This window comes from Coregonus lavaretus (genome assembly GCF_964263955.1).
Source record: "Coregonus lavaretus genome assembly, chromosome: 14".
Classification (NCBI taxonomy): Eukaryota; Metazoa; Chordata; class Actinopteri; order Salmoniformes; family Salmonidae; genus Coregonus; species Coregonus lavaretus.
This window is the reverse complement of record NC_140001.1, coordinates 4,230,938-4,295,290: the sequence shown is the minus strand read 5'-3', so window position 1 is coordinate 4,295,290 and position 64,353 is coordinate 4,230,938. Positions and strand designations below refer to the sequence as shown.

The window sequence follows — 64,353 nt, the reverse complement described above, 5'->3', positions numbered from 1 at the left end:
GCTCTATAGGCCCTAGTCAAAAGTAGTGCACTATAAAGGCAATAGGGTGCCGTTTGGGATGTACCCTCTGTGATACTACCTCTCCTTGCTCTGCAGTGGTGTGACTGAGCCAGCATTCCATGCTGTTACCATAGGGACACTAATGAAAAAGCTGCTTTAAATGTGAGGGCTAACTCAGCAGAATGTGAATTTTTTTAAATTTATTTTTAATTTAACCTTTATTTAACTAGGCAAGTCAGTTCAGAACAAAATCTTATTTACAATGACGGCCAAACCCGGACGACGCTGGGCCGATTGTTCGCCGCCCTATGGGACTCCCAATCACGGCCGGTTGTGATACAGCCTGGAATCGAACCAGGGGGTCTGTAGTGACGCCTCAAGCACTGAGATGCAGTGCCTTAGACCGCTGCGCCACTCGGGAGTTGAATAACTGAGTGTCCATCCTAGGGCTCCCAACACTAAATCACATATAACTGAGTGTCCATCCTAGGGCTCCCAACACTAAATCACCTATTCTGGTTTTGACATCAGCACTAGAGCAAAGTGATTTTACTGTCTGGTCACACATGGCCAAGAAGAACGGAAATAAGTTGTTTCAAGGAACGTCAGATTGAGGGTATTCGGTTAATTTTAAACCAGGGTTGTGTTAGTGAAGCAGAAAACAAGACTAAACAGGGAGGCGATATCTAAAACATACCCAGAGGGGCAGAGCCTACCCTTTAAAGAAAAGCATTATGCGTTGTGAACTAAAGACTCTCATAAAAATAGATGAGTCTATAGACCTTGCTTTTCAATTAATACATTAATTTAAAGGGAGACTGTGAAATGACGTGACCACGAGCAGTGATGGAACTACAGATGTTGTCAAGAAGAGGCTAATCAAATCTAATTTTATTTGTCACGAGCCATATACAACAAGTGTGTAGACCTTACCGTGAAATGCTCACTTAACAGTTATACACGTGCAAGAAAGATCGCTTGTGATCGTTGCGTGACAACAAACGTAATCGCTCCACGGTGCACATCCATATCGCTGAGCCTACCTTTATAATGGTTGAAAACGGCCATTGAATACTATGCCACACCCACTTCGAGGGGCCACACCCTCTTAGCTCAGACCACACCTACAACACACAATAACCACACCCACAACACGCTATTTGGTATGCTTTGTAATTTTAATTCCCATAATTTCATTTGTTTTTTAAAATGCAGACAATTTTTTCCATTTCACAAACAAAAAAAAATTAAACATTACAGTACAATTATTACTAGTCTTAGTTGAAGCCCAGGCTTGGAGGAGGGACTGATTATCAAACGGTTAAACAGCGAAGCAGTATAAAGACGACATCGAGCAGTAGACAGCTAGCGCTCCCTAGTGGACAAAGTGAGGACTGGAACCATTCCATCCTCGGGAGCAGCAGCAGTGATAGCCTGGAAATCCAACCTGAATTCAGCTCCCTTTGTTACAACAGTGTAGCGTGATTCAGTCTGGCTTTCTGGGCTAAAGCAACAGCGCCACCCTGTGGGGAGACAGTACCATTACACCCATCCAGCCTGAGAAAGAACAGTGCCTCTACAGAGAGACACAGTGGCGCTGTCACACCTTCACAACAAAACAGCTTTGTCTATTATTACACGTTCAGAAAATAAACCTTGTCACATTCTGTTCCGTTACCGCAGAACGCCCGAGAGTGTCTGGCTGTCTGTTATCACACATCGGCATGGTAACAACACAGGAGGCTGCTGAGGGGAGGACAGCTCATAATAATGGCCGGAACGGCGGAAATGCAATGGCATCAAACACCTGGAAACCCTGTGTTTGATGTATATGATACCATTCCACTGATTCCGCTCCAGTCATTACCACGAGCCCGTTCTCCCCAAATAAAGGTGCCACAGACCTCCTGTGGGTAACAAACTGTCAAACTCCCAATTGGCGACTACACCAGTCATTGGTTATTGTTTTTGATTGATTGATTGATGATCGGTAGCTAACATTGATTGATCAAAATGCAGTCCCTCTCTACCTTGAGCAGTGCATCCCTGTCAGCCTATCAGGACTGAGAATGTATGGGGGGGGGGAAAAAAGCATGACCAGGTGAGTTCCAAAGGGGGGGTCAATCTATGGAAGCAGATGAATGCCAACATGTTGGCAGGAATAAACCTTCACGGCCCCCCCCAGAGCAACTCGCTGCTTGTCACAGGAAAAGGAATATGAGCTGCTAGTGGCAGTCACCTCGCCTCGGCAACGAACCCATTTCAGATCATCTAAACATCTCCCGTCCACAGACCTATTCTGAGAGGAGCTGATTTGAGATCAGCCCTTAGTGTTACCAGAGTAAGCTCTGCCCTTGGTGATACAGGTCTCAGGCCTGATGTTAACTTATTGGTCAGACATGGGATGGTCAAACTGTGTAATATAGGTGACCCCAATCTGGTAGCTCATCAAAGCGGTATAGGGAAACAAAATTACAAAGTGTTTTTATCTAAAATAAAAATGGTCATTTAAAAGTCTGATCTATAAATCGGCAACTGACACGCCGTCTGACGTAAGGAGAGAGAGAGAGCGCTGGGTTAGAGTCGAAACCGTGGCCAATCGCGTTGGAATGGAGGAGATCGTTTTCCTGTGTCATCGTTGGCATTATAATGACCACTTCCTGGTTACAGGCTAGGTTTTAAAATAACAAAAGGTTAAGAAAATAGGACTCTAATATCCCATAAGTCTTTGCATGAATACAGAACAATTGTAAACAATAGGACTAGCAATGCGAGCCAAAATGACTGGAAGTGAATGTTCGCTGTAGCCTACAGAAAGTTCACCATGAAAGTGGAAAATAAACACAATCGTAGTGAAATTCAGCTAACTACTCAGCAAACACGTAGCATAACTGTTTTATTGTTATTCTATTCATTTTAAATGTTTTTCAAATGATCTAGTGTCACTTTCGTACTTGATTTCCCGACCGCTGGTCACGTTTTCAATGCTAATCCTGTAGAATCAGCAACGGTGCTGGTCCAATGAATTTGTTTATTTTCTAAATGTTTCGAATGGAATTATTAAAATTGTCTTAACCTTTGTTACCTAGGTTACAGGCGATAATGTCATAGCCTCAGACCCATTGCCAGGTCTCCCATTGGTTCCCAGCGCACCCCCCGCCGGAGCGGTTCACTCAGATGGTAGAAAAATATAGTCTTGATTAAATGTATTTGTCTATTTATTCTCTTCATTATTCCATTGCACCCATACATGTAGTGTTAAACGCAGCTGTGTAGAGGGATCGGGATGACTAGCACTACTACAAGAGAAGAAAAACAACAGGAGGACAATGAGACGTCATCAACTCTGTCGTCTTGGACACTTCAGTTATTTAGTCTTATCATTCATGGTTAATAATAATAATAATAATAGTTGTCTTTTCATTGGCATTATTTGGCAACAAGTTTGTCTTTTTTTTTTTTTTGCGGTACTCTACAAAATCATGGTTATGATGTAAATTCCACAGTTCTTAGAACTTACTGTTTCCATCACACAGTAAAACACAACTTTACAAGGCAAATGGCCACTTATGAATATATGTTTTCATGAGATAAAACTAACTAAATCACACACCACAAAGAAAGACAATTACAAAATAAACTGCAACTCCTCGCATTGGGGGGTTTGTTCAAATTTGAAAAACAAAGCCAAACTTTCGTTAATTTGTTCATTTACAAGTCAGGTGACTGTCAAAAATGCTGGTGAAGACCAATGTGAGGGATACTATACTGTTGACAGAGGAGGGTGGGGGGGCGGTGTGTGAGGGCTCCTATACTGTTGACAGAGGGGGGGGGGGGGGCGGTGTGAGGGATACTATACTGTTGACAGAGGAGGGTGGGGGGGCGGTGTGAGGGATACTATACTGTTGACAGAGAAGGGTGGGGGGGGGCGGTGTGAGGGCTACTATACTGTTGACAGAGGAGGGTGGGGGGGGCGGTGTGAGGGCTCCTATACTGTTGACAGAGGAGGGTGGGGGGACGGTGTGAGGGATACTATACTGTTGACAGAGGAGGGTGGGGGGGGGCGGTGTGAGGGATACTATACTGTTGACAGAGGAGGGTGGGGGGGCGGTGTGAGGGATACTATACTGTTGACAGAGGAGGGTGGGGGGGGCGGTGTGAGGGATACTATACTGTTGACAGAGGAGGGTGGGGGGGGCGGTGTGAGGGATACTATACTGTTGACAGAGGAGGGTGGGGGGGCGGTGTGAGGGATACTATACTGTTGACAGAGGAGGGTGGGGGGGGGCGGTGTGAGGGATACTATACTGTTGACAGAGGAGGGTGGGGGGGCGGTGTGAGGGATACTATACTGTTGACAGAGAACACTTGTCACTTCACTGGAACGAACAGACAGGGTGTTTCTCAATATGCACACTGCAGCGATCCACACTCATCCGAGCGCATTCTCCGTTCTCCTGAGTACATTCTTGTGAGGACTAGAGTGTGGAGAATACATAAAACATTACATTTGAGAAGCACTCACACTCCCACCCCTACTGTATTACCTCACACTCACCCCCCCTACTGTATTACCTCACACTCCCCCCCTACTGTATTACCTCACACTCCCCCCCTACTGTATTACCTCACACTCCCCCCCCCCACTGTATTACCTCACACTCCCCCCCACTGTATTACCTCACACTCCCCCCCCTACTGTATTACCTCACACTCCCCCCCCTACTGTATTACCTCACTCCCCCCCCCTACTGTATTACCTCACACTCCCCCCCCCTACTGTATTACCTCACACTCCCCCCTACTGTATTACCTCACACTCCTCCCCCTACTGTATTACCTCACACTCCCCCCCCACTGTATTACCTCACACTCCCCCCCTACTGTATTACCTCACTCCCCCCCCTACTGTATTACCTCACACTCCTCCCTACTGTATTACCTCACACTCCTCCCCCTACTGTATTACCTCACACTCCCCCCCACTGTATTACCTCACACTCCCCCCCACTGTATTACCTCACACTCCTCCCTACTGTATTACCTCACTCCCCCCCAACTACTGTATTACCTCACACTCCTCCCTACTGTATTACCTCACACTCCTCCCCCTACTGTATTACCTCACACTCCCCCCCACTGTATTACCTCACTCCCCCCCCTACTGTATTACCTCACACTCCTCCCTACTGTATTACCTCACACTCCTCCCCCTACTGTATTACCTCACACTCCCCCCCACTGTATTACCTCACACTCCCCCCCTACTGTATTACCTCACTCCCCCCCCTACTGTATTACCTCACACTCCCCCCTACTGTATTACCTCACACTCCCCCCCACTGTATTACCTCACACTCCCCCCCACTGTATTACCTCACACTCCCCCCCCTACTGTATTACCTCACTCCCCCCCCTACTGTATTACCTCACACCCCCCCCCCCCCTACTGTATTACCTCACACTCCCCCCTACTGTATTACCTCACACTCCCCCCCTACTGTATTACCTCACACTCCCCCACCACTGTATTACCTCACACTCCCCCCCCTACTGTATTACCTCACACTCCCCCCCTACTGTATTACCTCACACTCCCCCCCCTACTGTATTACCTCACACTCCCCCCCCCCCTACTGTATTACCTCACACTCCCCCCCCCCCTACTGTATTACCTCACACTCCCCCCCCCCCTACTGTATTACCTCACACTCCCCCCCCCTACTGTATTACCCCCCCCCTACTGTATTACCTCACACTCCCCCCCTACTGTATTACCTCACACCCCCCCCTACTGTATTACCTCACACTCCCCCCCTACTGTATTACCTCACACTCCCCCCCCCTACTGTATTACCTCACACTCCCCCCCTACTGTATTACCTCACACCCCCCCTACTGTATTACCTCACACTCCCCCCTACTGTATTACCTCACACTCCCCCCCCTACTGTATTACCTCACACTCCCCCCCCACTGTATTACCTCACACTCCCCCCCCACTGTATTACCTCACACTCCCCCCCCCTACTGTATTACCTCACACTCCCCCCCCTACTGTATTACCTCACACCCCCCCCCCTACTGTATTACCTCACACTCCCCCCTACTGTATTACCTCACACTCCCCCCCCTACTGTATTACCTCACACTCCCCCCCCACTGTATTACCTCACACTCCCCCCCCACTGTATTACCTCACACTCCCCCCCCACTGTATTACCTCACACTCCCCCCCCACTGTATTACCTCACACTCCCCCCCCCCTACTGTATTACCTCACACTCCCCCCCCCTACTGTATTACCTCACACTCCCCCCCCTACTGTATTACCTCACACCCCCCCTACTGTATTACCTCACACTCCCCCCTACTGTATTACCTCACACCCCCCCCCCTACTGTATTACCTCACACTCCCCCCCTACTGTATTACCTCACACCCCCCCTACTGTATTACCTCACACTCCCCCCCTACTGTATTACCTCACACCCCCCCCCCCTACTGTATTACCTCACACTCCTCCCCTACTGTATTACTTCACACTCCCCCCCTACTGTATTACCTCACACTCCCCCCCCCCTACTGTATTACCTCACACTCCCCCCCTACTGTATTACCTCACACTCCTCCCTACTGTATTACCTCACACTCCCCCCCCTACTGTATTACCTCACACTCCCCCCCCCCACTGTATTACCTCCCACTCCCACCCCTACTGTATTACCTCACGCTCCCCCCTACTGTATTACCTCACACTCCCCCCTACTGTATTACCTCACACTCCCCCCCTACTGTATTACCTCACACTCCCCCCCTACTGTATTACCTCACACTCCCCCCCCTACTGTATTACCTCACACTCCCCCCCCTACTGTATTACCTCACTCCCCCCCTACTGTATTACCTCACACTCCCCCCCCCTACTGTATTACCTCACACTCCCCCCTACTGTATTACCTCACTCCCCCCCTACTGTATTACCTCACACTCCCCCCCCCTACTGTATTACCTCACACTCCCCCCCCTACTGTATTACCTCACACTCCCCCCCCCTACTGTATTACCTCACGCTGCATCTCCCCATTCACTGAACCTTCTCCCAGACAGGACAACGGCAACAATAGAGACAAAACAAGATATACACAAAGCAAAACGTTTTACTTCATAATTATCAGCTAGCTATATGTGAATCATAATAAATGTAGCTAGCCAGGTAGTTTAACAGGCAAAAATGACCTAAAACTAATATGCAAGATAGATGTCAATTCTTTAGTGGGTAGCTAGCTAACAATTCTTCGTGGCTATCTACATTTACATTTTTTTACATTTTAGTCATTTAGCAGACGCTCTTATCCAGAGCGACTTACAGGAGCAATTATGGTTAAGTGCCTTGCTCAAGGGCACATCGACAGATTTTTCACCTAGTCGGCTCGGGGATTAGAACCAGCAACCTTTCGGTTACTGGCACAACGCTCTTAACCACTAAGCTACCTGCCGCCTAGCTAGCGGTTACTGCCACAACGCTCTTAACCACTAAGCTACCTGCCGCCTAGCTAGCGGTTACTGGCACAACGCTCTTAACCACTAAGCTACCTGCCGCCTAGCTAGCTAACAGTACTAGCAGCTAGCCAGTTAGCCCTATTGACTTACTATGGGCTTGCGATCTACAGTATGTAGGCAGGTAAACATGCCAAAATTAAAACACAGCATGTATCTACTGATTTATTAAGATAAAATATTGTAGTCAGGCCACATATCTGATGTGAATAGGCAACATTTCATACCGAAGTTGCAGTGTATTACGTCTTGGTTTAGCTCAAATAATGGCCGCCATCGATTTCAAGAAACGTTGGCTTTATTTTTTATGTGGTTGTGTCATATTTCTTTGGATACTTTCCGCTGAAGCTTGCATCGATGCATGCTTCAAAATATGTACAAATGGAGTACGCATTTTGAGAAGTGCCACCGGTGCTCCGTTTCGTATACTTTGATTTGGACTCGGTCACACCGACCCTTCCCGTGCTCCAATTTGCGTGCTCAGAGCACGGTAGTATGCATTTTGAGAAACACCCAGAGTCACCCTGACCGGTACATATGAAGTGGAGGGAGAGATGATAATTAGTTTAGGGAGCCTCCAGGATTGGCTCAGAGAGAGAGAGAGACAGAGCGAGAGAGAGAGAGAGAGAGCGAGTGTGTGTGTGTGTGTGTAGTCTGGATTTGGCATTGGTGTGTGACATCTGAATACTGGGGGGTTTGCTGGTATAGGGGCTTATAAAGGCGGTGAGTGTGTGTTGGTTGGTTTCAGTATCTTGGTTGGTGCTACACTAATGGGTCTGCGTGATATTGGCAGTGGTGTAAAATACTTAAGTAGAAATACTTTAAAGTACTACTTAAGTAGTTTTTTGGGGTATCTGTACTTTACTATTTATATTTTTGACTACTTTTACTTCACTACATTCCTAAAGAAAATAATGTACTTTTTACTCCATACATTTTCCCTGACACCCAAACGTACTCGTTACATTTTGAATGCTTAGCAGGACAGAGAAATTGTCCAATTCACACACTTATCAAGAGAACATCCCTAGTCATCCCTACTGCCTCTGATCTGGCGGACTCACTAAACACACTTGCTTCGTTTGTAAATTATGTCTGAGTGTTGGAGTGTACCCCTAAATAAAATGGGACCGAGTTTGGGAAACTCTAGTGTAACTCACCCTAAGCTATCCTAACCAACACACACACACACACCTCTAATACTGTACTTGGAGCACAAGAGAATGTGCAGTTTCCTACAGAAAGGAAACAGTTTGATTATGATTAAATTGCTGCAAATAGTCAAATTGATTTGTTTGAAGTGATGGTTCAGAACACTGGAACTGATAAAGGGTTTCCTCAGGATCTTTGGTAAAATATTATTTCTGAAATTAGAAAAACCCATGTACTCAATTTAAATGTCAAATACTCAATTCAACTTAGTTCAGACAGAATAAACGGTGTGTGTTCTATACCTCAGGTTCTAGGCCCAGGGTGACACACACGTGACATCATACCTCCCATGGACAAACAAAGTAGGCCTATAAAAAATTAAATTAAATAAACGTTTTTTTTTCTTCTAAAGACCCAAAACCCCATGATAGTGTTTACAGTACAAATGACATTATATAAACATTAAAATAGGGTATCCATCTTTAAAATTGGGTATCCATCTTTAAAACATACAGGAATGCAGTTAAAATGTTGACATCTTCTTCTGGTAACTGGTTTCTATGGTAACATAAAAAAATGGCAGTCCCACCACCCTGGGAGGATTTGATGGTTGCCGCGGCAACAAGACCCTGTCTGTTCCAACCTTTCCTTTCAGGCTGTCTAGCTAGCATGTTAGGGCCGTAACTATGAAGGGTCACCGAAGGGTCAAAGGTAACTATGAAGGGGCAGGGGGGGTTTAGGCTGTCTAGCTAGCATGTTAGGGCCGTAACTATGAAGGGTCACCGAAGGGTCAAAGGTAACTATGAAGGGGCAGGGGGGGTTTAGGCTGTCTAGCTAGCATGTTAGGGCCGTAACTATGAAGGGTCACCGAAGGGTCAAAGGTAACTATGAAGGGGCAGGGGGGTGCGTGGGGTTTGGCTGACCAGCCAAGCACACATCTTCTGTTTTAAAGCAAAGCTGCAGTACAACAAATCGCACTCAAATAGTACAATATGTAAAACATTTATTTTGGGCATTAAGTATAGCTACTAAACCGACTATGCTGCTACCTCCTTGCGCAGGAAACAACTATTAACGCAATGAAATATATATTCTTAGAGGGCTTTAGGCATGTCGCATTCATGTTGTGCAAATTATTCTGTTATGTTCAGTGTACTTGTGTGTGTGTGTGTGTCGATGTTTACTGGTGAGGAAACATTGTATTGACTGCATTTGTCTTTTCATATTTAGATCACTGTGTAAAACACTACAGTGTCTTAACGTACAGCATAGCCCTATTCGTACCGGACTAGTATTATTACAGACCGTCGGTTATGTAATTATTACCCCAGCATGTCTGTTTTTCCAGGGATTCGTTTTTACCAAACTGCCCCTGTCATCTTTTTTCCTCCCTCATTCCACAATATCCCATTATGACGGAAGCCTGGAGGCTCTTCTAGGCGTGAAGATATTTCACATGTCTAGGGATAGAATAATATTGGTCTACTGACCTTCAGTTTGGAGGACGTCAAAAATAATAATGCATATCGTTAAGAACCATGAACTGGAACCGACGCAGACGTTTAATGACGTATTTGGCCATTTCTGAATTCATTGGCACAATAACGTCCACTTCAAATGTATCCCGTCCGAATAGGGCGTAGGTCTGTAACATGTATGTCTGTAATATGTTAGTATTTAAGCCCTATTCGGACGGGATACATTTTACTGGGGAGCTCAGGTCATGTCATTATGTGACGAGCACAAAAATCAACACATCCGTTATTTTAGTCCGGTCCGATTCTGTCATGACATTTATTTTTTTACTTGGCAGGAAGGTTACTATCTCAGTCATAAAAACCTACTGTTTTTCGGCAAACTCCCAGGTCCTCTGATAATACTTATCCCGTGCAAATCGTCATCCCTGTGTTTTGAGGGACATTACAGAGTTTAACAGGTGCTGCATCCAGTTTGGGTAAGAACATGGGAACACATTGACGCTTAAAACAAAGTGCTATGCACGTAGCCTACAGCTGAATGATCTGTTTTGTCATTTATCAACTTTCCTAGTGCGATACTTCTCTTTTAAAAAGATGAAGTGGACGATATTGTGCCAATGAATTCAGAAATGGCCGAATACGTCATTAGACGTCTGCGTCGGTTCCAGTTCATGGTTCTTCTCGATATGCATTATTATTTTTGACGTCCTCCAAACTGAAGGTCAGTAGACCAATATTATTCTATCCCTAGACATGTGAAATATCTTCACGCCTAGAAGAGCCTCCAGGCCTCCGTCATAATGGGATATTGTGGAATGAGGGAGGAAAAAAGATGACAGGGGCAGTTTGGTAAAAACGAATCCCTGGAAAAACAGACATGCTGGGGTAATAATTACATAACCGACGGTCTGTAGTAATATTAACCTTAGTCCCGTGCGATAGGGCTTAATATGTATGTCTGTAATAAGTAAGTCTGTAATTATGTAAATCTGTAATATACGTCTGTGATATGTACAATGCCATTAAAGGATTCACACCCATTGACTTTTTCCACGTTGTTGTGTTACACCCTGAATTTAAAATGGATTAAATTGATATTTTTTTTGTCACTGGCATACACACAATGTCAAAGTGGAATTATGTTTTTAGATTTTTTTTTTTTTACAGATTAATAAAACATTTAAAAATGAAATGTCTTGAGTCAATAAGTTTTCAACCCCTTTTTTACGGCATGTCTAAATAAGTTCAGGAGTAAAAATGTGCTTAACAAGTCCCATAATATGTTGCAGGGACGCACTCCCTGTGCAAAAATAGTGTTTAACAAGATTTTTGAATGACTACCTCATCTCTGTACCCCACACATACAATTATCTGTAAGGTCCCTCAGTCGAGCAGTGAATTTCAAACACAGATTCAACCACTAAGACCAGGGAGGTTTTCCAATGCCTCGCAAAGAAGGGCACCTATTGGTGCATGGGTAAACATTTTAAAAAGCAGACATTGAATATCCCTTTGAGCATGGTGAAGTTATTAATTACACTTTGGATAGTATTTCAATACACCCAGTCACTACAAAGATACAGGTGTCCTTCTTCCTAACTCAGTTGCCGGAGAGGAAGGAAACCGCTCAGGGATTTCACCATGAGGCCAATGGTGACTTTAAAACGGTTACAGACTGAGGATGGATCAACAACATTGTATTTACTCCACAATACTAACTTCATTGACAGAGTGAAAAGAAGGAAGCCTGTCGAGCATAAAAGTATTCCAAAACATGCATTCTGTTTGCAACAAGGCACCGAAGTAACACTGCAAAGATTGTGGCAAAGCAATTAACTTTTTTGTCCAGAATACAAAGTGTAAGGTTTGGGGCAAATCCAATACAACACATTACTGAGTAGCACTCCACATGTTCAACCATATCAAATCAACAACCAATTTGACAGAGCTTGGAGAATTTAGAAAATAATAAAAATGGGCAAATGTTGTACAATCCAGGTGTGGAAAGCTCTTAGAGACTCACCCAGAGGTGCTTCTACAAAGTATTGATTTAGGGGTGTGAATACTTATGTAAAATATACAATTCTTTATTTAATTTTCAATAAATTAGCAAACATTTCTAAAAACATGTTTTCACTTTGGAATTATGGGGTATTGTGTGTAGATGGGTGAATTCAGGCTGTAAAACAACAACATGGAATAAGTCAAGGGGTATGAATACTTTCTGAAGGCACTGTATGTCTGTAATATGTAGCTATGTCAGTGATATGTAAGTCTGTGATATGTAAGTCTGTGATATGTATGTCTGTACAGCAGGTTGAACTGTAAGATTTAACACGTTAGTTAAACACCATTAGTTTTTTTTTAAAAATGCAATAATAATAATAAAAACACAATAGAAGGAAGTCAACGAGTCTCTGGACTAGAACCCAGGCAGCATGTGATCTAACCCTCTTCAGGACTAGAACCCAGGCAGCATGTGATCTAACCCTCTTCAGGACTAGAACCCAGGCAGCATGTAATCTAACCCTCTTCAGGACCAGAACCCAGGCAGCATGTGATCTAACCCTCTTCAGGACTAGAACCCAGGCAGCATGTGATCTAACCCTCTTCAGGACTAGAACCCAGGCAGCATGTAATCTAACCCTCTTCAGGACCAGAACCCAGGCAGCATGTGATCTAACCCTTTTCTCTCCTCTAGAAACAGTGTAATTAACCACTCCATCCCTCCATCTCTCTTTTCACCTCCTAGCCCCATTCTTAACTTCGAGGCCCACTCTTTTCATCTCCTCTTTCTTTACCCCTCACTTTTACTCCTCACCCCCCCCCCCCCCCCCCCCCCATCCCATCCCATCCCATCCCATCTGCTTGAGGCCTCCCTCTCTCCTCTCCACCTTCCCCTCTCTCCTCTCTTCCTCAGACGTAAGGGAGGATGCCGTAGACGAACAGGGCCATGACCGCGGCGCTGAACAGCCCCGCCACCGGCACCGTGACGAACCACGCCAGGAAGATATTACGGAACAACCGCCAATCAACCGCCTTCTTGGAGCGGATCCAGCCAACCGCTACCACCGAGCCCACCTGGTCGTCACGGCAATGCATAGAGGTAGAAAAACAAAACAGGAACCAAATCAACAGCAGCACAGTCAGGGTTACATTTATATCAGTTCAACCAGTAGTCCTGGTACACCAAACCTGGTCCTGGAGAAGGGTGTGCAGGCATTGCAACCAGTTACTGCCCAAGACCTGACCTGAGAGTCAGGTGGGTTAGTGCAGGGATAGAACAAAAGCCCGCTGTGAGCCCAGCAGGACTAGGGTTGGTTGGTGACAAGACCAGATTTTAAAGCTCCTAGGTTAGTAGTGCCAGCTGATTTGAACACTTCTATTAGTAGGTTTTCTTCAAAATCAGTCCGTTGAAGTCTGAATTTTGCAGTTTGGTTTGATATTTCACCCCCCTCCAAAAATGGAATTCACCCAAATCAATAAAATGTCAATGTATGTGTGATTGTGTATGTTTCCTTCAGTGCATACTTCTGCTAAGTTCAGGCTTCCACAATAACACATATCTAATCTAACACATTTACTCACCTTGTCTTCATCAAATACTTAATAGATCAAACTAACAATAGATCCCCCTCCCTCCCTCCCTCTACCTCCCTCCGTCCCTCCCTCCCTCTCCCCCCCTCCCTCCCTCCCTGCCTCTCCCCCTCCCTCCCTCTCCCCCTCCCTCCCTCCCTCTCCCCCTCTCCCTCCCTCCCTCCCTGCCTCCCTGCCTCCCTGCCTCCCTCCCTCCCTGCCTCCCCCTCCCTCCCTCCCTCCCTGCCTCCCTCTCCCCCTCCCTCCCTCCCTCCCTCTCCCCCTCCCCCTCCCTCCCTCCCTCCCTCTCCCCCTCCCCCTCCCTCCCTCCCTCCCTCTCCCCCTCCCTCCCTCCCTCTCCCCCTCCCTCCCTCCCTGCCTCCCTCTCCCCCTCCCTCCCTCCCTCCCTGCCTCCCTCCCTCCCCCTCCCTCCCTCCCTGCCTCCCTCCCTCCCTCTCCCCCTCCCTCCCTCCCTCTCCCTCCCTCCCTCCCTCTCCCCCTCCCCCTCCCTCCCTCCCTCTCCCCCTCCCCCCCTCTCCCCCTCCCCCTCCCTCCCTCTCCCTCCCTCTCCCTCCCTCCTGTGATGTAGATAGCAACAGCTAAATGTGACCTGGGTCAGCAGGGACTGCCAATGTTTCCAGACCACTCTGCCACAGATAAACTATCTGTGGCTGCGTTTACACAGGCAGCCCAATTCTGATCTTTCGCCTAGCTGATCTGATTAAGGGACCTTAACGTTGTGAGTATGGAAACTGTTGCAGACTCACTACATTGCAGTGGCGTTGAGCGCTTCAACCGATGGTTGCGTGCGATGTCAACAACTGTGCAGTCAGGCATCAGATTGCTGTATTACATTTACATTTTACATTTTAGTCATTTAGCAGACGCTCTTATCCAGAGCGACTTACAGCTAGTGATTACTGATATGTTAAATAGATCATCAGATTGCTGTATCATACGATGTGGTTAGCTGATATGTTAAATAGATAATCAGATTGCTGTATCATACGATGTGGTTAGCTGATATGTTAAATACCTATCCAGGCGTTGTGAGATCTGGCAGGCAATGTAGTCGGCCAGGAACGCGTCCCTTGTTTGATGCCGACTGAACGGCAGAGTCACTGCACATCTTCACGACTAACCAACCAGGGTTGAGGGTGTCCCCTCTGTTATATATTAGCTTAATAACGGAGTAGGGAGTTTCTCGTTAATGAACTGGGTTCAAACGGAATGGACCCCAAAACCCTGTACCCAAAACCCACTCTACAGTGGACTTGATAGAGGTCACTAAGTGCCAACAGGGTCCTGTTCATTAGGCACCAAACGGATGACAACAGACTGAAAGAGGGAGGGACGATCTGAACTTGTCAATGGTAAGTTTCATCTTCCGTTGCAGAACATTTTGCTACGGCGTGCCCTAATGAACACGACCCTGATCTCAGTTAAGCCCCTGACACATCAAACAACAAATTAATAAATCAACCAATCACCATATTGCAGGGACACATCAATCAGAAATCATACAGCTGACATAGCTAGCTATTAGCATGTTAAAAAGAGTAGGAGGAGGTGAGAAATCAAGAGAAATGGTTTAGCATCAGGTCAGGTTGATTTTAGGGAATTGAGCCATTTTGAAATCGATTGAAAAGTCAGTTTTGTTTCTTGTGCATTTTCCCCCCCAGCAGATGTTGAATGTATTTTAATACAAGGCAAATAAACTTGAAACTTTAAAATGTTAAATAAAAGCTTGAATGTAACTAAAGGAAAACGCTGACCAAGACCTGACCTGCTGCTGAAATGTTGAACGAAGCAGTTGAGTCGGAGTTCTAGAGGGTCAGAGTTGCGGCTATACACGACTTTCTTTCCTCAATGTGTCTGTATCATGAATGGACAGCATAACTGAGAATGCTCCTAAACGGCACCCTATTCCGTACATAGTGCACTACTTTAGACCAGAGCCCTATGGGAGCTGGCCAAAGGTAGTGTGCACTATAAAGGGGATAGGGTGCCATTTAGGATGTGGCCTGAGTCAACCACTGAATAACAGATGACTGGAGTGCAGTGACTAATCAAATGAAGGGAGTTGTGTTATAAGTGGTCTGCCTGAGGCTAGCATGGTGTGTTTCATTCATTCAGGAACTGAGACTTTCACTGAAATAACTCACTTCATTACTTACACAATCCCATTGAGCTACACAGTCATTTTCAGAGACCTTGGGATGATTTGGGCATGACATTTAAACATGTCAATATCAGGCAGGCTAGCTACATATTTGAACTCTGCCAACTATTGCATATATATATATATATATTCACTACGTCTGCTAAGTGTTGTGTGTGTGATGGTAAGACTAAGACATCTCATCTGAGCGCTCACGCCTTCAACAATTGTGAGAGAAAGATCACGTATTTACCTGATTCGTTTAATATTAATAGTTAACGATTAATATGCCTAACAATAGTAGAGACATTTCTTAACTACCAATGCTGTGCTTTTCGTAAGGATGGTTCCCTCCAGCTCCCTGCAGCTGGTCTGGGCGTGTAGTCAAGGACACGGGATAGAGATCAACTTGAGGAACAGACAGACCTGTATTGTTTCCATTTCTCGTTGCTTCCACGGTCACATGGTCAAGACGGAGAGCCTCAGAGTGACCACAGTTTTTCAGGTTAATCCTGTCTTTTACTATCTTCCAAGGGCGCGGCTGTGTGGATATATGGGCAGTGACGGAACTAACGTTATCGCTTGTTTGTGCGCTATGACCCGATACACATAGCCACAAGAAGAAAACAAGGTGGCGCCTGATCTGCCGGGGAGGGGTGGAACCAGCCATGACTAAGAATTTTAGGTCCACTATATAAGACGTCAGCATTTCCTGTTCGTTGGGCTTTCACTCTATTCACTTTGGTGTGGGTATTGTGACCAGCTCCCTTGTCGATACGTTTTTTTATAAAGTTAATATTCTGATTGGTGATTGACCTTGTCTCTCCTCATTATTGATTAAAATATCCACCACACAATCACCGCCGGAGGGAAAGTGCACAAGAGGTCAAAGCTGCAACTCAGAGAGTTGTGATTGGCTCAGATTCAGTCTAGTGAAGCTGATGGGAGGACCTACATGGCTTCACTAACCAACCAGCACGCCAATACCTTGCAGTGGGTGGAGCTTATTGGGATGCCCACATTAGAGGCAACAAGCACTGACAGAGCACTCATTACTTCAACGCAAAACCCACTGTGAAGAGATGGAATAGAGAGAGCGAGAGAGAGAGAGAGCGAGAGCAAAATAGAGAGAGAGAGAGAAAAATTGAGAGAGAGCAAAATAGAGAGAGAGCAAAATAGAGAGAGCGAGAGAGAGAGAGAGAGAGAGAGAGAGAGAGAGAGAAATAGAGAAATAGATGGAGGGGTACAAAAACACAGAGAAGAGAAGTGAGACAAGTAAAGGAGGAGTTGGAGGGTTGCATTTGGGGAGTGAGGCAGCCCAGCCTTGGGAGGCTTGCAGCAAACAGCACCACCTGTGGGCACAAACACACACCTACACACCACACCACACCACACCTACACACCACACCACACCACACCACACCACACCACACCTACACACCACACCACACCACACCACACCTACACACCACACCACACCTACACACCACAACATGCCATGTGAGTGTAAGGGTGTGGTGTGGCTGAAAGGCCAGTCCTCCAGACTAGGTCGTACCTTGCAGTGTGTGGTACTGACAGGGATTCCGATATTGGAAGCCAACACAACAGTGAGTGCTGAAGCCAGCTCTATAGTGAATCCACTGTGAAGAGGACGGGGGGTTAGAGAGACATCCTTAACCGTCAATCCTGACTTTTTACATCATCACACACACAGGCCTTCATAGAAGTAACATAGTCTCTCTCTCAAATATAATAATATAATAATATAAGACAGACACACACACACACACATTAACATCATATAACCTTTTAAAAAACTTCAGATTAGAACTTCCATGCAGGATTAGGTGGGGGGTGTTAGGGTGGGGCTGTTTCAAGATACACAACATGTGCTACTGTGGAAGGGGGGGCTAGGGATAGGGTTGTATGTGATACGGGGGGGGGGGGGGGGGGTTAGGGTTGTACAGTGGGGGAAAAAAGTATTTGACTCCCTGCTAATTTTGTACGTTTGCCCACTGACAAAGACATGATCAGTCTATAATTTTAATGGTAGGTTTATTTGAACAGTGAGAGACAGAATAACAACAAATAAATCCAGAAAAACGCATGTCAAAAATGTTATGAATTGATTTGCATTTTAATGAGGGAAATAAGTATTTGACCCCTCTGCAAAACATGATTTAGTACTTGGTGGCAAAACCCTTGTTGGCAATCACAGAGGTCAGACGTTTCTTGTAGTTGGCCACCAGGTTTGCACACATCTCAGGAGGGATCTTGTTCCACTCCTCTTTGCAGATCTTCTCCAAGTCATTAAGGTTTCGAGGCTGACGTTTGGCAACTCAAACCTTCAGCTCCCTCCACAGATTTTCTATGGGATTAAGGTCTGGAGACTGGCTAGGCCACTCCAGGATCTTAATGTGCTTCTTCTTGAGCCACTCCTTTGTTGCCTTGGCCGTGTGTTTTGGGTCATTGTCATGCTGGAATACCCATCCACGACCCATTTTCAATGCCCTGGCTGAGGGAAGGAGGTTCTCACCCAAGATTTGACGGTACATTGCCCCGTCCATCGTCCCTTTGATGCGGTGAAGTTGTCCTGTCCACTTAGCAGAAAAACACCCCCAAAGCATAATGTTTCCACCTCCATGTTTGACGGTGGGGATGGTGTTCTTGGGGTCATAGGCAGCATTCCTCCTCCTCCAAACACAGCGAGTTGAGTTGATGGCAAAGAGCTCGATTTTGGTCTCATCTGACCACAACACTTTCACCCAGTTCTCCTCTGAATCATTCAGATGTTCATTGGCAAACTTCAGACGGGCCTGTATATGTGCTTTCTTGAGCAGGGGGACCTTGCGGGAGCTGCAGGATTTCAGTCCTTCACGGCATAGTGTGTTACCAATTGTTTTCTTGGTGACTATGGTCCCAGCTGTCTTGAGATCATTGACAAGATTCTCCCGTGTAGTTCTGGGCTGATTCCTCACCGTTCTCATGATCATTGCAACTCCACGAGGTGAGATCTTGCATGGAGCCCCAGGCCGAGGGAGATTGACAGTTCTTTTGTGTTTCTTCCATTTGCGGATAATCGCACCAACTGTTGTCATCTTCTCACCAAGCTGCTTGGCGATTGTCTTGTAGCCCATTCCAGCCTTGTGTAGGTCTACAATCTTGGCCCTGACATCCTTGGAGAGCTCTTTGGTCTTGGCCATGGTGGAGAGTTTGGAATCTGATTGATTGATTGCTTCTGTGGACAGGTGTCTTTTATACAGGTAACAAGCTGAGATTAGGAGCACTCCCTTTAAGAGTGTGCTCCTAATCTCAGATCGTTACCTGTATAAAAGACACCTGGGAGCCAGAAATCTTTCTGATTGAGAGGGGGTCAAATACTTATTTCCGTCATTAAAATGCAAATCAATTGATAACATTTTTGACATGCGTTTTTCTGGATTTTTTTCGTTGTTATTCTGTCTCTCACTGTTCAAATAAACCTACCATTAAAATTATAGACTGATCATGTCTTTGTCAGTGGGCAAACGTACAAAATCAGCAGGGGATCAAATACTTTTTCCCTCACTGTATGTGCTACAGTGGGGGGGAGGGCTAGGGTTAGGGTTGTATGTGATAGTGTTATACGAAATTGTAATTATTTTGCACTATGGCCTACTTATTGCCTTACCTCCATAACTTACTACATCCGCACACACTGTATATAGATTTTCTGTTGTATTTTTTGACTTCATGTTTTGTTTACTTGTGTGTGAGGGGCACTAGTGCTACCCACTGAGCGGCTCCAAATAGCGTCAAACTACTGAATCACTGATTATTTCCAGTTGATATAACACACACTATGAGGAGACAGGAACATTTATGGTAATGGCCACTAGAGGAAGGAGAGTCTTTAGAGAGTTAGATAACCACAGCTAATTGTCCTTTATCCCCAGAAGAAAAGATGGCCACTGATGGAAGAGAAGGGTGTGAGAACAGGGAAGGAGTGGGGAAAGAGAGGAGAAGGTTGAGAGAACAGAGAGAGAGAGAGAGAGAGAGAGAGAGAGAGAGAGAGAGAGAGAGGGGGGGGGGGCAGTACGAAGAGATACAGGAAAGAGAAAGAGAGGAGACACGGCGAGGGAGCGAATGAGACAGGGGGAGATGGAGGACTAAGGCTTCTGAGCTCTCTGCTCCTTTAGGGAATAACACAAAGGGTTAAATGTGTCTGTCTGTGGGTCAAGGTGAGGTTAACATGAGCTCTGCTGTCCTAGGGCTGCTTCATGTTTCTGGGTTGAAGAGGAAGAGACACTTGTTTACTGTCGACTACAGAGAATCCTGGACCAGATTCTAGTGAGGTGGATGGGGTTCTAAGAAGCAGGATTCTAGTGAGGTGGATAGGATTCTAAGAAGCAGGATTCTAGTGAGGTGGATAGGGTTCTAAGGAGCAGGGTTCTAGTGAGGTGGAAAGGGTTCTAAGAAGCAGGTTCTAGTGAGGTGGATAGGGTTCTAAGAAGCAGGTTCTAGTGAGGTGGATAGGGTTCTAAGAAGCAGGATTCTAGTGAGGTGGATAGGGTTCTAAGAAGCAGGATTCTAGTGAGGGGGATAGGGTTCTAAGAAGCAGGATTCTAGTGAGGGCGATAGGGTTCTAAGAAGAAAGTTCTAGTGAGGGGGATAGGGTTCTAAGAAGCAGGATTCTAGTGAAGGGGATAGGTTTCTAAGAAGCAGGGTTCTAGTGAGGTGGATAGGGTTCTAAGAAGCAGGTTCTAGTGAGGTGGATAGGGTTCTAAGAAGCAGGTTCTAGTGAGGTGATAAGGTTCTAGGAAGCAGGGTTCTAGTGAGGTGGATAGGGTTCTAAGAAGCAGGATTCTAGTGAGGTGGATAGGATTCTAAGAAGCAGGTTCTAGTGAGGTGGATAAGGTTCTAAGAAGCAAGGTTCTAGTGAGGTGGAAAGGGTTCTAGTGAGGGGGGTGGGGTTCTAATAAGCAGGGTTCTAATGAGGGGGAATAGTGCAGTCTCACAGTTCTAAGAAGGGTAGTGTCAGGTTCTAAGAAGCATAACTAGGATATTTCACTCAGTAGGGTTCTATTAAGGAGGGTTTTAGAGTAGAGAAGGGTTCTAGTGAGGATCAAGGAAGACTAGAGTAGAGAAGGGTTCTAGTGAGGATCAAGGAAGACTAGAGTAGAGAAGGGTTCTAGCCTTGTTGAGGAGTAGGTTCTAGTGGTCCTACAGGGGTGTGTGAGTGGTTCCGTTCAGGAGAAAGGGTCATGCAGACTTCATCATGCAGATACAGACAGGCAGGCATGCAACAAGCAGCAGTAAAGTGTAAAGCTGTGAGCCTTTTAGTGTTTTCAACTGTGTGCATGTATACTGAACCAAAAATATAAACGCAACATGTAAAGTGATGGTCCCATGTTTCATAATCTGAAATAAAAGATCCCAGAAATTCTCTCTCAAATTTTGTGCACAAATTTGTTCACATCCCTGTTAGTGAGCATTTCTCCTTTGCCACGACAATCCAGCCACCTGACAGGTGTGGCATATCAAGAAGCTGATTAAACAGCATGATCATTACCCAGGTGCACCTTGTGCTGGGGAAAATAAAAGGTCACACAACACAATGCCACAGATGTCTCAAGTTGAGGGAGCGTGCAATTGGCATGCTGACTGCAGGAATGTCCACCAGATCTGTTGCCAGAGAATTGAATGTCCATTTCTCTACCAGAAGCCGCCCCCAAAATCTTTTTAGAGAATTTGGCAGTACATCCAACCGGCCTCACAACCGCAGACCACATGTAACCACGCCAGCCCAGGACCTCCACATCCGGCTTCTTCACCTGCGGGATCGTCTGAGACCAGTCACCCAGACAGCTGATGAAAGTGTGGGTTTGTACAACAAAATAATTCACGAACAGGTTAACTCATCTGTGTGCTCGTCATCCTCAACAGGGATGCAGTTCGGCAGTTCGGCATCGTAACCGACTTCAGTGGGCAAATGCTCACCTTCGATGGCCACTGGCATGCTGGAGAAGTGTGCTTTTCACGGATGAATCCCGGTTTCAACTGTACCGGGCAGATGGCAGGGTTCAAGTTCAGTATGGCGTTGTGTGGGCGAGCAGTTTGCTGATGTCAACGTTGTGAACAGAGTGCCCTATGGTGGCAATGCAGTTATGGTATGGGCAGGCATAAGTTCCGGACAATGAACACAATTGCATTTTATCGATGGCAATTTGAATGCACAGAGATACCGTGACGAGATCCTGAGGCCCATTGTTGTGCCACTCATCTGCCGCCATCACCTCATGTTTCAGCATGACAATGCACGGCCCCATGTCGCAAGGATATGTACACAATTCCAGGAAGCTGAAAATGCCCCAGTTCTTCCATGGCCTGCATACTCACCAGACATGTCACCCATTGAGCATGTTTGGGATGCTCTGGATTGACGTGTACGACAGCGTGTTGCAGTTCCCGCCATTATCCAGCAACTTCGCACAGCCAGTGAAGAGGAGTGGGACAACATTCCACAGGCTACAATCAACAGTCTGATCAACTCTATGCGAAGGAGATGTGTCGCGCTGCATGAGGCAAATGGTGGTCACACCAGATACTGACTGGTTTTCTGATCCACGCCCCTACTTTTTTTTTTTTGGTACTGTATCTGTGACCAACAGATGCACATCTGTATTCCAGTCATGTGAAATCCATAGATTAGGGCCTAATTAATTTATTTCAATTGACTGATTTCCTTACATGAACAGTAACTCAGTAAAATCTTTGAAAATGTTGCATGATACATTTATATTTTTGTTCAGTGAAAAATATATTAATGAGCATATGAATCTGTGTATGAGTGAGTATATGAATCTGTGGATGAGTGAGTATTTGAATCTGTGGATGAGTGAGTATATGAATCTGTGGATGAGTGAGTATATGAATCTGTGGATGAGTGAGTTTATGAATCTGTGGATGAGTGAGTTTATGAATCTGTGTATGAGTGAGTTTATGAATCTGTGTATGAGTGAGTATATGAATCTGTGGATGAGTGAGTTTATGAATCTGTGGATGAGTGAGTTTATGAATCTGTGTATGAGTGAGTTTATGAATCTGTGTATGAGTGAGTATATGAATCTGTGTATGAGTGAGTTTATGAATCTATGTATGAGTGAGTTTATAAATCTGTGGATGAGTGAGTATATGAATCTGTGGATGAGTGAGTATATGAATCTGTGGATGAGTGAGTATATGAATCTGTGTATGAGTGAGTTTATGAATCTGTGTATGAGTGAGTTTATGAATTTGTGTATGAGTGAGTTTATGAATCTGTGTATGAGTGAGTATATGAATCTGTGTATGAGTGAGTTTATGAATCTGTGGACATGATGCAAGTGTGTGTATTTGTTTACTTACAGTGGCTTGTGAAAGTATTCACCCCCCTTGGCATTTTTCCTATTTTGCTGCATTATAACCTGGAATTAAAATTGATTTTTTGGGGGTTTGTATCATTTGATTTACACAACATGCCTACCACTTTGAAGACGCAAAATATTTTTTCTTGTGAAACAAACAAGAAATAAGACAAAAAAACAGACAACTTGAGCGTGCATAACGATTCCTGCTGGAAGGTAAACCTCCATCCCAGTCTCAAATCTCAGGTTTCCCTCAAGAATTTTCCTGTATGTAGCGCCATCCATCATTCCTTCAATTCTGACCAGTTTCCCAGTCCCTGCCGATGAAAAACATCACCACAGCATGATGCTGCCACCACCATGCTTCACTGTGAGGATGGTGTTCTCGGGGTGATGAGAGGTGTTGGGTTTGCGCCAGACATAGCATTTTCCTTGATGGCCAAAAAGCTCAATTTTATTCTCATCTGACCAGAGTACCTTCTTCCATATGTTTGGGGAGTCTCCCACATGCCTTTTGGCGAACACCAAACGTGTTTGCTTATTTTTTTTTCTTTAAGCAACGGCTTTTTTTCTGTCCACTCTTCCGTAAAGCCCAGCTCTGTGGAGTGTACGGCTTAAAGTGGTCCTTCAGGGTTATCTTTGGTGTGTTTGTTGCCTCTCTGATTAATGCCTTCCTTGCCTGGTCTGTGAGTTTTGGTGGGCAGACCTCTCTTGGCAGGTTTGTTGTGGTGCCATATTCTTTCCATTTTTTAATAATGGATTTAATGGTGCTCCGTGGGATGTTCAAAGTTTCGGATATGTTTTTATAACCCAACCCTGATCTGTACTTCTCCACAACTTTGTCCCTGACCTGTTTGGAGAGCTCCTTGGTCTTCATGGTGCTGCTTGCTTGGTGGTGCCCCTTGCTTAGTGGTGTTGCAGACTCTGGGGCCTTTCAGAACAGGTGTATATATACTGAGATCATGTGACAGATCATGTGACACTTAGATTCCACACAGGTGGACTTTATTTAACTAATTATGTGACTTCTGAAGGTAATTGGTTGCACCAAATCTTATTTAGGGGCTTCATAGCAAAGGGGATGAATACATATGCACTCACCACTTTTCCGTTATTTATTTTTTTTGAATTTTTTGAAACAAGTTATTTTTTTCATTTCACTTCACCAATTTGGACTATTTTGTGTATGTCCATTAAATGAAATCCAAATAAAAATCCATTTAAAGTACAGGTTGTAATGCAACAAAATAGGAAAAACGCCAAGGGGGATGAATACTTTTGCAAGACACTGCATCTGTGATTATCTGTGATTTATCTGTGATTATCTGTGGTGTAATTAGTAGTTGTGTTATGTTGAACTGTATTTTAATGCTGTGTACGTGTATCCAAATGCATGGGACCCTCCCTCCCTCCCACCCAACCAGCCACATGCAGCCACCCACCCACCCCCTCCCTCCCTCCCTCCTCTCACCTGGAGGGGGTGATGGGGGTGAGGTCCTTGCCCATGGTCTGGATCACCCGGCGCCCCCACACCCAGAGGCCGCAGCAGATGCCCACGCCCCCGTAGAACAGCAGCCAGATGGGGGTGGCAGCGTCCTGCATCACCCCGCCTTGGTCATAGATCATCCACAGCGCCACCAACGGGCCGATGGCATTACTGCAGGGGGGAGAAGATGTTGAAAGACAGATTTATGAATAACTCATTATAACATCGTTTTGTGGATAACATGATATGGTAGTTATGTTATGATGAATGGTAGTTAGTGCAGTGGGAGAGGGAAGTCAGTGTCAGGCAGTTTCCTTTCTGTTTGAGAGGGAAGTCAGTGTCAGGCAGTTTCCTTTCTGTTTGACACTAGTTTTATGGGTTATATGGCATATGAGGTGAACGTTAGCAAAGGTTAACGTATTTCTGGAATACCTGGGAACTCTGGGTAAAGTTTCAGGAATTTAGCAACCCTACTCAGCCGAGGAGCGGCACCCACCTGACGTCGTTGCCTCCGTGAGCGAAGGATCCGAAGCACGCGGTGAGGATCTGCAGGAAGTGGAAGAGCAGGTAGACGGTCGGCTTGTCCTTCTCCCCCTCGTCCTCTTCCGCCGAGTCATCCAGCGGGACGGGAGCCCCTGGCGCCGCTGCCTCCTCGCCCCCCCCCAGGTCAGACGCCAGCTTCATCTCCACGCCGCCCTCCTCCGCCTCGATCTCGGCCTCCGCCACGGCGTTACAGTACGACGAGTAGCTATCGTAACGGACCCTCTTCTTGGCGTAGGACACGCTCCCTGACCTCTCCCCCTCCCCCACCAGCTTCTCGCTGTCCTCCCGGGCCTCCCGGGACTCGGAGCGGAGCGGCGGCTGGACCGGCACGCCACAGATGGCAGCCGTGTAGCAGGTGTAGCTGTTGTTGCGGCGCAGCAGGCGGTAGTTGTTGTCTGGCGTGGGGGCGGAGCGGTCGTCCTCCAGCCGTCCCAGGTGGATCTTGTGGAGCAGGTCTTTGTAGAGACCGGAGTCCTTGTGGACCGTGTGGTACACCTGGCCGTCGCTACGCATGTGTTCCCCACCGAATGTGAAGCTTCCATTGGACGGTGGGGACTTGGACATGGACAGGGTGCCGTTGGTCATGGAGTGGGTCCGCCCTGAGGTGGAGAGGAGGGGGGGTGAGCTATACAACACTTACTTATATTATACTATATATTACATAGAAATACTATACTAATACTACAATATCATATACACTGAGTGTACAAAACATTAAGCACACCTGCTCTTTCCATGAAAAACTGACCAGGTGAATCCAGGTGAAAGCTATGATCCCTTATTGATGTCACCTGTTAAATTCCCTTCAATAAGTGTAGATGAAGGGGAGGAGACAGGTTAAAGAAGGATTTTTGAGCCTTGAGACAATTGAGACATGGATTGTGTATGTGTGCAATTCAGAGGGTGAATGGGCAAGACAAAAAATGTAAGTGCCTTTGAACGGGGTATGGTAGTAGGTGCCAGGCGCACCGGTTTGTGTCAAGAACTGCAACACTGCTGGGTTTTTCCACGCTCAACCGTTTCCCGTGTGTATCAAGAACGGTCCACCACCCAAAAGGACATCCAGCCAACTTGACACGACTGTGGGAAGCATCGGAGTCAACGCGGACCAGAATCCCTGTGGATCACTTGACACCTTGTAGAGTCCATGTCCCGACAAATTGAGGCTGTTCTGAGGGCCAAAGGGGGGGGGGGGGGGGGGGGGGGGGGGGGGGGTGCAACTCAATATTAGGAAGGTGATCCTAATGTTTGGTATACTCAGTGTATATGTACGGAGTGGGTCCACCCTGGGGAGGGGAGGGAGGAGCGCTATACAGAACTAAGGACATAAGAGATACTCTACCATACCATAGCAAAACTATAAGAAATACTATAAGAAATACTATAATATACTAAATACTATACATGAATCTATACAAATACTATACTATAAAATATAGGTTTAGCAAAGGTGGTTCAACAGTTAACTATTCGCATGATGAGCAGCCGTTTATGCGACCTTAAGACTTCCTAGGCTTTAGCTCAGCGGGCTAACCCCATACAGAAAAGTCATTTATGGCCACGTATCAAAGAACGTGACATATATTTTTTATATATGATAATATATTTAAAACCCATATATTAAATGTGACATATACACTATATACACAAAAGTATGTAGACACCCCTTCAGATTAGTGGATTAGGCTATTTTCAGCCCCACCCGTTGCTGACAGGTGTATAAAATCGACCACACAGCCGTGCAATCTCCATAGACAAACATTGGCAGTAGAATGGCCTTACTGAAGAGCTCAGTGACTTTCAACGTGGCACCGTCATAGGATGCCACCTTTCCAACAAGTCAGTTCGTCAAATTTATGCCCTGCTAGATCTGCCCTGGTCAACTGTAAGTGCTGTTATTGTGAAGTGGAAATCTCTAGGAGCAACAACGGCTCAGCCAACAACACCTATCATACTACTATGGCTGACCCTGTAAAACAACACCTATCATACTACTATGGCTGACCCTGTAAAACAACACCTATCATACTACTATGGCTGACCCTGTAAAACAACACCTATCATACTATTTACTATGGCTGACCCTGTAAAACAACACCTATCATACTACTATGGCTGACCCTGTAAAACAACACCTATCATACTACTATGGCTGACCCTGTAAAACAACACCTATCATACTACTATGGCTGACCCTGTAAAACAACACCTATCATACTACTATGGCTGACCCTGTAAAACAACACCTATCATACTACTATGGCTGACCCTGTAAAACAACACCTATCATACTACTATGGCTGACCCTGTAAAACAACACCTATCATACTATTTACTATGGCTGACCCTGTAAAACAACACCTATCATACTATTTACTATGGCTGACCCTGTAAAACAACACCTATCATACTATTTACTATGGCTGACCCTGTAAAACAACACCTATCATACTATGTACTATGGCTGACCCTGTAAAACAACACCTATCATACTACTATGGCTGACCCTGTAAAACAACACCTATCATACTACTATGGCTGACCCTGTAAAACAACACCTATCATACTACTATGGCTGACCCTGTAAAACAACACCTATCATACTACTATGGCTGACCCTGTAAAACAACACCTATCATACTACTATGGCTGACCCTGTAAAACAACACCTATCATACTACTATGGCTGACCCTGTAAAACAACACCTATCATACTACTATGGCTGACCCTGTAAAACAACACCTATCATACTACTATGGCTGACCCTGTAAAACAACACCTATCATACTACTATGGCTGACCCTGTAAAACAACACCTATCATACTACTATGGCTGACCCTGTAAAACAACACCTATCATACTACTATGGCTGACCCTGTAAAACAACACCTATCATACTACTATGGCTGACCCTGTAAAACAACACCTATCATACTACTATGGCTGACCCTGTAAAACAACACCTATCATACTACTATGGCTGACCCTGTAAAACAACACCTATCATACTACTATGGCTGACCCTGTAAAACAACACCTATCATACTACTATGGCTGACCCTGTAAAACAACACCTATCATACTACTATGGCTGACCCTGTAAAACAACACCTATCATACTACTATGGCTGACCCTGTAAAACAACACCTATCATACTACTATGGCTGACCCTGTAAAACAACACCTATCCGTAAGGCTAGCGTGCAGGCATGAGAATGCATTGTTTTCTCCGTTGTTTTGTCTGCCTCGCTCAATTAGAACACGTCTCTATTTTAGCAATTTATTGCTGTCATTATTCGAGCTCATTTGATTTGGAAAAATGTGTTTGACACTGTTCAGGTGTTTGACACGGTTCATGCGTTTGACAATTTGACACAGTTCATGTGTTTTAACAGTTCATGTGTTTGACAGTTCATGTGTTTGACAGTTCATGTGTTTTAACAGTTCATGTGTTTGACAGTTCATGTGTTTTAACAGTTCATGTGTTTGACAGTTCATGTGTTTGACAGTTCATGTGTTTTAACAGTTCATGTGTTTGACAGTTCATGTGTTTGACAGTTCATGTGTTTGACAGTTTGACGAATTCTCTCTCTCACTCATCCAGTCTATAACTTCAGATTGACCCCCTGGTCTATAATTAGTAGATCCAGTAGACATACAGATCTGGACTCTCTCAACTATTGGCAAATATTTATTTGATTCATGCTTTATTCTACATTCAACACTTCTCTTGCAGGAGATCCCTCTGCTGTCCTTCTCTCCTCAGCGCAGTCTGCTGACCCTCGCTGAGGCCCGGGAGGAAGTCTGCCAGCAGAAGAAGGAGCAAAGTTCATCGCCATGCAACGCTCTACTGACCTAGGTAGATTATGCTTTATTTAGCAACAGACTGACTGACTGACTGGCTGGCAGTCAGAGACACACTCACATTTGTCTTGACCTTATATTGAGAGCACTCACACAGATACCGCTTCCCCTCTCATTAATCTCCTGTGTAAACCCTGGCTGCCAGGTGGTCACCCATCTACTTCATAGTCACTTCCTGTCGTCGCTTCCTGTCACATGCGGAACGAGGGAGAGCTCGGTTTGTTTTGAAAGTCCATTGGAAAAGTAGCTAGCTACCGTTTGAGTTTGTATCCCGTGACGCGGTTAGCATCAGTTAGCATCAGTTACTGGGACCGCTACTATCTGTCCAGGGATCCTGCCGACCAAGGGGGACCGCTACTATCTGTCCAGGGATCCTGCCGACCAAGGGGGACCGCTACTATCTGTCCAGGGATCCTGCCGACCAAGGGGGACCGCTACTATCTGTCCAGGGATCCTGCCGACCAAGGGGGACCGCTACTATCTGTCCAGGGATCCTGCCGACCAAGGGGGGACCGCTACTATCTGTCCAGGGATCCTGCCGACCAAGGGGGACCGCTACTATCTGTCCAGGGATCCTGCCGACCAAGGGGGACTGCTACTATCTGTCCAGGGATCCTGCCGACCAAGGGGGACCGCTACTATCTGTCCAGGGATCCTGCCGACCAAGGGGGGACCGCTACTATCTGTCCAGGGATCCTGCCGACCAAGGGGGGACCGCTACTATCTGTCCAGGGATCCTGCCGACCAAGGGGGGACCGCTACTATCTGTCCAGGGATCCTGCCGACCAAGGGGGGACCGCTACTATCTGTCCAGGGATCCTGCCGACCAAGGGGGACCGCTACTATCTGTCCAGGGATCCTGCCGACCAAGGGGGACCGCTACTATCTGTCCAGGGATCCTGCCGACCAAGGGGGACCGCTACTATCTGTCCAGGGATCCTGCCGACCAAGGGGGACCGCTACTATCTGTCCAGGGATCCTGCCGACCAAGGGGGACCGCTACTATCTGTCCAGGGATCCTGCCGACCAAGGGGGACCGCTACTATCTGTCCAGGGATCCTGCCGACCAAGGGGGGACCGCTACTATCTGTCCAGGGATCCTGCCGACCAAGGGGGGACCGCTACTATCTGTCCAGGGATCCTGCCGACCAAGGGGGACCGCTACTATCTGTCCAGGGATCCTGCCGACCAAGGGGGACCGCTACTATCTGTCCAGGGATCCTGCCGACCAAGGGGGACCGCTACTATCTGTCCAGGGATCCTGCCGACCAAGGGGGACCGCTACTATCTGTCCAGGGATCCTGCCGACCAAGGGGGACCGCTACTATCTGTCCAGGGATCCTGCCGACCAAGGGGGACCGCTACTATCTGTCCAGGGATCCTGCCGACCAAGGGGGGACCGCTACTATCTGTCCAGGGATCCTGCCGACCAAGGGGGGACCGCTACTATCTGTCCAGGGATCCTGCCGACCAAGGGGGACCGCTACTATCTGTCCAGGGATCCTGCCGACCAAGGGGGACCGCTACTATCTGTCCAGGGATCCTGCCGACCAAGGGGGACCGCTACTATCTGTCCAGGGATCCTGCCGACCAAGGGGGACCGCTACTATCTGTCCAGGGATCCTGCCGACCAAGGGGGGACCGCTACTATCTGTCCAGGGATCCTGCCGACCAAGGGGGACCGCTACTATCTGTCCAGGGATCCTGCCGACCAAGGGGGACCGCTACTATCTGTCGAGGGATCCTGCCGACCAAGGGGGACCGCTACTATCTGTCCAGGGATCCTGCCGACCAAGGGGGACCGCTACTATCTGTCCAGGGATCCTGCCGACCAAGGGGGACCGCTACTATCTGTCCAGGGATCCTGCCGACCAAGGGGGGACCGCTACTATCTGTCCAGGGATCCTGCCGACCAAGGGGGGACCGCTACTATCTGTCCAGGGATCCTGCCGACCAAGGGGGACCGCTACTATCTGTCCAGGGATCCTGCCGACCAAGGGGGACCGCTACTATCTGTCCAGGGATCCTGCCGACCAAGGGGGACCGCTACTATCTGTCCAGGGATCCTGCCGACCAAGGGGGACCGCTACTATCTGTCCAGGGATCCTGCCGACCAAGGGGGACCGCTACTATCTGTCCAGGGATCCTGCCGACCAAGGGGGACCGCTACTATCTGTCCAGGGATCCTGCCGACCAAGGGGGACCGCTACTATCTGTCCAGGGATCCTGCCGACCAAGGGGGACCGCTACTATCTGTCCAGGGATCCTGCCGACCAAGGGGGACCGCTACTATCTGTCCAGGGATCCTGCCGACCAAGGGGGACCGCTACTATCTGTCCAGGGATCCTGCCGACCAAGGGGGACCGCTACTATCTGTCCAGGGATCCTGCCGACCAAGGGGGACCGCTACTATCTGTCCAGGGATCCTGCCGACCAAGGGGGACCGCTACTATCTGTCCAGGGATCCTGCCGACCAAGGGGGACCGCTACTATCTGTCCAGGGATCCTGCCGACCAAGGGGGACCGCTACTATCTGTCCAGGGATCCTGCCGACCAAGGGGGACCGCTACTATCTGTCCAGGGATCCTGCCGACCAAGGGGGACCGCTACTATCTGTCCAGGGATCCTGCCGACCAAGGGGGACCGCTACTATCTGTCCAGGGATCCTGCCGACCAAGGGGGACCGCTACTATCTGTCCAGGGATCCTGCCGACCAAGGGGGACCGCTACTATCTGTCCAGGGATCCTGCCGACCAAGGGGGACCGCTACTATCTGTCCAGGGATCCTGCCGACCAAGGGGGACCGCTACTATCTGTCCAGGGATCCTGCCGACCAAGGGGGACCGCTACTATCTGTCCAGGGATCCTGCCGACCAAGGGGGACCGCTACTATCTGTCCAGGGATCCTGCCGACCAAGGGGGACCGCTACTATCTGTCCAGGGATCCTGCCGACCAAGGGGGACCGCTACTATCTGTCCAGGGATCCTGCCGACCAAGGGGGACCGCTACTATCTGTCCAGGGATCCTGCCGACCAAGGGGGACCGCTACTATCTGTCCAGGGATCCTGCCGACCAAGGGGGACCGCTACTATCTGTCCAGGGATCCTGCCGACCAAGGGGGACCGCTACTATCTGTCCAGGGATCCTGCCGACCAAGGGGGACCGCTACTATCTGTCCAGGGATCCTGCCGACCAAGGGGGACCGCTACTATCTGTCCAGGGATCCTGCCGACCAAGGGGGACCGCTACTATCTGTCCAGGGATCCTGCCGACCAAGGGGGACGGCTACTATCTGTCCAGGGATCCTGCCGACCAAGGGGGACCGCTACTATCTGTCCAGGGATCCTGCCGACCAAGGGGGACCGCTACTATCTGTCCAGGGATCCTGCCGACCAAGGGGGACCGCTACTATCTGTCCAGGGATCCTGCCGACCAAGGGGGACCGCTACTATCTGTCCAGGGATCCTGCCGACCAAGGGGGACCGCTACTATCTGTCCAGGGATCCTGCCGACCAAGGGGGACCGCTACTATCTGTCCAGGGATCCTGCCGACCAAGGGGGACCGCTACTATCTGTCCAGGGATCCTGCCGACCAAGGGTCCGAGGAGCTGCTTGGCGTGGCAGCTAGCCTAGGTCCTAGCTAGCTGAGGTTTTCTTGAGGGTGTGAACGCAGCAAGCGATACGGTTAGCCATTGTGGCTGGGACCGCGGATTATCACGGGTTTCTGGCTGTCTAGACCCTTGCTGTTTGTTGTCGTCAAACTTCCCTGCGACCTGCCCTATCTGGAACTGTGAGGAGTAAATCTACATTGTTACCATGACAGAGACCAAAGCTAACAGGAGTACCACTGAGGACAGTGGTGTCTCTCTATCACAGGTGAAGGATCTTTTAAAAGAACAAAAAGAGTTCTACAAGCAGTTGTTACAACAACAACAAAATAGCTTGAAGTGTTTTGTCCAAATACTGGAGGAGTCAACTAATAAAAGAGTGGAAAACCTGACCAGAGTGTTTCAGGACCTGAAGAACAGTTTGCAGTTCTCCCAGGGTCAGCTCGATGAGATTAAACAGGAGAACGGCAATATGACAATCTGTAAGTCATTGAGCGAGGAAATCAGTTCTGTACGTTAATCCTATTTCTGATAATCTGATTTCTCCGTCATTGTTATCTCAAGGCGGAACAACATGGTTGTGGACGGAATTGCAGAATCTCCACGAGACCTGGACGGAGTCTGAGGACAAAGTGAGGGAAATAATCTTGTAGAAACTGAAGATGGAGCACAGGAAGATTGAGGTGGAGCGCGCCAACAGGACTGGAAAACTCACCACTGGCCCAGGTCATAGGCCCAGGCCGATAGTGGTCAAGTTCCTGAGGTTCAAGGACAAGGTAGCTGTTCTGGAAAGAGCCAATAACTTGAGAGTAACGTACAGTGCCTTCGGAAAGTATTCAGACCCCTTGACTTTCTCCACATTTTGGTAGGATACAGCCTTATTCTAGAATTGATTAATTGTTTTTTTCCCCCTCATCAATCTACACACAATAACCCATAATAACAAAGCAAAAACAGGTTTTTAGAAATTGTTGCCAATTTATTAAAAGTAAAACACTGAAATATTACATTTACATAAGTATTCAGACCCTTTACTCAGTACTTTGTTGAAGCACCTTTGGCAGCAATTACAGCCTCGAGTCTTCTTGGGTATGACACTACAAGCTTGGCACACCTGTATTTGGGGAGTTTCTCCCGTTCTTCTCTGCAGATCCTCTCAAGCTCTGTCATGTTCGATGGGGAGAGTCACTGCACAGCTATTTTCAGGTCTCTCCAGCGATGTTAGATCGGGTTCAAGTTCGGGCTCTGTCTGGGCCACTCATGGACATTCAGAGACTTGTCCCAAAGCCACTCCTGCATTGTCTTGGCTGTGTGCTTAGGGTTGTTGTCCTGTTGGGAGGTGAACCTTCGCCCCAGTCTGAGGTCCTGAATGCTCTGGAGCAGGTTTTCATAAAGGATCTCTCTGTAATTCTTGAGGGAAACCTGTTTCAGTTCCAGAGATTTGAGACTGGGACGGAGGTTTACCTTCCAGCAGGACAATGACCCTAAGCATACTGCTAAAGCAACACTTGAGTGGTTTAAGGGGAAACATTTAAATGTCTTGGAATGGCCTAGTCAAAGCCCAGACCTCAATCCAATTGAGAATCTGTGGTATGACTTAAAGAATGCTGTACACCAGTGGAACCCATCCAACTTGAAGGAGCTGGAGCAGTTTTGCCTTGAAGAACGGTCAAAAATCCCAGTGGCTAGATGTGCCAAGCTTATAGAGACATACCCCAAGAGACTTGCAGCTGTAATTGTGGCTCTACAAAGTATTGTCTTGGGGGGGGGGGGGGGGGGTGAATATTTCCCACCGTAAAGCATGAAGGAGGTGGTGTGATGGTGTGGGGTTGCTTTTCTGGTGACACTGTGATTTATTTAGAATTCAAGGCACACTTAACCAGCATGGCTACCACAGCATTCTGCAGTGATACGGCATCCCATCTGGTTTGGGCTTAGTGGGACTATAATCTGTTTTTCAACAGGACAATGACCCAACACACCTCCAGGCTGTGTAAGGGCTATTTGACCAAGAAGGAGAGTGATGGAGTGCTGCATCAAATGACCTGCCCTCCACAATCCCCCGACCTCAACCAAATTGAGATGGTTTGGGATGAGTCGGAAGGCAGAGTGAAGGAAAAGCAGCCAACAAGTGCTCAGTATAGCATTAATTGTCCTAAAGGTTACACAGTTATTCTTGTCCTAAAAAGGCACTGGTGTTACAATTTTAGTTGTGTGCAACTAGGTTTCCGTGAATATGGTTTCCAACATAAGATTGACAGAACTTCACTGAAGAGCAAGTACATTTCTGTATTGTAGTGATATTTACAGAATATATTATTGGCCATATGACTTACATCTGCCGCCTATAGGGCTACCTGAAATGGCACAACTGCCAGACTACGGCAGTTCCTGTTTACTGAGGGGGGGGGACACTTCAACCATAGGAAGACCGGTTCGTGACAGGCCACCTTTTGAGTTCGGATCATGAGTTCTGAGCATTACAATGGACCAGACGACACATTATCAAAAAAATATAATTTTATTACAAGTTTCTCTAAGTTACAAGATTAAAACCACAGGCACTTTGTTTGTTAGCCAGTACTAACAGTCATTAATCAATAATACCCGGATGGTAATCTCTCTCTAGTCCAACGGGTTGTACCAACGTTCCGGATATGGTAATCTCTCTCTAGACCAACGGGTTGTACCAACGTTCCGGATATGGTAATCTCTCTCTAGACCAACGGGTTGTACCAACGTTCCGGATATGGTAATCTCTCTCTAGTCCAACGGGTTGTACCAACGTTCCGGATATGGTAATCTCTCTCTAGTCCAACGGGTTGTACCAACGTTCCGGATATGGTAATCTCTCTCTAGTCCAACGGGTTGTACCAACGTTCCGGATATGGTAATCTCTCTCTAGACCAACGGGTTGTACCAACGTTCCGGATATGGTAATCTCTCTCTAGACCAACGGGTTGTACCAACGTTCCGGATATGGTAATCTCTCTCTAGACCAACGGGTTGTACCAACGTTCCGGATATGGTAATCTCTCTCTAGTCCAACGTTCCGGATATGGTAATCTCTCTCTAGTCCAACGGGTTGTACCAACGTTCCGGATATGGTAATCTCTCTCTAGTCCAACGGGTTGTACCAACGTTCCGGATTACACGTCTGTACGTAAAGAACGCCAGTTTGGCATAGCGGAAAGGGAGGAGTTGGGACATCCACTTGTTGCCGCGGTGCACCGGTCTATGGCCTGTGATGTGAACGGGCAAAATTGGTGAGGGAGGAGCGCCCTTCTCAAATCGAACAGTAATCTGTGCCGCTCGGCCATGTTGTCAACAAGGAGCATGGTGCATCATTCAATAAAATGTATGTTAACATTTTCAAACTAGTTTTCATTGGGAAGGCAGAAAGTGTTTATCAAAAGCAAATCACTTTTGCATGTAAAAACACAGAATCCTACTCCTGCTTAATTTCGCCTAGGCTACATCACTTTTGTTTTGAGCCGACATTGCCACGGGCTTTGAATGGGGCACCTGGCTCACGCCCGGGAGGCGGTTCCAAAATGAATGCAATCACATTTCACCCGGGGCAAACTCCGACAATCCTGAATGCAAGGCAAACTATGTTAGGACGGACGCCACTAGGAGCTAGCTCCAACCAGAGCTCCACAGCTCAGGCATCTGCAGTTTGGACCAACGGCACGGACAGCCTCTTGCTCCCTGCACTGCCCTAACAGAGGTGCTCAACCCCAAATACAGGTGGACAAAGGTTACAAAGAGGCGGAGGGGTGTGAACTGCAAAGGAGAGAGAAACAGTAGTTAAGTAGGATGCTCCAATCATAGGAGGACGGTGGTTAAACTGTTCAGACAATTAAACACTGTTGGTTGGAGTGGAGGCGCAGTAGTTGGAGTTTCGAGTCCTGTAGGACGGTTGTGGTAGGAAGGAAGGTTTGTGGTTTCTAGCAGGGAGATACAAGCACATCAATTAGGATACACATCATACAAAAAGCACATCAATTAGGATACACATCATGATAAAGTAGGGGCAAATGACATATGTAGGGAGAGTGCCAGAACTGGGCTAAACTGTATAATAGCATAGTGGGGATGAGGAGGATCCTAACTTAGCACTTGAATGTCTTGCAGATTCTGGAAGACAGGAAAACATGGCTTGCCTTAAAATAGTCTTGTCCATAGTTGTCATTTTAATGCGCTAATATTTTCTGGGGTAAATTAAACTTTCAGGCAACTTTCAGCCATTTTGGTGCCACAACAGCCCTTTCCTTTCCATGAGGCAACTTTCAGCCATTTTGGTGCCACAACATCCCCTTTCCTTTCCATGAGGCAACTTTCAGCCATTTTGGTGCCACAACATCCCCTTTCCTTTCCATGAGGCAACTTTCAGCCATTTTGGTGCCACAACATCCCTTTCCTTTCCATGAGAGAGCATCCTCACCTGGCTGACAGGGGACGGTTTCAGCAGGATCTAACAGACAGGGGAAGATCTGTGTCACGAGAATTTCTATCTCTAATTCAACCTAAGCTTGAATCATTACCAGGGGTTGTAAGGCTCTGGTTTTAATCATAAATGATTCAAGGTCCACAACCAGCAAGAATGATCTGTATTTTTATTCATGGAGAGCTCTGGCGCCAAAAAACATACATACAGCCTTTATACCCCTTGACACACAAAGGCACTTTGCTCCGCCCACCTTTAGGAGGCTTTTTTTAAACCCGTTTTCTCAGTCCCCTTCACCCTGGAATGTTTAGTCCCGCCCCCTCTGTTAGTGGGTTGACACTACATTATAACTCTTAACACCGTTCACACATTTATACTGTATTTGGGGTGAAATCCTTTAGTCATTATTCTTAAAATACAAATTAATCTAACAATCTGCTAGAGCACCCAGAGGAGCTGCTGGTCAGGTGACCCACTCCCTTCCCATAGCCCTGGTCAGGTGACCCACTCCCTTCCCATAGCCTTGGTCAGGTGACCCACTCCCTTCCCATAGCCTTGGTCAGGTGACCCACTCCCTTCCCATAGCCTTGGTCAGGTGACCCACTCCCTTCCCATAGCCTTGGTCAGGTGACCCACTCCCTTCCCATAGCCTTGGTCAGGTGACCCACTCCCTTCCCATAGCCTTGGTCAGGTGACCCACTCCCTTCCCATAGCCTTGGTCAGGTGACCCACTCCCTTCCCATAGCCTTGGTCAGGTGACCCACTCCCTTCCCATAGCCTTGGTCAGGTGACCCACTCCCTTCCCATAGCCTTGGTCAGGTGACCCACTCCCTTCCCATAGCCTTGGTCAGGTGACCCACTCTCTTCCCATAGCCTGCTGAGGGTTGGGAAAACAAAATAGATTAGTTGAAAGGCACGCTGTCAGGTCAGGATTAGATGAATCCTAAACTAAAATAATTCATTCCAAAAATAACTTCTGTAAACTTCTAATCCGTCAACAGGTCACTGGTGCTGTCCCATGAGGGAATATATAATCATTCACTATTGTAAGTCAACCGACCATGATAACATTTAATTTCAAAAAGTAATATCAACGCCTCAAGAAGAATGTGCCCCTAATTGAGGTGGGTGGAAGCAAAAGGGGAGTGTGACTGTGACCCACCGGGAAGCAGGGCCGGAGTGAAGCTCTTCATTCGTCTGGCTAGACCAAGAGGTTAATGTGGTACGGTCCAGCTGAGGCCACTGTGGAGGAGACGGGAGACCACGTGGCACCTAGGGTGTAGACAGGGAGAGATTTATGGGAAGGAAAGGGAGAGGGGGGGGGTATCTGTGAGTAGAGCGCTGTCAATATAAGGTCAAGTCAAATGTGAGTGTGTGTGTCTCTGCCTGCATAACTGCCAGTCAGGCAGTCAGTCAGGCAGTCAGTCAGTCAGCCAGCCAGTCAGGCAGTCAGTCAGTCAGGCAGGCAGGCAGTCAGGCAGTCAGTCAGGCAGTCAGTCAGGCAGGCAGGCAGGCAGTCAGTCAGTCAGTCAGGCAGTCAGTCAGGCAGGCAGGCAGTCAGTCAGGCAGGCAGTCAGTCAGGCAGTCAGTCGCTACTCAAAGCATAATCTACCTAGGTCAGTAGAGCGTTGCATGGCGATGAACTTTGCTCCTTCTTCTGCTGGCAGACTTCCTCCCGGGCCTCAGCGAGGGTCAGCAGACTGCAGGGGGATCTGATAGGTGCTCACCTCTCCTGCAATATAATAAGTGTTGAATGTAGAATAAAGCATCTCTCATGGTGATTGGATGTCAATATAAATCCTTGCTAAAAAGAGATGCTGTTGCCTGGCTACGCCCAGATCTGTACAGTATGTCCACTCACCCACATCTACTAATCAATCTGAAGTTATAGACAGGATGAGAGAGCTCCACTCTGTCCATATAATACTAGTGTTCATTATGAGTATTCCAATTCTTAGTCTAGATTGTTCTCTTGGGTCAAAGTGGACCCTGTACATTAATGAAATACGATTAGTACTGTATATCCATATGTACATATACTAGCTAGCTAGCACTGTAGTAGTACCCTAATATAGGATACATGTATTAGCTGTTATAGATGAACTTCATGACGATGAGCTCCTCCTACATGTGCTCCAGTATTAAAGTTGACCTCCAGTGGCCACCACAACTCCTCCAGCCACATCCGGAACATCAAGACAGACAGACAGACACCCACCCACACAGGCAAAATAGAGAAATGCTCAGCAAATATTGTTATTTATAGGTTGCACCTCCCAATTGTTATAAACGTTCTCAAGCCGCATAGTGCCCAAAAGTTGTGATAGATGGAGGACAACGACTGTTTCGTATAAATAACACTATAGTTGCCTGGAAATATAACGACATCGCTAAAGTGGGCAAATGTTTAGTAGGAAACAACTTTGCCATCATTATCATGTCGTCAAATGGATGGCAATGTTGTCATTGGCTAGCAAAGTTAATAAAAAAATAGCTAGCGATGCTAATGTTACCTAGCTAAAATCCGATGGTCTCCCCTCCATCTTAGCTAGCTAGCTAACGTTATACTGCATCTAAAGTCAAGCTGGCTACATCAAAATGATGACAAATGGCTTTTCCTACTAATTATTCTCCTCCTTTTGCAATGTATTTTGTATTTCCAAGCCACTGTAATGAAATTTTGATGAAATCAGCGCTCATTGACAATGCAATGAGTAGAATGCTCGGTCAGACAGACATGCTTCTCGGTTCTTGAGAATAGCCATAGCTAACTACCATAGTGATCATTTATTTATATAGCTTGCTAGCTAGCTATTTGGCTGTGCTAGAAATGATATAATCACGCTACGTAATTGTTTCAATGCACCTTCTAAATGTGAAATTACAAGACAAAAAGAAAGGGACACTTACCTAAACTGTTCCTCTGTGTCCTCTTGGTTGTGAAGGTAGTAGGGTAGCTAGCTAATGTCCTTTCCCATAGGGTGTACACTACACGACTTTCAAAATCCTAAACATCGCTGAGCCTCTCACCAACGACACACTACAAGATTGTTCACTTGGTCGTGAGGATTGTCGATACCACGCCGTCTCGCCAAAAACAATGTGATGTGATTAGACTGTTAACATAACTAGAACGAGCTTTGGCTCAAAGCAGCATTCAAACGTCTTCAGTCAGAAATTCACGCTTGCCATACAGAGTTGAAATATCTAGCCAACATTTTGAATTGAATAACGTTGCTTGTGAACTTTTAGACCTGTACCGATTTGACGCTTCGGTTAAAGGCAAGTACAAACGCATACTTGCCTGCACAGAGCCCTGACCTCAACCCCATCTAACACCTTTGGGATGAATTGGAACAAACAACTGTGAGCCAGGCCTCATCGCCCAACATCAGTGCCAGACCTCACTTATGCTCTTGTGGCTGAATGGATCAAGTTCCCGCAGCAATGTTCCAACATCTAGTGGAAAGCCTTCCCAGAAGAGTGGAGGCTGTTATAGCAGCAAAGGAGGGGGGGGGGGGCAACTCCATATTAATGCCCATGATCTTGGAATGAGATGTTCGACAAGCAGGTGTCCACATACCTTTGGTCATGTAGTGTATCTCAGTATTTGAATTATTTATTTTATACAGTTATTTTTCACTCATCTTTATCAAGGGTGTCAATAATTTCAAACCCAACTGTATGTACTTATATGTAATTATGTGTGGATACATATATAACCATATATGGACATATAAAACATAGAAGTAATATATGTACAGGTAACTGCCAAAATAAAGGAAAGCCTTTAGTAAATGAGGGATACAAAATATTTTGAAAGCAGGCGCTTTCACACAGATGTGGTTCCTGAGTTAATTAAGCGATATATTTTTTAAATAAAATGCCCAGTTGTGTGTGTGTGTCAGTCACAGTCACCAGATCTCAACTCAATTGAACACTGATGGGAGATTTCTGGAGCTGCGCCTGAGACAATGTTTTTCACCACCATCAACAAAAACACCAAATTATGGAATGGCTCATGAAAAGAATGGTGTAGCATCCCTCCAATAGAGTTCCAGACACTTGGAGAATCTATACCAAGGCACATTGAAGCTGCTCTGGCAGCTCGTGGTGGACCAACGGCCCAATTAGGACGCTTTATGTTGGCGTTTCCTTTTATTCTGGCAGTTACCTGTACACGACCATTTATCACGTCTCCATATGGGACTGACCATAGACGCGTCCGTTGGGCAGAACAGTGCCTCCATTCGCCAGGCTGTTGAGCTCTCCGGTGGCCTCTCCTCTCCGTGACTCCCCTCCGCTACCACCTGTTAACGGCAGCACGGCGTCGTCCGTCCCCTTGGCGCCCGGTAGCTCCTTGAACACGGGAAGCTCCTCCTCTTCCTCCTCGGGAATCTGATCTAAGGACTCGTCTGAGATCCTGGACAGGGCAGCTCGCTCCTTCTTTATTCTACCTGACCGGGGGACGGTGACAATACTGTTACACAAACATACACACATACAGTAGCGACTCGTCTGAGAACCGCGACAAGGCTACATCAATCTGTCAACTCTCAAAGTGCTCTAAAGCAACAACAACAAAAAACAAGCAATTTAAAAACATTAATCATCATGAGTATATGGACGGTCAAGAGACTGAAGGTTGAGAAAGTTCATGGCTTGATTGACATTTACACACTGTTATGATATGTGCGCACGTGTTCCCACGAAAGCACGCAGAAATATACGTCTAGTATATCATTTGACATGTTAGTCATTTAGCAGACGCTCTTATCCAGAGCCACTCACAGTTAGTGCATTCATCTGAAGATAGCTAGGTGAAGATAGCTAGGTGGGACAACCACATATCACAGTTAGTGCATTCATCTGAAGATAGCTAGGTGGGACAACCACATATCACAGTTAGTGCATTCATCTGAAGATAGCTAGGTGGGACAACCACATATCACAGTCATAGTAAGTACATTTTTAGAGACAAGCGGAAAGGTTATATTTCACACACAGTATAAACACACACATACGGTTTGTGGGCAGAAGTGTGTTGTGTTTGACACAGCATCTGTCTGTGTGTTGTGTTGATGTTGTTTTGTTCCGCTTGTGGACAGAGCAGTGGGACATCTCCTCTATGTTCCTGTTAGTGGAATGTTATGTAGCTGTCAGCTGATCCTGGGAGAGAGAAACCTAATCCTAACATTTAGAAAGCGCTTAGCAACCACTCACTCCCTCAATCAGCAACAGTTTGACTCTGAAGGCAGCAGTGTGTGTGTGTTTGAACTTGACGTCAGCAGGCGAACAGCAACACTCACATTAGGAACGAATTACACCTGCAAACCAGAGCCGTGTGTTTTGAGAGTTGAGACATTGAGGTTTCTGCATTATGATACATTTACATGAAACTACAGCCTTCTATGGCAGTCATGTTAGCGCCCCATTAACATTACATGGGGAATATTTAAACAATGCTATCTTACGGAATGTCTAGAATTAGAACATTATTCAGAATTCTAAAAGTTGGCCCAACTCACTACCACTGTCAACTGAATTCTAGAGAGTTCGCTCTTAGGCCAGCTTCACTGATACCCTCTAGCCTAGAGAGCTGTCTCAGACCCCGGTCGTGTTCAGTGATACCCTCTTGCCTAGAGAGCTGTCTCAGACCCCGGTCGTGTTCAGTGATACCCTCTTGCCTAGAGAGCTGTCTCAGACCCCGGTCGTGTTCAGTGATACCCTCTTGCCTAGTATTGTTATTAGGAGGGGCGTCTACCATGGGATGCTAAAATAATGCTTATGATCACACTTCCTCAATGTATATATTATTGGGACAGAGCAGAAGTTAAATAAAATAACAGTAAGGAGGCTATATACAGGGGGGTACCGGTGCAGAGTCAATGTGCGGGGGCACCGGCTAGTTGAGGTAGTTGAAGTAATATGTACATGTGGGTAGAGTTAAAGTGACTATGCATAAATAATTAACAGAGTAGCAGCAGCGTAAAAGGATGGGGTGGGGGGGCAGTGCAAATAGTCCGGGTAGCCATGATTAGCTGTTCAGGAGTCTTATGGCTTGGGGGATAGAAGCTGTTGAGAAGTCTTTTGGACCTAGACTTGGCGCTCCGGTACCGCTTGCCGTGCGGTAGCAGAGAGAACAGTCTATGACTAGGGTGGCTGGAGTCTTTGACAATTTTGAGGGCCTTCCTCTGACACCGCCTGGTATAGAGGTCCTGGATGGCAGGAAGCTTGGCCCCAGTGATGTACTGGGCCGTACGCACTACCCTCTGTAGTGCTTTGCGGTCGTAGGCCGAGCAGTTGCCATACCAGGCGGTGATGCAACCGGTCAGGATGCTCTCGATGGTGCAGCTGTATAACTCTTTGAGGATCTGAGGACCCATGCCAAATCTTTTCAGTCTCCTGAGGGGGAATAGGTGTTGTTGTGCGGTATATATTATTGGGACAGCTAATACATTCGGCAGCCAAGCACGAGTTATGTGTAGCCTGAAATCGTCTAAACGTGACGTTATATCTTCACGCCTAGAATAAAAACCTCCACTACCCAGGCGTCCGTCATAAGAGTCAATTGGCTGAAATTACAGGGGGCAGTTTTGGGAAAAAAAACGAATCCTGTGTTAACCGTCCTCTGGAATAACGCACATGCTTGGAAAATAATTACATAACCAACGTCTCTAGTAATGCTAGTCCCGTCTGAATAGGTCTGTAATAATACGGCAAAGAATAGCTTTACCGGCGCATAGTCATGGGATCTGTCAAGGTTCAGCAGAAATATCACTGAAATATTCTACACATCACCTTCTACTCTGTATTCAAACAAAATAGGCCTTTCATGAGTTGATAAGCAAATGGGCAGAATCATGACCATGCCAGTCCTCTCTAGAACGCGAAATGAGTCTTCCTAGTAGGACTCAATAAATGAGGTAGTGTGTACGTGTGCACAGCTGTTTCAGCGTGTTTTGAGAACCGAGCAAGAGTCGACTCCTTCGACTCCAACCACAGGAGTCGGTGTCGACTCCAAAAATCCTGGAGTCGTTCAACCCTACCTTGGACTCTTGCTTATGATACTATTTTCTCTCAAAACATCCAAACCACAATATCTGGCCCATTAAAAAAAGTCCAAGAATCAACTATATAAAGTGCTAACCCTACCCCCCCACGAAACAAAACCCTAAGCTTAACCATCAAACAAAACCTTAACCTTAACTTACTTACTTTTACCGACTCAGGAGGCGTGCACACCATCCACAGCTTCAGAGTATTTTCATTGCTAATATTCAGTCCCTGGACGATAAAGTAGACAAGCTCAGGGCGAGGATCTCCTTCCAGAGAGACATCTGGGACTGTAACATACTCTGTTTCACAGAATCATGTCTCTCTCCCCATCCATACAGCCAGCTGGGTTCTCAGTACATCGCGCAGACAGGAATAAAGAACTCTCTGGGAAAAAGAAAGGCGGAGGTGTTTCATGATTAACTACTCATGGTGTGATTGTGGTAACGTACAGGAACTCAAGTCCTTTTGATCACCCGACCTAGGATACCTCACAATCATTACCTCCCGAGAGAATTATCTTCGGTCATCGTCACAGCAGTGTATATTCCCCCTCAAGCCGATACCACAACGGCTCTCAAGGAACTACACTGGACTTTGTGCAAACTGGAAGCCGCATATCCTGAGGCCACATTTATTGTAGCTGGGGACTTTAATAAAGCAAATCAACATATTCCTACACTACTTGCGCATCAAAAACTCTTGACCATTGCTACTCTCCCTTCCGGGAAGGCTACAAGGCACTCCCCGCCCTCCCTTGGGCAAATCAGATCACGCCTCCATTCTGCTCCTCCTTTCCTATAGGCAGAAACTCAAACAGGAAGTAGCCGTGGTAAGGACCATTCAACGCTGGTCTGACCAATCGGAATCCATACCTGAAGATTGTTTTGATCACGCGGACTGGGATGTTCCGGGTTGCCTCAGAATAACATTGACGTATACACTGACACGGTGACTGAGTTCACCAGGAAGTCTATAGGGGATGTTGTTCCCACCGTGACGATTAAAACCTTTTCAAACCAAAAACCGTGGATAGATGGCAACATTTGCGGCAAGGTGACTGGGAATATGGTCGAGTACAAACAGTCCAGTTATGCCCTCCGTAAGGCAATCAAACAGGCAAAATGTCAGTACAGAGATAAAGTGGAGTCGCAATTCAACGGCTCAGTGTTTACGAACACTCCAGCCCCCTCTTTTTCTGTCATCATGAAGTGCTTTGAGAGGCTAGTTACGGATCATATCACCTCCACCTTACCCAACACGCTAGACCCTATAGAATACCACAGTATGAGTCATAATACCCATAAAACCAAGCAGTCAAAGGAAATTATTTTTCCACCATTCATTTTTCCCACTGGGGATTTTAGAAACACTTAAAATAAGGGCTGTGTTTCCTGTAGGCTTACCCTGGCATGATGTTTTGATAACCGTGTAGATCTCTCTAGGACAAGGTGACTTTGATCAATATATTCGCCTGTAAAAATTGAAACGCTAATTAGCTGCTAATGTGGCTATCAAAACAAACTACAAATAACCATGATGATCTGGACGAGACTGCCGAATCGAGGCAAAGGTAATAGCTCTGGATGAACTATCTAATGTTAGCTAAATTTAGCAATTAATACATTTGCTAAATGTCTTTAAATTGACAATTATGTGAACTGTCTTGTGCACGTTTTAAATTGACACAATACCTGTTTAGCAAAGGTTTCAGCTAGAGATGACGTGCAGGAGCTTGAAGGGATTTGTAGTCTTGCATGATGTCTACTTTGATGCTAATTAGCATTTTCGAATCTGAGAGTAAATAGAGCTGAATATATTGATAAAAGTCACCTTGTCCGAGAGAGATTTACACGGTTATCAATACATCACGCCAGGGTAAGGCTACACGAAACACAGCCCTTATTTTAAGTGCTTCTGAAATCCCCTATGGGATTGGAACCATTTCCCTGTTTGACTGCTAGGTTTTATGGGTATTATGACACCTCTACTGTGGGGCTCTATAGATCCACGGATGATGCAATCACCATCGCACTGCACACTACCCTATACCATCTGGACAAGAGGAATACCTATGTAAAAAAGAATGCTGTTCATTGACTACAGCTCAGCCCAACACCATAGTACCCTCCAAGCTCATCATTAAGCTCGGGGCCCTGAGTCTGAACCCCCGCCCTGTGCAACTGGGTCCTGGACTTCCTGTCGGGCCGCCCCCGGGTGGTGAAGGTAGGCAACAACAACACCTCCACTACGCTCATCCTCAACACAGGGGTGCGTACTCAGCTCCCTCCTGTACTCCCATGACTAAGTGGCCATGCATGTCTCCAACTCAATCATCAATTTTGAAGACGACAACAGTGGTAGGCCTGATTACCAACAATGACGAGACAGCCTACAGGGAGGAGGTGAGGGCCCTGGCGGAGTGGTGCCAGGAAACTGACCTCTTCCTCAACGTCAACAAAACCAAGGAGCTGATCGTGGACTTCGGGAGACAGCAGAGGGAGCACGTCTCCATCCACATAGACGGGGCTGCAGTAGAGAAGGTGAAAAGCTTCAAGTTCCTTGGCGTACACATCACTGACAATCTGAAATAGTCCACCCACACAGACAGTACGGTAAAGAAGGGGCAACAGCGCCTCTTCAACCTCAAGAGGCTGAATAAATTTGGTTTGGCACCTAAAACCCTCACAAACTTTTACAGATGCATCATTGAGAGCATCCTGTCGGGCTGTATCACCGCCTGGTATGGCAACTGCACCGTCCGCAACCGCAGGGCTCTCCGGAGGATGGTGCGGTCTTCCCAACGTATCACCGGGGGCACACTGCCTGCCCTTCAGGACATCTACAGCACCCAGTGTCACAGGAAGTCCAAAAAGATAATCAAGGACCTCAGCCACCCAAGCCAAGGCCTGTTCACCCTGCTACCATCCAGAAGGCGAGGTCAGTACAGGTGCATCAAAGCTGGGACCGAGAGACTGAAAAAACTGCTTCTATCTCAAGGCCATTTGACTGTTAAACAGTCACCATTAACCGGCCTCCGCCCAGTACCATGCCCTGAACCTTAGTCACTGTCACTAGCCGGCTACCACCCAGTACTCCACCCTGCACCTTAGAGACTGCTGCCCTATGTACATAGACATGGAACACTGGTCACTGGTTTACATACCGTTTTACCCATTTCATATGTACAGTTGAAGTCGGAAGTTTACATACACCTTAGCCAAATACATCTAAACTCAGTTTTCCACAATTCCTGACATTTGATCCTAGTAAAAATTCCCTGTTTTAGGTCAGTTAGGACCACTTTATTTTAAGAATGAGAGAATGATTTATTTCAGCTTTTATTTCTTTCATCACATTCCCAGTGGGTCAGAAGTTTACATACACTCAATTAGTATTTGATACCATTGCCTTTAAATTGTTTAACTTGGGTCAAAAGTTTCAGGTAGCCTTCCACAAGCTTCCCACAATAAATTGGGTGAATTTTGGCCCATTCCTCCTGACAGAGCTGGTGTAACTGAGTCAGGTTTGTAGGCCTCCTTGCTCGCACACGCTTTTTCAGTTCTGCCCACACATTTTCTATAGGATTGAGGTCAGGGCTTTGTGATGGCCACTCCAATACCTTGACTTTGTTGTCCTTAAGCCATTTTGCCACAACTTTGGAAGTATGCTTGGGGTCATTGTCCATTTGGAAGACCCATTTACGACCAAGCTTTAACTTCCTGACTGATGTCTTGAGATGTTGCTTCAATATATCCACATCATTTCCCTTCCTCATGATGCCATCTATTTTGTGAAGTGCACCAGTCCCTCCTGCAGCAAAGCACCCCCACAGCATGATGCTGCCACCCCCGTGCTTCACGGTTGGGATGGTGTTCTTCGGCTTGCAAGCGTTCCCCTTTTTCCTCCAAACATAACGATGGTCATTATGGCCAAACAGTTCTATTTTGTTTCATCAGACCAGAGGACATTTCTCAAAAAAAGTACGATCTTTGTCCCCATGTGCAGTTGCAAACCGTAGACTGGCTTTTTTATGGCGGTTTTGGAGCAGTGGCTTCTTCCTTGCTGAGCAGCCTTTCAGGTTATGTCAATATATGACTTATTTTACTGTGGATATAGATACTTTTGTACCTGTTTCCTCCAGAATATTCACAAGGTCCTTTGCTGTTGTTCTGGGATTGATTTGTACTTTTCGCACCAAAGTACGTTCATCTCTAGGAGACAGAACGCGTCTCCTTCCTGAGCGGTATGACGGCTGCGTGGTCCCATGGTGTTTATACTTGCGTACTATTGTTTGTACAGATGAACGTAGTACCTTCAGGCGTTTGGAAATTGCTCCTAAGGATGAACCAGACTCGTGGAGGTCTACCATTGTTTTTCTGAGGTCCTGGCTGATTTTTGATTTTCCCATGATGTCAATCAAAGAGGCACTGAGTTTGAAATTAGGCCTTGAAATACATCCACAGGTACACCTCCAATTGACTCAAATTATGTAAATTAGCCTATCAGAAGCTTCTAAAGCCATGACATCATTATCTGGAATTTTCCAAGCTGTTTAAAGGCACAGTCAACTTAGTGTATGTAAACTTCTGACCCACTGGAATTGTGATACAGTGAATTATAAGTGAAATAATCTGTCTGTGAACAATTGTTGGAAAAATTACTTGTGTCATGCACAAAGTAGATGTCCTAACCGACTTGCCAAAACTATAGTTTGTTAACAAGACATTTGTGGAGTGGTTGAAAAGCGAGTTTTAATGACTCCAACCTGAGTGTATGTAAACTTCCGACTTCAACTGTATATACTGCATTCTATTCAACTATTGCTGTACATATACTGTTATATATCCTACGTATTCTACAGATATACTACATATTCTACCCATATACTGTCCATGTATATATTTATACTCCAGACTTGTTAGATATTACTGCACTGTTGGAGCTAGGAACACAAGCATTTCGCTACACCCACAGTAACATCTGCTAAATGTGTATGCGACCAATAAAATTTGATTTGATAATCACCCCCCCCCAAAAAACGAATCATAACCACAAAAAAAATTCATAACCCTAACCTTCACCAAACAAAACCCTAACCACGAAACAGACCCAAATAAATACCTAATTTCCCTAACCAACAAGAAGCTTAGATAACTTACTCTGTCCAGTAATCTAGTGGGTTACTGGGTTAAATTTTATTTTACTTTGGCAAGTGGTGATGAAAGAACACAGAGGTTGTTTAGTTTCAGAGAGGCACATTGTGTGCTGAGCTCGCCTGGGACAGGGACAGGGGGCTGCGATGGTGATACATACTTGCTATCTTCCGTCTCATCCAGGGGCAGACGGCGAACCAGACCACGACAGCACAGACCAGAGCCCCCGCCAGCGTGATCAGAGCTATAGCCCACACCGGTAACATCTCCAGACCTAGCACTGAGAGAGACAGAGACAGAGACAGAGACAGAGACAGAGACAGAGACAGAGACAGAGAGAGAGAGAGAGAGAGAGAGCCGAGAGAGAGAGAGCCGAGAGAGAGAGAGCCGAGAGAGAGAGAGCCGAGAGAGAGAGAGAGAGAGAGCCGAGAGAGAGAGAGCCGAGAGAGAGACAGCCGAGAGAGAGAGAGAGAGAGAGAGAGCGAAAGCGAGACACACATTTAAACAGAGTGGTAAGCCCAGCACTGCAAAACACAGACATAGTTGTAGATAATCACCGTTTTCACTATGTAGACACTGGTATGGTGCTGGATATATAGATGAGGTTAAAAAGTGGTGAAGTGCCCCTCTTAAGTCCAAGTTGTTATATGGTGCTCCTGTGTAAAGGGCTAGGTTAGGGTTGGGTTAGGTTAGGTCCCGGTTGTTACATGGTGCTCCTGTGTAAAGGGCTAGGTTAGGGTTGGGTTAGGTTAGGTCCCAGTTGTTACATGGCGCTCCTGTGTAAAGGGCTAGGTTAGGGTTGGGTTAGGTCCCAGTTCTTACATGGTGCTCCTGTATAAAGAATGGAGAAGGCGTTGATGCCTATCGTTGAGGCGTAGAACACTGGCAGGGCACGGAGACCGTTGGGGACCGGGTCATCCTAAAGACAAACACACACACACACAGGTCAGAACCACACCCGCACTACACACACAAAAACACACACACACACACACACACACACACACACGTCAGAACCACACACACAGGCTGGTGGGAGGAGCTATAGGAGGACGGCTCATTGTAATGGCTGGAATGGAATTAATGAAAGGAGTCAAACATATGTTTGACAGTGTTCCATGTATTCCATTCCAGACATTACAATGAGCCCTTCCTCCTAAACTGTAGCTCCTCCCACCAGCCTCCTCTGACAGCATACAAACTACTACTAGTGTATAATGTGACTACTGGTAACCCACCTTATTAAGGATGAAGTGTCTGATGAGGAAGAAGAGGAACCCAGACATCAGTCCCGACAGTAGGGGAGAGATGAACCAGGATGCAACTGGAGAAAAACAGGACAAGATGGGGCAGGCTGGGTAATGTAGTCATAGGTCATGTTTGAGAGCATCAATTATGATTGGTCACTGATCCCAGCCTGCCTGAGCAGAATGGATGATGTACAAATAACCTTGTATCCTAAGGTGATGATTTCTAGATCAGTCAGTACGCTCAGGTGGTGATCAGCCTAAGAGGGTACGGTATTGGTTTTAGGGGTCTATTTGGTATTGGACCATAGACAGCAGGCTGGGTAATGTAGTCATAGACAGTCAACCCTACCCCAGAGCAGGCTGGGTAATGTAGTCATAGACAGTCAACCCTACCCCAGAGCAGGCTGGGTAATGTTTTCGTAGACAGTCAACCCTACCCCAGAGCAGGCTGGGTAATGTAGTCATAGACAGTCAACCCTACCCCAGAGCAGGCTGGGTAATGTAGTCATAGACAGTCAACCCTACCCCAGAGCAGGCTGGGTAATGTTTTCGTAGACAGTCAACCCTACCCCAGAGCAGGCTGGGCAATGTAGTCATAGACAGTCAACCCTACCCCAGAGCAGGCTGGGTAATGTTTTCATAGACAGTCAACCCTACCCCAGAGCAGGCTGGGTAATGTTTTCGTAGACAGTCAACCCTACCCCAGAGCAGGCTGGGTAATGTTTTCGTAGACAGTCAACCCTACACCAGAGCAGGCTATGTAACATAGTCATAAACATTCAACCCTACCCAAGAGCAGGCTGGGTAATGTTTTCATAGACAGTCAACCCTACCCCAGAGCAGGCTGGGTAATGTTTTCGTAGACAGTCAACCCTACACCAGAGCAGGCTATGTAACATAGTCATAAACATTAAACCCTACCCAAGAGCAGGCTGGGTAATGTTTTCATAGACAGTCAACCATACCCCAAGGCAGGCTGGGTAATGTAGTCAAACAGTCAACTGTACCCAGAGCAAGCTGGGTAATGTAGTCATAGAACAATGAACTGTACCCAGAGCAGGCTGGGTAATGTAGTCAGACAGTCAATCCTATCCACAGGAGGCTGGGTAATGTAGTCAGACAGTCAAGCCTATCAACATGAGGCTGGGTAATGTAGTCATATACCCAATATCTTTGGGGTAGGGCTAGAGGGTCTATTTGAGATTGGAACTCACACAGAGAGGGCTAGGTTCCATATTAGACTAGCTAGTGGTGGGCTGAAAGACATCCTAATAAATAAACAATTATACATCTTGACCAGCTGCAGGCTGGGTATTGTAGTCATAGATAGTAAACCCTATGCAGAGCAGGCTGGGTAACGTAGTCATAGACATACCAATCTTGACCAGCTGCATCCACTGAACGCCCTTGGTGCCAATGGCCACCATGGAGAACCCAATGGTCGAACCCACGATGCAATGCGTCCCAGAGATGGGTAGTTTGAGGAACGACGCAATGAGCTGCCAAATCGCAGAACCTGTAGAAAGAGTGAGAGAGAGTGAGAGAGAGAGAGAGTGAGAGTGAGAGTGAGAGGCAGCATAACAAATTGTTGTCAGACAGCTGTATAATACTACAAGACAGCATAACAACCTGTTGTCAGACAGCATAACAACCTGTTGTCAGACAGCATAACAACCTGTTGTCAGACAGCTGTATAATACTACAAGACAGCATAACAACCTGTTGTCAGACAGCATAACAACCTGTTGTCAGACAGCATAACAACCTGTTGTCAGACAGCATAACAACCTGTTTTCAGACAGCATAACAACCTGTTGTCAGACAGCTGTATAATACTACAAGACAGCATAACAACCTGTTGTCAGACAGCATAACAACCTGTTGTCAGACAGCATAACAACCTGTTGTCAGACAGCATAACAACCTGTTGTCAGACAGCATAACAACCTGTTGTCAGACAGCATAACAACCTGTTGTCAGACAGCATAACAACCTGTTGACAGACAGCATAACAACCTGTTGACAGACAGCATAACAACCTGTTGTCAGACAGCATAACAACCTGTTGTCAGACAGCATAACAACCTGTTGTCAGACAACATAACAACCTGTTGTCAGACAGCATAACAACCTGTTGTCAGACAGCATAACAACCTGTTGTCAGACAGCATAACAACCTGTTGTCAGACAGCATAACAACCTGTTGTCAGACAGCTGTATATTACTACAAGACAGCATAACAACCTGTTGTCAGACAGCATAACAACCTGTTGTCAGACGGCTGTATAATACTACAAGACAACATAACAACCTGTTGTCAGACAGCATAACAACCTGTTGTCAGACAGCTGTATAATACTACAAGACAGCATAACAACCTGTTGTCAGACAGCATAACAACCTGTTGTTAGACAGTATAACAACCTGTTGTCAGACAGCATAACAACCTGTTGTCAGACAGCATAACAACCCGTTGTCAGACAGCATAACAACCTGTTGTCAGACAGCTGTATAATACTACAAGACAGCATAACAACCTGTTTGTCAGACAGCATAACAACCTGTTGTTAGACAGTATAACAACCTGTTGTCAGACAGCATAACAACCTGTTGTCAGACAGCATAACAACCTGTTGTCGGACAGCATAACAACCTGTTGTTAGACAGTATAACAACCTGTTGTCAGGCAGCATAACAACCGGTTGTCAGACAGCTGTATAATACTACAAGACAGCATAACAACCTGTTGTCAGACAGCATAACAACCTGTTGTCAGACAGCATAACAACCTGTTTTCAGACAGCATAACAACCTGTTGTCAGACAGCTGTATAATACTACAAGACAACATAACAACCTGTTGTCAAACAGCATAACAACCTGTTTTCAGACAGCATAACAACCTGTTGTCAGACAGCATAACAACCTGTTGTCAGACAGCATAACAACCTGTTGTCAGACAGCATAACAACCTGTTGTCAGACAGCATAACAACCTGTTGTCAGACAGCATAACAACCTGTTGTCAGACAGCTGTATAATACTACAAGACATCATAACAACCTGTTGTCAGACAGCATAACAACCTGTTGTCAGACAGCATAACAACCTGTTGTCAGACAGCATAACAACCTGTTGTCAGACAGCATAACAACCTGTTGTCAGACAGCATAACAACCTGTTGTCAGACAGCATAACAACCTGTTGTCAGACAGCTGTATAATACTACAAGACAACATAACAACCTGTTGTCAGACAGCATAACAACCTGTTGTCAGACAGCATAACAACCTGTTGTCAGACAGCATAACAACCTGTTGTCAGACAGCATAACAACCTGTTGTCAGACAGCTGTATAATACTACAAGACAACATAACAACCTGTTGTCAGACAGCATAACAACCTGTTGTCAGACAGCATAACAACCTGTTGTCAGACAGCATAACAACCTGTTGTCAGACAGGCTGGTAGCATCTCCAGACCCAGATCACCCAGACTGGTAGCATCTCCAAACCCAGATCACCCAGACTGGTAGCATCTCCAAACCCAGATCACCCAGACTGGTAACATCTCCAAACCCAGATCACCCAGACTGGTAGCATCTCCAAACCCAGCACTGAAACGCTCACACAATGTATGATACGTACCGACCATGGCGCTGACCTCCCCTGCCATAAGTACGGGCACAGTCTCGTTGTATAGGTTGACGTCTATGATGCCCTTCCGTATGGTCTCCCCCACCTTGGCTCCAAGCAGCATGGAACCCAACGTCTCAAAGATGGACGCCAGGATACAGGCCTGCTTCAGCGTCACCACCCCCGATCCCACCGCCGTCCCGAACGAGTTGGCCACGTCGTTAGCCCCCACAGAGAAGGCCAGGATGAAGGCTATCACGAAGCCGAGGATCACCATCCACAGGTACTCTTGTAAATCCACCATCTTGACTCTCGATCAAAAATCACAAATCCACAGAGAAAACAAGAAAGAAGAAAAACCTAACCAACTAAACCTAACCAACTAAGCTAAAAGCAGCTAGCTGTTGGTGCGTTGGAGAGGAGCTGTAAATCCTTTCCTCTGTGCGTACGAAGCTCTGCTCTGCTGTGACTTCGTCCCTTCCTGGATGTGTTACGTTCGAGGGCAGAAGCGTGCCGCTAACTTAGCGTCTGGAGGTCAGTCTGTGGAGAAGAGGCAGCTAGTGGCGGACGGAGGGGGCATTCCATGGCTCGGAGCTGAGACAGTCCCGTCTACACCCTTCTCTTCCCTCACCTGACAAACACACACACAAAGAAGAGAGGTTAGAGGTCATGATTAGGCTACACATCCCCCCAACAACAGACCAATGAGAATGTCTGCCCCCCAACACCAACCAATCAGAGTGACTGTCCCCCCAACACCAACCAATGACCTGTGAGTCTAATGAAACGAGGTGGATGAGAGGCGGAGTCTTTGATTAAAGCGAGCACACTGAAGGGTGTGTGTGTGTGTGTGTGTGTGAGTGCGTGTGTGTGTGTGTGTGTGTGAGTGAGTGTAAGCAGAGGACAGTTCTGATAGCCAGCCACAATAGGAAATCATTGCATCGTCCACACTTTAAAGAATCAAAATCATCCCAGTTAGCTGGACTGGGGCTATAAAAAGCCTAGTGTGTGGTGGAACGAGATGTGAGCTATGTGTTCAGCGTTAGGAGAAGCATATCAACACCTTTTCTCCACCACCACAAGGCCCTGCTGTCAGCTGCTATAAAGGGCCAGATCACCTTTCACTGCTTCTCCTCTGCCGGGTTTCCATCCAGATAATATCTGACATGGGTCAGTACCAACTGCTTCTCCTCTGCCGGGTTTCCATCCAGATAATATCTGACATGGGTCAGTACCAACTGCTTCTCCTCTGCCGGGTTTCCATCCAGATAATATCTGACATGGGTCAGAACCAACTGCTTCTCCTCTGCCGGGTTTCCATCCAGATAATATCTGACATGGGTCAGAACCAACTGCTTCTCCTCTGCCGGGTTTCCATCCAGATAATATCTGACATGGGTCAGTACCAACTGCTTCTCCTCTGCCGGGTTTCCATCCAGATAATATCTGACATGGGTCAGAACCAGAGTAGGATCATATAATCTGATTCATTATGATTTAAAAGGCTAAACTGATCCTAGATCTGCCTCGCAGATAGCAGCTAACACTAGCTACCACCTACTGCTGATACCACTGCATTTAACATTTTAGTCATTTAGCAGACGCTCTTATCCAGAGCGACTTACAGTTAGTGAATGCATACATGTTTTTTGTAGTTTTATTTTATTTTATTTTATACTGGGCCCCCGTGGGAAATGAACCCACATCCCTGCCGGCCAAACCCTCCCCTACCTTGGACGCCGCTGGACCAATTGTGCGCCGCCCCCATGGGTCTCCCAGTCGCGGCCGGCTGCGACAGAGCCTGGACTCGAACCAGGATCTCTAGTGGCACAGCTAGCACTGCGATGCAGTGCCTTAGACCACTGCGCCACTACACAATGCTAGCAGTTCCCACTGATTAACGCTAGTTAGGAATTCCACTAACTCTAGTTAGCAACTTCCATCAAACTGCACGCAGAGATCCACAATTAATGTTCCCTAAAAAAGTCACGTTTACTGTTGTAATATGCCTTTTTTTGTGGTGGGGGTTGGGGGGGGGGGGCTTGGCTTCTTGGTGATTTTACCCGCCTACTGCTCTTGCATAGTCTGTTTTGTTTCGGTATGTTGCCATGACAGTGGATAATATTGCGTTGATCAGATCACAATTGCCACAGTAAAAAGGGAAACGTTGATAGTGTTAACTAACAGGTGGAAACTCTAGAAAGTTTGAGTGAAGTTCAAATCTCGTGCTTCTTCTCTGTGAGCTGATATTTCTGCGAGGCAGTCTGAGTGCTACCGCGCACCAGCGAGCAGCTTACAGGGAACACTGTCCACAACTTCATCTGACTCTGGGGAAATAGATTAGGGCTTCATTGCCAAAATCCCAAACTACCCCTTTAAAACATTACCGTCGTACAGTAGGGCACCTCCAGTATACACCAGTTCTTAGTCAGCGTCTAGGTTTTTTTTTACGGTGTAGTAAGTACTTCTCTTTAGTCTGATCCCTGCTCTTTAATGCCTCCCGAGTGGCGCAGTGGTCTAAGCCACTGCATCGCAGTGCTAGCTGTGCCACTAGAGATCCTGGTTCGAATCCAGGCTCTGGCGTAGCCGGCCGAGACCGGGAGACCCATGCGACGGCGCACAATTGGCCCAGCGTCGTCCAGGGTAGGGGAGGGAATGGCCGGCAGGGATGTAGCTCAGGTGGTAGAGCATGGCGTTTGCAACGCCAGGGTTGTGGGTTCGATTCCCACGGGGGGCCAGTATGAAGAAAAAAATAAAAAATAATAATGAATGCACTCGCTAACTGTAAGTCGCTCTGGATAAAGAGCGTCTGCTAAATGACTAAAATGTAATGCCTTAGTCCTGCTACTGTAGCTTGCGGTCTTAAGGTTCTTAGTGAGAGAGTCACCACCACAACACGAAACAGGCAGCAGAGGTTTTGAAATGAGCCAGTAAATACATGTAGACTTCCAAAGGCAGAGGCAGGGCAGCTAAGGGGCTATTCTCAGATAAAAACATTGTTCACGGATTCAACTAGTTAGACTAGCAAACAGCATCACGTTTAGGTCCTGACTCCAGACCAGTATTTGGGTGAAGACAGTAGATGGCTGCCTTGCTAACAGTTGTTTATGAACTTTACCCAGACCTGTATTTGGGTGAAGACGGTCGCTGACAACTTGATTATGAGCTGAACTGAGACCTGTATTTGGGGGAAGACGGTCGCTGACAACTTGATTATGAGCTGAACTGAGACCTGTATTTGGGGGAAGACGGTCGCTGACAACTTGATTATGAGCTGAACTGAGGCCTGTATTTGGGCAGACAGGGTCAGGGCAGACAAGATCATTTCAGCCTGTCTACCTGGTCTGGTACCTACTCAGAAAACATGTCCACATGGGCCCAATGCAGGCTGAAATATTGGCAACATGTAGGCTGCCCACATTGGGCTCCATGTTGGTCCCAAGGCATTGGCCCAGTGTGGCCAGCCTATATCTGGTGAAGGCAGTTCTCACCTTGCCTGATATAAGCCCATCTTGTCCCAGAAAACATAATCATTTGGGGGGTGTTTATACAAGTGTGTAATGGAAATGTTATTTTCTTTTGCATATCTCAACTCTCCCTGAGACACCCGCAGGGAGTACCCCTTGGAGCAATTATGATTAAGTGCCTTGCTCAAGGGCACATTGGCAGATTTTTCACCTTGTCGGCTCCGGTATTTGAACCAGCAACCTTTCGCTTACTAGCCCAACGCTCTAACCTCGAAGAGCTATCTGCCGCCCCGGTAAACATGCCCACATTGGCACGATGTGGGCTAAAATATTGGCCCCATGTAGACTGTCTACATTAGGCTGATGCGCCTTTGCTATTAAATATGAATGTATTTATTTATCTTTTATTTATTTCAATTTAATTCAATGCATAAATAATTTCAAGCCTTATAAAAAAGGTATTTTGGGAATGTGTTACATTGTATCAGAAAGACAACCAGGTTGTGACTATCACGCATATATTTTCACGAGAGAAAGTTGATCATATGCCACATGCACTTATACGTCTTTTTAAAGACTTCATCAAGATGAATAAAAAAACATGATTATCACACAAAATGACCCTTCAACTGGAACAACACTCAGTAATGGTTGCACAAAAAGAACTGTGTAAAAACTAGTGTTGCACGGTATACCGAAACTTCGGTACTTTTTCCAATTACTAAAATAAAAACGGTTCGGTGAGGGAATTTGGTACTTTCAGTACTTCTGTCAAATTGCTCGACTTACCCACTCATTGCTGGAGCGGTCTGGGCTGCATTGTCGGCTCACGCTAACACACTTGAATAATGCAACACGTCATGTAGAAAATGTTGAAACTGTTCGCAAGATACCATTCCGCTGATTCTGCTCCAGCCATTACCACCATCCTCCTGGGATGTCCATACAGACTAGAACACTTTTACAATGGAAGATGATACCAGTAGCTTCCAGCTTTAAAAAAGGTGCACTACGAAGAAATCGCTCCGCCATTTCCCGGTTGCTAAAATTCTAATAGTTCGCCTAATTTCAGTTTATGTGACAAAACAAGCAAGTATAGTGTAGAGAATCATTGTACCGTCTAGGCATACATGGCTGTCTCCCCCCCCCCCCCAAAAAAAGTTCAAATGTAATCATATTGAACTCAAAAGATGCCCAACTTCCAGGGCAGTAGCTGAGTTTATCTGTCCGGATCCAGTGCCATTCTGTGACTTTGGCTAATACGCCATGGAGTCCGCTACAATAGGCTCTGAATAGGCAGGAACACACCTGGGTTCAAATACTATTTGAAATCTTTAGCATCTGCTTCGGCCTGTCTGAGGTGCCAGATGCACAGGGTTTGCACTTTCTCAACTATTTTACTGCTTCCATTGCACCAGGCAAGCTCAAAATCAAGCCCAGCTTAAGTATTTTAAATGATTTAGAATAGCATTTGAACCCGGGTCTGGATAGGAGTACAACACTAGTCCTGCCTGTGACGCACTGTCCACCATACGCTTCAAAACCCCAGATAAATCTCTCACCCGCTGATCAAAAAACCCAACTCGATCAAAATCAAATTTACAGGAGGTAAATGCTGCATTTCCCCTACAGTAAGCCTTTTGTAACAGGGCATTTAGATGTAAACAGCTTGAAAGCCAGACTAACACAGATTGTGTGCTCTGGGCACGTGGGCTACGAAGCTATTTTTTAAAAACATCCCACTCTACTAGCCTGCACACACTAGCCCACCCTCTCTCCGTCCCACAGCTCAGACCGTCCCACAGCTCAGACCGTCCCACAGCTCAGACCGTCCCACAGCTCAGACCGTCCCACAGCTCAGACCGTCCCACAGCTCAGACCGTCCCACAGCTCCGACCGTCCCACAGCTCCGACCGTCCCACAGCTCCGACCGTCCCACAGCTCCGACCGTCCCACAGCTCAGACCGTCCCACAGCTCAGACCGTCCCACAGCTCCGACCGTCCCACAGCTCCGACCGTCCCACAGCTCCGACCGTCCCACAGCTCAGACAGTGTTCAGACCGTCCCACAGCTCCGACCGTCCCACAGCTCAGACCGTCCCACAGCTCAGACCGTCCGCTATGCAATCTGGTTTCCGAGCTGGTCACGGGTGCACTTCAGCCACGCTCAAGGTCCTAAACGATATTATAACCGCGATTGATAATAGACAGTACTGTGCAGCCGTCTTCATCGACCTGGCCAAGGCTTTCGACTCTGTCAACCACCGCATTCTTATTGGCAGACTAAATAGCCTTGGTTTCTCAAATGACTGCCTCGCCTGGTTCACCAACTACTTCTCAGATAGAGTTCAGTGTGTCAAATCGGAGGGCCTGTTGTCTGGACCTATGGCAGTCTCTATGGGGGTGCCACAGGGTTCAATTCTTGGGCCGACACTTTTCTCCGTGTATATCAATGATGTCGCTCTTGCTGCTGGTGACTCTCAGATCCACCTCTACGCAGACGACACCATTTTGTATACATCTGGCCCTTCATTGGACACTGTGTTAACAAACCTCCAAACGAGCTTCAATGCCATACAACAATCCTTCAGTAGCCTTCAACTGCTCTTAAACACTAGTAAAACTAAATGCATGCTTTTCAATCGAACGCTGCTAGCACCCGCCCACCCGACTAGAATCACCACTCTCGACGGATCTGACCTAGAGTATGTGGACAACTACAAATACCTAGGTGTCTGGTTAGACTGTAAACTCAACTTCCAGACTCACATAAAGAATCTCCAATCCAAAGTTAAATCTAGGATCGGCTTCCTATTTCGCAACAAAGCCTCCTTCACTCATGCTGCCAAACATGCCCTCGTAAAACTGACTATCCTACCGATCCTTGACTTCGGCGATGTCATTTATAAAATAGCCTCCAACACTCTACTCAGCAAATTGGATGTAGTCTATCACAGTGCCATCCGTTTTGTCTCCAAAGCCCCATACACTACCCACCACTGTGACCTGTACGCTCTTGTTGGCTGGTCCTCACTACATGTTCGTCGTCAAACCCACTGGCTCCAGGCCATCTATAAATCACTGCTAGGCAAATCCCCGCCTTATCTTAGCTCATTGGTCACCATAGCAGCACCCACCCGTAGTCTGCGCTCCAGCAGGTATATCTCACTGGTCATTCCCAAAGCCAACACCTCCTTTGGCCGCCATTCCTTCCAGTTCTCTGCTGCCAATGACTGGAACGAATTGCAAAAATCTCTGAAGCTGGAGACTCTTATCTCCCTCAATAACTTTAAGCATCAGTTGTCAGAGCACCTTACCGATCACTGCACCTGTACACAGCCCATCTGAAATTAGCCCACCCAACTACCTCATCCCTATATTGTTATTTAATTTGCTCTTTTGCACCCCATTATCTCTATTTGCACATAATCTCTTGCACATCTAGCATTCCAGTGTTAATACTATTGTAATTATTCTGCACTACAGCCTATTTATTGCCTTACCTCCATAACTTGCTACATTTGCACACACTGTATATATATTTTCTGTTGTATCTCTGACTTTATGTTTATTTTTTTTACCCCATATGTAACTCTGTGTTGTTTTTTGTTGCACTACTTTGCTTTGTCTTGGCCAGGTCACAGTTGTAAATGAGAACCTGTTCTCAACTGGTTTACCTGGTTAAATAAAGGTGAAATAAAAAAAATAAAAAAAAAAAAAAAAAAAAAGTCCCACAGCTCAGACCGTCCCACAGCTCAGACCGTCCCACAGCTCAGACCGTCCCACAGCTCCGACCGTCCCACAGCTCCGACCGTCCCACAGCTCAGACCGTCCCACAGCTCAGACCTCTCTGGAACACTTAGTGGGTCATAGCCCCTGTGTGTGTCGCTGGCCCAATATCAACCAGAAAACCCACTAGAGCCGGGATGGACAAACTGCTCTATTTACTATTTCTATTTTTGACACCTTTTACTTCACTACAGTCCTAAAGAAAATGATATAGTTTTTTATTTTTTTTCCCCTAACACCCAAAAGTACTCGTTACATTTTGAACGCTTAGCAGGACAGGAAAATGGTCCAATTCACACACTTATGAAGAGAACATCCCTGGTCATCCCTACTGCCTCTGATCTGGCGGACTCACTAAGCACATGCTTAGTTTTTAAATGATGTCAGTGTTGGACTGTGCCCCTGGCTATCCGTCAATAAAAAAAATATATAAAAACTGCTGCCATCTGGTTTGCTTAATATAAGGAATTTGAAATGATTTATACTTTTACTTTTGTTACTTAAGTATATTTTAGCAATTCCATTTACTTTTGATACTTCAGTATATTTAAAACCAAATACTTTTAGACTTTTACTTAAGTAGGATTTTACTGGGTACCTTTAACTTGAGTCATTTTCTAGGCATCTTTACTTTTACTCAAGTATGACAATTGGGTACTTTTTCCAGCACTGGAACAACCAACAGGTTTAGTATCTATGGGAAATGGCACTATTCTTTTTATAGTGGACTACTTTTGACCAGGACCCATAGACCCAGAGGACCCATAGACCCAGAGGACCCATAGACCCATAGACCCAGAGGACCCATAGACCCAGAGGACCCATAGACCCAGAGGACCCATAGACCCCATAGACCCAGAGGACCCATAGACCCAGAGGACCCATAGACCCAGAGGACCCATAGACCCATAGACCCAGAGGGCCCAGAGGACCCATAGACCCAGAGGACCCATAGACCCAAAGGACCCATAGACCCAGAGGACCCATAGACCCAGAGGACCCAGAGGACCCATAGACCCAGAGGACCCATAGACCCAGAGGACCCATAGACCCAGAGGACCCATAGACCCAGAGGACCCATAGACCCAGAGGACCCATAGACCCAGAGGACCCATAGGACCCATAGACCCAGAGGACCCATAGACCCAGAGGACCCATAGGACCCATAGACCCAGAGGACCCATAGGACCCAGAGGACCCATAGACCCAGAGGACCCATAGACCCAGAGGACCCATAGACCCAGAGGACCCATAGACCCAGAGGACCCAGAGGACCCATAGACCCAGAGGACCCATAGACCCAGAGGACCCAGAGGACCCATAGACCCAGAGGACCCAGAGGACCCATAGACCCAGAGGACCCATAGACCCAGAGGACCCATAGACCCAGAGGACCCAGAGACCCAGAGGACCCATAGACCCAGAGGACCCATAGACCCAGAGGGATCTATAGGGCTGTGACGTTCATGGAATTTTAGATGACTTATTGACCAGCCAAATGGCCGCGGTTCACCGTCATAACCGTTAGAATAGAAAAAAATACTCAAATTTTATCTTCTGCATGTGCTGCCATAGAAATAGAATGAATGGCCTCCCGAGTGGCGCTGAGGTCTAAGGCACTGCATTGAGGCGTCACTACAGACCCGGGTTCGATCCCAGGCTGTGACCGGGAGACCCATGAGGCGGCGCACAATTGGCCCAGCGTCGTCCGTGTTAGGGGAGGGTATGGCCGGCCGGGATTTCCTTGTCCCATCGCGTTCTAGCGACTACTTGTGGCAGGCCGAGCGCCTGCAAGCTGACTGCTGTCGCCAGCTGGACAGTGTTTCCTCCGACACATTGGTGCAGCTGGCTTCCGGGTTAAGTGTGGCAGTGTGTCAAGAAGCAGTGCGGCTTGGCAAGGTCGTGTTTCGGAGGACGCATGGCTCTCGACCTTCGCCTCTCCCGAGTCCGTAAGGGCGTTGCAGCGATGGGACAAGACTAACTACCGATTGGATATCACGAAATTGGGGATAAAAAAGGGGTAAAACATTTTATTTTTTTAATTGAATGAATAGAACGGGCGTCCCAATTAAAGTCAATGATGGCTTAATGGATGGCATGGCGGCCATAGGAGTAAAGCAGGTAGTAAAAGCAGGAAGTGTAGCCATCAATATGTGCTGTGATTCGTTGATTCAACTCAACTGACATTGCAAAAAACAACAACATTTGAATGGACATTCTACATTGCATCATAATACCAGGCAGCCATTGCGAGTTTACCCACGTGTTTACCAGTCCAAATTGCCAGAGTTAGAGATCCCAAGCTCATTCTATTTCAAAGTGTGCTGTTGCAGCATTGAGGGAGCAGCAAGAGTCCCAAACAGATAATATTTGACTGAAACAATCATTTCAAACATTGCTTACATTTGTACAAGATCACATACATCTCCTTATTATGCGTAGGAATACTTTGGAACACATTTCCAAAATTCAAATAAACTTGGAGCTGATTGGCTGCTGTTTCTACAGTATTTTATGTCCAACAAAAAAATTAATATCATTTTTTTTTGGGGTGGGGGCAAATAAAAACACCAGCGGGGGCCGTCAGATGGGGAGTCCTGGCCTAGGCAACCAGATGGGGAGTCCTGGCCTAGGCAACCAGATGGGGAGTCCTGGCCTAGGCAACCAGATGGGGAGTCCTGGCCTAGGCAACCAGATGGGGAGTCCTGGCCTAGGCAACCAGATGGGGAGTCCTG

At 46.7% G+C, this 64,353-nt stretch overlaps 1 protein-coding gene across 1 annotated transcript; it reads right to left on the bottom strand.

Moving 5' to 3' along the window:
• Window positions 1–11,295: 11,295 nt before the first annotated feature.
• On the bottom strand, window positions 11,296–54,994 carry LOC311141361 (sodium-dependent phosphate transporter 2-like). The gene is made up of 10 exons (XM_084176659.1): window positions 54,376–54,994; window positions 52,105–52,245; window positions 50,718–50,803; window positions 50,302–50,398; window positions 49,640–49,759; window positions 41,482–41,724; window positions 25,295–25,940; window positions 24,784–24,969; window positions 17,483–17,567; window positions 11,296–13,271 (listed from the first exon to the last, which is right to left on the bottom strand). Exons 1-10 carry the CDS (start codon window positions 54,665–54,667, stop codon window positions 13,107–13,109), a joined length of 2,061 nt encoding a protein of 686 aa, XP_084032785.1. The 5' UTR covers window positions 54,668–54,994; the 3' UTR covers window positions 11,296–13,106.
• Window positions 54,995–64,353: the final 9,359 nt, after the last annotated feature.

Excerpts from the sequence above, each read along its gene's own strand:
- LOC311141361 (XM_084176659.1), bottom strand. The coding sequence starts at position 54,667 with ATGGTGGATTTACAAGAGTACCTGTGGATGGTGATCCTCGGCTTCGTG. Across the intron at positions 52,246-54,375 it reads GGAGGTCAGCGCCATGGTCG|GTTCTGCGATTTGGCAGCTC; the intron begins GTACGTATCATA and ends CTCTTTCTACAG. Across the intron at positions 13,272-17,482 it reads TCAGTACCACACACTGCAAG|GTGGGCTCGGTGGTAGCGGT; the intron begins GTACGACCTAGT and ends CGTGACGACCAG.